General features: G+C 47.1%; 1 protein-coding gene across 1 annotated transcript; it reads right to left on the reverse strand.

The window, feature by feature from the left end:
• Nucleotides 1-33,269: 33,269 nt before the first annotated feature.
• RPN1 (ribophorin I) lies at nt 33,270-60,735 on the reverse strand. Its single transcript, XM_029051480.2, has 10 exons — nt 60,478-60,735; nt 54,985-55,049; nt 49,316-49,622; nt 46,441-46,650; nt 39,192-39,384; nt 38,916-39,015; nt 37,559-37,697; nt 36,978-37,097; nt 35,419-35,664; nt 33,270-34,064 (listed from the first exon to the last, which is right to left on the reverse strand). The coding sequence occupies exons 1-10, from the start codon at nt 60,718-60,720 to the stop codon at nt 33,882-33,884; spliced, it is 1,806 nt and encodes a 601-aa protein (XP_028907313.1). The 5' UTR covers nt 60,721-60,735; the 3' UTR covers nt 33,270-33,881.
• Between the last annotated feature and the right edge of the window lie 11,120 nt (nt 60,736-71,855).

The raw sequence follows: 71,855 nt of genomic DNA on the forward strand, positions 1-71,855 counted from the left end.
TTGTCCCACGTAGGGCTCACAGTCTTCCTCCCCTTTTACAGATGAGGTCACTGAGGCACAAAGAATTGAAGTGACTTGCCCAAGTTCACACAGCTGACAAGTGGCGGAGTCAGGATTAGAACCCGTGACCTCTGACTCCCAAGCCCGGGCTCTTGCCACCGAGCCACGCTGCTTAATTAGTACAATGCTCTGCATACAGTAAGCGCTCAATAAATACGATTGAAGGAAGGAATGAAAAGGAAAGGCAGAGTCAGGGAGGAGGGCAAAGCTATATTAATTCTGCGAGAGCGCACCCTTCCTGGAGCCGGCTCTTCTACACAGCGAGGCCATCTGTGTTCAAAGAGAGCTCTGTTCCGAGGTGCTTTCATTGCTAGAGTGGGGAGGATTTTTTTTTTAATAATAATGTTGGTATTTGTTAAGCGCTTACTATGTGCCGAGCACTGTTCTAAGCGCTGGGGTAGATACAGGGTGATCAGGTTGTCCCACGTGGGGCTCACAGTTTTAATCCCTATTTTACAGATGAGGTAACTGAGGCACAGAGAAGTTAAGTGACTTGCCCACAGTCACACAGCTAACAAGTGGCAGAGCTGAGATTCGAACCCATGACCTCTGACTCCCAAGCCCGTGCTCTTTCCACTGAGCCACGCTGCTTCTTTAGTGGTGTTTGTGCTTGACGATGTGTCAAGCACTGTTCTAAACACTGTTCTAAGCACTGGGGCTAGATGCAAGGAAATCAGGTTGGATACAGTCCCTGTCTCACATAGAACCCGCAGTCTAAACTGAAAGAAACTAAAGATCTGAAAAGGAAACAATGCAATTCAAAGCATGCGAAGTTTCACATTTAAACATCAGTGACCATGGAGTTAGGGTCACCTAGGCAGCACGTTCTTTAAAATAAAACCCCGTTCAAACACCCCTAACTACTGATTCCAACCACCCCTCAGTGGGCAAGGAGGGCAGCTAACCTATTTATGAAAAGCTTCCCTGAAGTATTTCCTCACTCATTAGATAAAGCATATGGTGATAACGGTACATCTGTGAAAGTATTTGCATCTGATTTCCTTTTTCTGATCCCCTCCCCACCCCACCCAAAATAACCAAAAGGGAAAAAAGAAGGCAGAGTCTAACAAACTCCAGCTGGGTCAAATATTTGGCCACCGCACAGAAATTCCTCATCCTTCAGAACAAAAGTAAAACCCTGAATCTTTGATCCTGGGAAGTTCCATAATTTTTTTATTTATATTAATACCTGTAGCTCCCCTTCAGACTGTAAACTCACTGTGGGCAGAGAATGAGTTTATCAACTCTACTGTACCCTCCCAAGTACTTAGTACAGTGCTCTGCAGGTAGTAGGCACTCAATAAGTACAATTGATTGATTGGATGATCGACTGATTGCAACACCAGTGTCCAGAAGGAATTAGTCAGAGAATGAACAGACTTCTTCAATGAGCATAGATGGAGTCACTTTATTCATTCAATTGTATTTATTGAGCACTTACTAGGTGTAGAGCACTGTACTTGGAAAGTACAAGCATGGCTCAATGGAAAGAGCCCGGGCTTGGGAGTCAGATGTCATGGGTTTGACTCCCGGCTCTGCCACTTGTCAGCTGTGTGACTGTGGGCAAGTCACTTCACTTCTCTGTGCCTCAGTTATCTCATCTGTAAAATGGGGATTACCTGTGAGCCTCATGTGGGACAATCTGATTACCCTGTATCTACCCCAGCGCTTAGAACAGTGCTCTGCACATAGTAAGTGCTTAACAAATACCAACATTACTACAACTTTACAATCACATCAAACTTGGGTTACTATATGTGGGGCAAATTTTCCTGTCTTCTCTCTGGGAATAAACCAGATAGGAAGTTTGGCTTTTTAAGCAATTAAGTTGTTTCGGAATTACCATCTTCAAAGCCCCTCTGAAATCTCACGTCCTCCAGGAGACTTTCCCTGAGAAGCAGCATGGCTCAGTGGAAAAAGCACGGGCTTGGGAGTCAAAGGTCATGAGTTTGAATCCCGGCTCTGCCACTTGTCAGCTGTGTGACTGTGGGCAAGTCACTTAACTTCTCTGTGCCTCAGTTACCTCGTCTGTAAAATGGGGATTAACTGTGAGCCTCACGTGGGACAACCTGATTACCCTGTATCTATCCCAGTGCTTGGAACAGTGCTTGGTGCATAGTAAGCGCTTAACAAATACCAACATTATTATTATTAGTTTTTCTTCTCCCCAAGCCCAGCTGGGCACTCACCTGTAACCTTTCTGAATGTATTGCCTTACATACTCTTACATTTAAGGACTCGCTCACGTGCAGCTTCTCCCCTGCTAGATTGCAAGCTTTTTGAGGGTAAGGATCACATCTACTAATTCTATTGTAATAACAATTGGCAAGCACTGTACTAAGCACTGGGGGAGACACGAGATAATCAGGTTGGAAATAGTCCCTGTTCCACGTGGGGATCACAATCTAAGAGGGAGGGAGAATAGAAGAAACTGTTAGATGAGGAAACTGAGGCACAGAGAAGTTAACTGACTTGCCCAAAGTCACACAGTAGGTGCTCTGCACTCAATAAATATTATTGGTTGATTAATCTGCTCAGCCTTTATTGCAACAAATGTCAATCTTTAAATGGGACAGGAGCTCAGATTAAATGCCATTTGGGGACAGGTACTGGAGAAAGGACTGAAAGATCTGGCCTCAGGTGGCCTGAACCTTTTTCCATTTCCCAATCTTGCCCTTCACTCTGCTGCCACTCAGGAGAGTCTCCAGGCAAGCTGACAGCAGGACCAGTAGAGCAGTGTAGAGCTCCCAGAATGTCCCATGGAAGCAGCTATCAATCAGACAACTGTCTGGGCCAGTCAGAAAGCACACACAGCACACCACACACAACCAGAAATCCTCCTCTGCCTGGACCCAAACAGCTTTCAGCCAATCTGTAAAAATGATTGCAAAAAGAACCAATTTAAATTCCCCCTTTGGTTGTTGTTAGATCGAAAATGAGATTGCTTCTGATTGAGTTATCACATTGTTTGGGGATTTTCCTTTTCCAAGCAAGCACTGTTTTGCTCCATGCAGACTTGAATACAGTGACCTTGATTCTCCACTTCTTACAGCTGCCAGAAAAGGAGTGTAGCTCCAATCACCTTGAAATATACCAAATCCCTCCCCACTGTGTTCCATTCAGTCTCAGACCACATCCCCTTTTCAGGGTTACATAACCTCGGAGATGCAAAGACAAATCGCTCTCACGTAGCAGCTCTTCATTGTAACGGGGGGGGAGGAAGCGACTCTTCCCCACCATCACAGAGATGTTTAAGGGCACTGAGGCCCTCCGTACAGATATTCTGTCAGGCCTCTTGCACCAGACGGTGGTCATTCTGGCCAAGGGAGTAGTGTGAAGGTAATTACAAAAAATAGGGTGGCGGAAAGAGCTGGGCCTGGGAGGCAGAGGTCCCTGGCTCTAGTCTCCAGTCTGCCTGCTTTGTGAGCTTGGGCCAGTCACTTAACTTCTCCATGCTGCCCTTTCCTCACCTGTAAAATGGAGATTAAATCCTCCTCCTTCCTTTTTAGACTGTGAGCCCTTTGTGGGACAGGGAATGTGTCTGATCTGATAATCTTCTATCTGCCCCAGTGCCTGGTACATAGTAAGCACTTCATAAATATCACAATTGTTGTTATTATTCTCATTATTGTTAGCAAAGATGGTGGTAGGGCAGGAGGGATCCCCCAGCCTGTGCCTGTTGCTATGAGATTTGAACAGCCCTGCCTCCCTTTGAGGGAAAGCCTGATCTCTTAATATTGCAAATGATTTTCACTTTTGTATTTCATAATGCCTTTGTGGAGGGGGAAATATTTAGGGGAAAAATTGGGTGAGAGCCCTAAGTCACATCTCTTAGAGCTGAAGTCTGCCAATCAATCAGGGGTATTTACTAAGCACTTATGTGCAGAACACTGTATTAAGCACTTGGGAGAGTACAATACAAAAGAATTAGTGGACACAGTCCCTTCCCATAATGAGCTTATAGTCTAGAGGGGGAGAAAGACATTGATATAAATAAATAATTTATGATATGTAATTTCAAGATATGTGGATAAGTACTGTGGGGTTGGGGATGGGATGAATATCAAATGTCCAAAGGTCACAGATCCAAGTGCATAGATGATTCAGAAGGGAGAGCAAGCAGGGGAAAAGAGGACTTAATCTGGGAAGGTCTCTTGGAGGAGATATGACCTGCCAGGCCTTAAATCCTCCCTGTCTCCCCTCCCTCATCCCTCCCTCAATCCCCCTGTTCCCTTTTCAGGATGTGATGGTCCTAAAATACAGGCAGTTTGTTATTGTTTTTTGTTTATTTTTATGGTATTTGTTAAGCGCTCTTCCATGTGTCAAGCACTGTACTAAGCGCTGGAGTAGATGCAAGCCAATCGGGTTGGACACAGTTCATGTCCCATATGGGGCTCACACCCATTTTACAGATAAGGTAACTGAGGCACAGAGAAGTTAAAAGACTTGTAGGCAGGGAATGTATCTGTTATATTGCGTTGTTCTCTTCCAAATGTTTAGTACAGTGCTCTGCACACAATAAGCACTCAATAAATATGAAGGGTTGATTGATAGTTTGCCCAAGGTTATCCAGCAGACAAGTGGCAGAGCTGGGATTAGCCAGGTCCTTCTGACTTCTAGGCCCGTGCTCTATCCACTAGACCACACTGCCTCTCAGGCCATTATTTTGAAATTGGCACTGGAACAACCAAATCAGACCCTGAGTCAAGCTACTCCCCGCTGATTCTTCAAGGAACTAGAAGTAGTAATAGTCGTAGCAAAGGTACTTATTGAGTGCTCGGTGGGTCTAATGCACTGTATTAAGTGCTTGGGGAAAAAAAAGAACACGGAGCTAACTGCTCAATGGGGGAGACAGACATAAAATATTTATTACTAGTGGAACCAGGATAAATAAAATGCCTGTACATTTAACTAGACATATAAACTGTTTTCCTCAGTCTTCTGCCACTTCATAGCTCTCACAAGCCAAACAGCGGCAGGTTAGATTAGTTCTAGGCTTGGATTGGAGGCTTCAGAATGAATTCCAAGATCCTACAGGAAACATATCCATGTGCCCGTGCCCACTGGAGGAGTCAGGGATGCTGGGTCAGCAAGAGTTCCATCTAACATATGAAACCAAGAACCAAAGTCCTAACCACTTGTAGTCACTAAAAGACATTTTTCACCACATTAGAAGGGAGACCTGTGGCATCCAGTTAGGTAAAGTAAAACCCCACAAAACACTAGAGTTGGCTTCTTGGAAAGCATCCTGTCTTATGAAATCACTTCAGAATCATTGAATCAATGGGAATAAGGGTTTGGTCCTTAAGCTCTCAAATTTTTCATAGATATGTTTTTAATGCTTTTTGGCAAGCATTTAAGGATATGGGGGAGAGGAGAGGTTGGACACAATCTCCTGCCTCTTCTTCAGTTCACGCCTACTCCTGTTCCTCTCACCCCTTGACCCCAAAGCCAGTCTTCTTTCACCAACTCTCTAAGAGCTGAAGTTGCTGCTGCAGGGAAGGTCTGAATGGAAGAGCTTCCTGGGAAACGCACAACCCTATCTCTCAGGGCACCAGTCAGGGTGCATAGTGAATAAAGCCCAGGCCAGGGAGTCAGAAGGACCTGGATTCTAATCCTTACTCTGACACTTGGCTGTGTGACTTTAGCAAGTCACTTCACTTCTCTGGGCTTCGGTTACCTCATCTATAAAATGAGGATCAAGATTGTGAGCCCCATGTGGGTCAGGGACTGTGTCCTTCGGATTATCTTGTATCTACTCCAGCACTTAAAACGGTGCCTGGAACATAGTAAGCGCTTAACAGATATCACAATTATACCACAATTAGGAAAGAATTTACTACTCCACTCCCCACCTTCCTGGCCTTGCCCCAAAAGCAAGAGTCGGCTCCTTGGCTCCAGCACAACGTGGCCAGGGAGATGGGAAAATCCAACATTATTTCCTGGTCACCTTCAGAGTGCCCTCTGAAATGGTCTCTTAATGTAAGTGATTTTCTTCCACCATTTTTTTCCACCATTTTCTTTGTTTTATTGTTCTCTTATCACTTGGAATGTCACCATCAGATCCAGCTTGACTAATGTGGGAGCTATCTCCACTTAGAACACTTAAGTATTTGTGGAAAAGGTCCACTGTTGTTGATTTCCTTCTGTGCTTCCTTAAATTACCACCTCCTCCCGATTTTCATTGAAATTTGACTTTGTCAAACAGGGCCTGAACAGGGAAATTACTGGGTTTCCTGGGCTTGGTAGGGAAATTAATACCATGCCTTGGCCTAACGTGTCTGTCTTTGGAGGAGGTTCCACCTGTGGTTTTAATGTAGATGGGTTCTGTCCCCTTCCAATCCCTTCTGCTTCTTCAATCTGACATCCAAGGGCCCTTCTCAACTTCCTGAAAAGCTGGAAAGTGGCTTGAGGAGCTTGAATGAAAGATGCAAACGAAATTCCTATGGGCCCATGTAGAGTCCGGGTCATGGGGCCTACAAGCTGCAAGTGTGAGTCCTTCAACTTGCCAATAAGTTTGTGTCTTTATGACCTCCAGGTGACATACCCAGAACATTTGTCAAATCGGGCCCTGGCTGCAGTCAGAGAAGGCAGGGTAAGGGGTTGTGAAGAGAGGGCAGAGGCCAAGAAGCTCCGCTAGGGTCTTCAGGGTCACAGGACCATGCTGTAGAGCTTCTGCCTCAGCTGAGAACTAGGGGAATTTGACACACCTCAAGCTGCTGAAGAAAGGCAGCACCAGCCTAGCAGGGTGGAGAAGACCGTGGCAACCCCAAGGCCACCAGTGTTGGTGTGTTCAGAGCCTGGTTGACAGCGGATGGTGGCTCTGTGTATCCGTTAAATGCCAGCGGCCTGGCTCTGGTCCTCACCACACTGCAGTGATAGATAGTTTGTGAAATACCAAGAGCTTGCGGTTGACCAGAGTTCTGAAATAATTCCATTGAAACCGGAATTCATGCAATGCTCTGTATCCTGATGTGGTAAAGAAGTCAGCCTGAGAGGTGGGAGGGCTGCTGAGGCTGCTGATGGCAGAGAACGTTGTGAGATGATTGCCAGGCATCTGTGCAGGGGGCTCTGCCTGCCCCCCCACTCTGAGGGCTCCGGAAGGCCCGGCTGACATGAACGGAACCGTGATAAGCAATACCCTGACCAGGAGGCCAGAGATGGAGAGATTAATGTTCAAATTGTCAACAACCTCCCTCCCTCCCCAACCCCCTTAAAAAAGGGTAACAGGAGGACTCCCGCCTCTGGGGAAGGAAAGTCTGTATAGACGTCAGTAGAGATCCAATGAGGTGATGTTCCCTACGAAAGAAAGCCAGCTCATTCTAACTCTGCCTCTGTTGGCTCCTATCCCTAGATCTTGTTCGCCCCCAAATCGGGGAAGAATGAGGAGGGCCAACAAGCTGAAGCCAACTCTATGAATCTTCTATCTCCAGTTCAGTTCCAGAGCCAGGGAGCTAGACCCATTTCAGCCAAGTCCTACCATCTTGTAGGTCTCTCAACCCTTCAGCTAGTCTCTGGGGCTCTAGAAAGGCAGCTGAAGGTTTGATACTGAAATGGGGCTGGTGGGGAAGTGGAGGCCTCCCATTGGTTTTCCATTCAACTGAGCCTCACTGAAGCAGTTCCCTTTCCTTCACCTCCATTTGGTGAGCAGAGGGGTGAAGTGATTTCAGGAGACCCCACCTAGAAAATCAAGAGCTAGAGTATTCCACTGGGTGTTCCTCTCTGGATATGGAGATAGGCATGATTGTCTTCGTAACTGTGGCTTCCAGCAAACCCCTTGAATTCACTTTAGACTGTAAGCTCCTCATGGCCAGGGAACGGGTGCCTCCCAACTCTGTTATATTGTACTCTACGAAGAGCTTACTGCTCCACACGCGGTACGTGCTCAATAAATACTATTGATTGACCGATTCACCAGGGCATCAAACTTGGATCTTCTATAAATACTTTCTAAGTTGGAGTGGTGGAAAGAGGTCAGATTTCTCTCTAAATAATATCCTTCTTTTTTTAGGGGCTCAAGATGGGTCTGCAAAACATGATCCTCTCTCAATGATGAAGATGATGACAATAATGATGATGGCATTTTTTAAGTGCTAACCACTTTAACAAGTATTGGGACAGGTACAAGATAAGCAGTTGAGACACAGTCCCTTGTCCCTCATAGGCCTCACAGTCTAAAAGGGAGAGAGAACAGGTAATTAATCCCCATTTTACAGATGAGGAAACTGAGGTCCAGAGAAGTTAAGTGACTTGCCCATGGTCGCATAACAGGACAGTGGCAGAGCCAGAATTGGAACTCAGATTCTCCGACTCCCCGGCCTGGGCTCTTTCCATTAGGCCATACTGCTTCTCTGTCCAGGTCCCCAGAGATTCTGAACTGGATCGGTTAAGTACTGTTCTTAATTACTACTGTACTTCTACCCAAAAGAGTAAGATCTGATTCGAACATTGATGTTTTAGAATCTTTGAATCATAGGATTGGAAAGGGCCTTTGGGAGACCATCTAGGCCATGCCCCTCTATCCTGCACAGATGGGTGGATGTCCTGTTTTCAAGGTCACCTAAGGAGCTCCTTGTGGGCAGGGACTGTGTCTACCAACTCAATTTTATTGGACTCTCCCAAATGCTTAATACAGTGTGCTGCACAGAGTAAATAATAAATACCATTGATTGACTGTTTGAAGAAAGTTGCACATCCTCCCTTGATAACTCATTCAAGTGTTTAGCAACTCTCACCTTATTCCTCAAGATCTTCTTCTTCTCCTTTCACATCATCCCACAGGCAAGTTGCCCAGAAGACCAATAATTATGATATTGGTGGTATTTATTAGGTGCTTACTATGTGCCAAGCACTCTACTAAAAACTGGGATACATAGAAATTGATCAAGTCTGACACAGTGCCAGCCCCATACAGATCTCAGAGTCTAAGTAGGAGGGAGACCAGGTAGTGAATTTCCATTATACAGATGAGGAAACGGAGGCACAGAGAAGTTAAGTAATTTGCCCAAGGTCACACAGCAGGCACCTGCTGGAGCTGGGATTAGAACTCAGGTCTTGACTCCTTGGTCTGTGTTCTTTCCACAAGGCCATACTGCTATAATGCTCTATCCATTAGATCAGGTTACCTCTCTGGATGTATTGAAATGACCAAAAGGGAGGCCACAAATATGTGATTTATGAAAGGATTTTTCTCTTTAAAAATGTTATCTCTCTGCTCTTATCAAACCTCTCACTTAGTAGTAGCAGTAATATGGCCTAGAGAAGCAGCATGGCCTAGTGGCAAGAGCCCAGGCTTGGGAGTCAGAGGTCGCGGGTTCTGACCCCTGCTCCGCCACTTGTCTGCTGTGTGACCTTAGGCAAGTCATTTAACTTCTCTGTCCCTCAGTTATCTCATCTGTAAAATGGAGATTGAGACTGCCAGCCCCATGTAGGGTGGGGACTGTGTCCAACCTGATTGCCTTGTATCTACCCCCGTCCTTAGAACAGTGCTTGGTGCTTAACAAATACCCTAATTATTTTTAGCAGTAGGAGCAGCAGCAGCATTTATCGGGTGTCCACTTGGTGGAGTGTATTGTACTAGGTCCTTTAGGAAGTACGGAGTAAACAAGTGATATGTCTCCTCCTGCCCACAAGGAGCTTACATTTTAACAGGGGAGACAACACAAATTGAGTAGGTATATATATATATATATATATACGTACTAAGGAGAGTATAAATAATTGCTAGAGCTGACTCAGAATGCTGGGAAATTAATCAAGGAAAACTCATTGAAGGAGATGGGGCTTTAGTATCTACATCTCATTACTTTATATCAAAGAAATGGGAAATAATAGCATTCAGTGGAATGCTAATTCTGAAGCAAAATCCAGAGGTGTCATTTCAACTTCTGTAGGGGTTTACTACCACAGAAGAATGAGAGGGAAGGGAAGAAGTCCCAGTTTGACTGACTCGTATAGCTGCCATTCGCTCTGGTACTCAGATTTACAAACTGCTTATAGGTGCTAGTTCGGTGGCCCTCTGAGGCAGTGGATTTGACTCCACAACAGGAAAAACTAACGTTTCGGAATCCAGAATGCTGTCCTGAAGGCAACCCAAAACCCGGCCCGGCTTTGGAAGCCTCTGGGGAGCAGACTGGGGTAGTCTGGATATTATCGACGGCACTTGGCCCTGGTTGAGATGAGGGGATGATTCCTTTCACCCAGTACAGTGATAATTCAGGGAGATCTGAGCCTGAATCGTGAATTTAGAATCGTACGGAATTTTGGAATTATAGCAGCCTTACTGCGCCATCTAGTGGCTCCTAGAGGACATAGCATCCGTCCGTTGAGCCAGCGGGCACTTGATGATGATAGTTGTAATTGTTAAAGGTTTACTGTGCCAAGCACTGCATTAAGCACTGGGATAGAAACAAGATCGGCAAGTCACACATAGAACTCACAGTTTAAGACGGAGGGAGAACCGGTTTTGGATCCCCATTTTGCAGATGAGCGAACTGAGGAACATAGAAGTTAAGTGACTTGTCCAAGGTCACACAGCAGACACGGGGCAGAGCACTCGTAGCCCTGATTAAAGAAAGATCAAAAAGAGCCTCTCTCTGCCCCTGACATCCTCAATGGCGTTTTGAAATTTGTCTTTTAACCTGAAAACCTTCCAATAATATTATTTGTCTATATCTAGCCCCCCGAGCATCTCTAGGCACTTTACTAGCATTTATAATAATGGGATTTATTAAGTGTTTACTATGTGCTAAGTGCTGGTGTAGCTATAGAATAATCAGATCACGGAAAAGGCTTATTCTTCCCATTTTATGGATGAAGAAACTGAAGCCCCGAAAAAGGAAAAGTGACTTTCCCAGAGCCACAGAGAGAATCACTGGCTGTGTGGGAAAAAAAATCTCATAGGAGTTTTAACTTCTAGTCTGTAGCTCAGGAATAATTATAGATCTCCTCCCTTCAAGAGCTGGTCTAGATTGTAAGCTCCCACTACAAACTGTAAGCTTGCTGTGGGCAGGGAATGTGTCTGTTATATTGTTATATTGTACTCTCCCAAGTGTTTAATACAGTGCTCTGCACACAGTAAGTGCTCAGTAAATACGATTGACTGACTGAATGGTCTTTGGGTGTGTCTCCTGGCTCACATTTGGGCCACAATGTTCTGCTATTATCTGCAGAAGCTTCAGGATTAACTTCATTATTTAGGGCCCTTGGATAAGACCCTGATTGTGGAATGCGACCCCAACCAGTCGGAGCGTAGCTTCGCTCCTGTAGTCTCCTGGAGCAGCACAGTACAGTGGCCATGTTGTCTCCATGAGCCATCTTAGCTTGTTGAGATCTGCAGTTTCCTAGTAAACATTTGAAATGAGAGCAGGCCCTAGCCTATGTACTGTGTCATTCCTGGGCCAGCCCTTGGTCCATCCAGCTCAGGATTTGGTTTCCAACAATGGCAACGACTTGTTTAAAATAACCATGTCATGATTGCCCTCCTTGACAGGCCCAGCCTGTTAACGAATGCTACCCCAAGAATGTCAGGGGAGGTAGCTGGATCCTGAAAGAACACCATTAGAACTACCAGGTGCTAGTCTTCTGGACTTTCTGATTCTGGACAATAATAATGATAATAATAATAATAATAATGGTATTTGACAAGCATTTACTGTATGCCAAGCACTGTTCTAAGCGCTGGATGTGAAGGAACTCCTTGGACCCTGACAAATGGTTGACCAATCACTCTGCAACCTAGAAGAGACTAAATTATTAGGAAGCAATAATGCCTTGTGGGACATGGACTGTGTCCAACCTGATTAGCTTGCTTCTACTCCAGCGCTTAGTACAGCACATGGCACATAGTAAGCACTTGACAAATACCATAAAAAAGAGTAAATCATGCTAGATAAATTAAATCTCCTTCTACCATCAGTGACAGACCACATAGACAGGGTGCAGCAAGAAATGTAAACCACCTGAACTCCAATAAGGTTCTTGATGCCAATCAATCAGTGATACGTATTGAGCACCTTCCATGTGCAGAGCATTGTTTCGAGCACTTGGGAAAGTACAATAGAGAAGGAAGAAGTGACTCTGTCCTCAAGAAATGTATAACTAACTGGGGACAGACAGAAAATCATTTACAAGTAGGAAGAAGTAGAAAATAGAAAGATAGATATGTAGGAAAGCAAGTGCTTACGTAACAGAGTAGGTAAACTTATATGCATCTTGGCATCCTTATTGACAGATGAGGAAAGTATGGTATTAACAATAATTATAATAATGGTATTTGTTAAGCACTTACTATGTCCCAGCCACTGTACTAAGCGCTGGGGTAGATACAAGCAAATAGGGTTGAACACAGTCCCTGTCCCAAGTGGGGCTCACAGTCTCAATCCCCATTTTACAGATGAAGAAACTGAGGCTCAGAGAAGCAAAGTAACTTGCCCAAGGTCACACAGCAGACAAGTAGCAGAGCCAGGATCAGAACTCATGACCTTCTGACTTCCAAGCCCATGCTCTATCCGCTACACCATGCTGCTTCTGCTGGGGGGAGGTGCACAGTGGGCTCAAGAATCAAACCCAGTGGCTCAAGATCAACCTGGGACAGGGGAAGGTAAAGGGTGGTGTCCTTGATATTCAGTCCTGGGATCGGTTCTATTCGATATCTTTATTAATGGCTTGAGTGAAGGAACTGGCACAGGCTTATCAAATTGGCAGATGATACTCAATTGGGCAGGGTGCTAGCAATTTGGAAGGTGGGAATGTAATTCAAAGAGATGAAGACAAAATGAAAAAATGATCTATCAAAAACAGGATGAAATTCAGTAGGGACAAGTGCAAGGTAGTATACTGAAAGCATGAAAAACAATAGCAGCACAGGATGGGTAAGACTGGCCTAGGACCAGTATAACAGAAAAAGACCTGAGGAAAGGATGCTGAAAATGAGTTGATAATGTAGCATCACTATTTTAAAAAGCCATGGGCAAGGAAATGTCACTGTTGATTTTTGTATTGTACTTTCCCAAGCACTTAATAATAATAATAATAATAATAATGTTGGTATTTGTTAAGCGCTTACTATGTGCCGAGCACTGTTCTAAGCGCTGGGGTAGACACAAGGGAATCAGGTTGTCCCACGTGAGGCTCACAGTCTTAATCCCCATTTTACAGATGAGGTAACTGAGGCATAGAGAAGTTAAGTGACTTGCCCACAGTCACACAGCTGACAAGTGGCGGAGCTTAGTTCAGTGCTCTGCACACAGAGAGCATTCAATAAATCCAATTGAATTAATGAATGTGTCAAACAGGAATATGAAAAGCAAGAGTTGGGAAGTCATCCTTCTCTTATATTCTACCTTGACCAGACCCTTGAAAAACTACTTTATCCATTTTTGGTCCCCACATTTTCAAAATGATCTAGAAAAATGGAGGGGGGTGGGGCAGTAGAGAAGAGCAACAAAAATGATCGAAGGGATAGAAAAGAAGTTCTGAGAAGAAAGGTTAAAGGAATTGGGGGCTTAGGCTAGAGAAGTTTAGGCTAAGGGATAGCTGAATAACTGTTTTCAAACCTAATGTGAGCTTTTATAGGTATGGTTTGCTGAGGACTGAACTTAAAGTAAATTGTAAATGCCTTGAAATACAGAGGCAGCACCTTCTGCTCCCACCGTTTGTAAATTCTGTTTGATTCTTCCCCTAGACTGTAAACTCCTCCAGAGTAGGAAAAGTATGTCTTGCTGCTGTTGGCCTCATCCAAGTGCTTAATTCAGTGCTTTGCATATCATACCACTGATTGATTAATGAAAAGCAGCATGGCCTAGTGGATAGAGCCAGGACCTGAAAGTCAGAAGGACCTGGGTTCTAATGTTGGCTCCGCCACTTGTCTTCTGTGTGATCTTGACTAAGTTACTTCACTTCTCTGTGCCTCAGTTCCCTCATCCATAAAATGGGGATTGAGACTGTATCTTGTACCTTTCCCTGTGCTTAGTACGGTGCCCGGCACCTAGTAAGCACTTAACAAATATCACAATTAGTATTAGTAATTATTAGGAGAGGTTTGGTTGGCCATGAGAAGAGACGACCTGGCTGTCGGGAGATGGGGCGGTGGAATAGGCTACGGAGGAAGTATTTTGTTTTTGTTTTTTAAATGGTATTTGTTAAGCACTTACTATGTGCCAGGCACTGTACTGAGCCCTGGAGTAGACACAAACTAATCAGATTGGACACAGTCCATGTCCCACATGGGGTTTATAGTTTTAATCCCCATTTTACAAATGAGGTAGCTAAGGCATGGAGATGTGAAGTGGTTTGCCCAAGGTCACACAGCAGACGAGTGACAGAGTCAGGATTAGCACCCAGGTCCTCTGACTCCCAGACCCTTGCTCTTTCCACTAGGTCATGCTGCTTCTCCATGCTGCAGAGTCTCCATTTCTGGTGATCCTTAAGGAAAGAATAAACACCCACTGCTGCTGTAATGGGCATCACTTTGGTGCAGAGATGTTGCCAAGCACCATCAGGACATTTGAATGACTTCTAAAGGATCCCTGCTCATTGGAAGCTACTGCATTTATTAAGCACTGAAAATGTGCAAACGCAGTAACTTGGGCTAGGAAGATTACATGAAAATTAATTGAGACATAGTCTCTGTCTCACAAGAGGCTCACAGTCTAAAGGGAAGGACAGACATAAACATCAGAATAGTAACTAAGGCTTGAAAAGTACAGATTAAAATTCAACAGTGCAAAATTATAGACAGTAGGAAAAAAAATAACAATACATGATCTGTTGGAGGGGTCAGAGCTTGGACACCTTCTCAGCATTCTAAATGTGATGCAGGAGACAGCGTTTCTCTCCCATGGTGGTGAGAGGGAGGGGGCTGCCTCAAACCTCTAGATTGTTAGCCGCAGCTTGAGGACAGGGATAGTGTCTACTTACTCTATTGTACTTTCCCAAGCACTTGGTGAGGGCTCAATAACTATGATTGATTGATTGATTGACCACTGCTCCAATGCTGTGCTTTGCTAAATGTGAGCCAAAAAGGGCAGGGCAGGCCAGAGGGTGGACTGGTAGGTAAATAAGTTCTTGAGCCAAAAAATGTTTGGAATATATCTGTAAGGCTGCCTGCTGGTGATTTCTGAAAAGTTATAAAGTAGTTGAGAAGGACAAGAAGTCGGGAGAAAAGCAAAAGTGGTAGTCTACAAAAAATGGGAAAGAAAAGTCATCCTAAAAATTACTGTTTCCTAATTTCAATTTTAAATCCCCCCAAATTAATGGATAAAGATTATAAAAGACTGTATAGATTGTACCTATAAACATTTAGAAGTAATAACAACAATAAGCAGTATCAATGTCTGGGTTTAACAAGAGTAAATCCTTCAAAATAAGCTGTATTCCTTTTAGGATGCAATTTATAAAATTTTATTTGGAAAAAACAGAAGCTGTGAGAGGTGCCTGAGGAACAGTTGACAAAATGAATTAGGTGGCTTGGAAATATAGCTTGTGACCTGTCAAAATTGACTGTAGAACTGCAAAGGGGGAGTTGAGATAAATGCTGTTAACAGGCAGGCTTTAGTGCTTGCATAAGATACAGATCAGAGGAGATATGGTCTTGTCTGCCAATTAATGATTAGGTAGCTGTAAACTAGAGGGTGTTGGGAAGGCTTAGAGAAATAAAAACTCTGAGAAATTATACTAATAGTAAAGAGGTCAGAAATAGGGGCAGAGAGTTACTAAACAAAATTTAGAAAAAAAATAATTTTAGACCCAGATATGTAGTAGGCAGGAAGAATGGGTAGGGGAAAGGGAAGGAGGGAGAGAACGGATAGAATAGTTTGCAATGTGTTAGACTGTAAGCCCGTCATTGGGCAGGGATTGTCTCTATCTGTTGCCGAATTGTATATTCCAAGCACTTAGTGCAGTGCTCTGCACATAGTAAGCGCTCAATAAATACTACTGAGTGAATTCAGCCTAAAAGGTCAGTGCTATTTTGGGGGCTATAAGTGAAAATGCATCATGGGTGGAGCAGGGAAGGGAGAGGTCTTTTTCTCCTCTCTACTGAGATCCACCTCCTCCTGCCCCTCCACCCCAATCTGGAAAATATTGTTTTTGGTCCTGGAAAGTTGGAAGGAGATCAGAACAGAGCTACAGGATGCTGACAGGGCAGAGAAGGGAAAAAGGGGGGCTGAACAGGGGTGAAATGGAGGAGTCTAAGCTGAACCTGGGGAGTGTGCTCGGTCATTTCCTCAGAAATCCCACCAAAATGGGGAGAGTTGATTTTCCCTGAACCAAAAAGGTCAACTGGGGTTGGGGGGTGGGAATTAAGGAAATGAAGGCTGACTAACAGACCTGAACAGGAAACCCTCTTTACTGAAGGTATGATCTTCTAAAGGGAAAAGACCAAGAGTTAAATGATCTGTGCTATTCACATCTGGACTAACAGGTCTAGGGCAACTCTAGAGCTGGAAGTACAAAGGCAATAAAGTGAAGGATAACTAAGGTGATCAGGAAAATGGAGAAGCTTCAGCCTGAGGGTGGTCTTTTTCTGGGGCAAGGGGAAAGAGGATATGATAGAAGTTTACCAAATCATGAAGACAGACACAGAATAAATCCTCCCCGGCCAGGATTAAAGGATAGCCAATGAGGTATAAAGCTGGTAGGTTGTAACTAAACAAAAGGAAACATTTCACTTTTCAGGTAGTAAACATGGACTTTGTTCCCACAGGAAGGTGGGGAGGCAGAAAATATAGGTAGGTTCACGCAGTGCTTGGATAATTTCATGGATTGAGCAGCCTGATCTAGTAAAGGCATAGCTTTAAGTCAGGGTTGGCCTGAAGCTTTCTGTCACCCTGTGCTAAGTGGACTCTCCCTCCCTGTTACCCCTGATTAGCCTCAGCTGGTCTTCCACCCTCAAGTCTTCTCTACTGTGGGCATGCTTCTGGATTTGGCTCAGCTCTGGACTCAGCAAATAAATGTAGCCGGAGACACTGTTCTCCTTTCTGATTTGCCCTAGAATAATATTATTATATTAATGCTCAGTGTGTCGTATTATTATAGATCAAAGCATTATAATATTAATATAGTATATCGATAATATATGCTAATATATTAATAATAAGATTCTAGGGCAAAACAAAAAGGAGACTAATAATAATAACAATTGTTAAGCACTATGGGTCAAGCAGTTACCTCATCTGTAACCTAGTGGCAAGAGCATGGTCTTGAGAGTTAGAGGTAGGTTGTGGGTTCTAATCCCAGCTCTGCCACTTGTCTGCTGTGTGACCTTGGGTAAGTCACTTAACTTCTCTGTGACTCAGTTCCCTCATCTATAAAATGGGGAAACTGTGAGCCCCTTATGGGACAGGGACTGTGTCCAACCTGATTACCTTGTATCTACCCCAGTGCTTAGAACAGTGCTTGGCACATAGTAAGTTCCTAACCAATACCATAATTATTATTATTATGATCTGTAAAATGGGGATTAAGACTGTGAGCCCCAAGTGGGACAGGGACTGTATCCAACTTGATTAGCTTGTATTTACCTCAGCACTTAGAAGAGTGCCTGGCACATAGTAAGCACTTAACAAATACTACCATTACTATTATTATCATCATCGTTATTATTATTATTAAGCACTGGAGTAGATAAAATGCAATCAGGTCATACAGTCAGATCAGATACAATACCTGTTCCATGGGGCTCACAGTCTAAGGTGGAGGGAGAAAAGTATTTAATCCCCATTTTTACAGCCGAGGAAACTGAGGCCCAATGAAGTAACTTGCGCAGTCACACGCAGAGGGCAAGTGGCAGAGGCACAGGCCTCATATCTCCCAGGTCTGTGGTCTTTCCATCAAGCCAGCTGCTTGACCACAAGTGTAACTTTGCCAATTCAAGCCTTGGGCTTTCCTGCTTCTGTCACCTCCAAAACATACCTCCCCGAGGAGCAGCTTGAGCTGTGTAGACCATTGGATAAGCTCTCCAGGATGCCCCAGTATGAGTTGTTGTAGCCTTTTCAGCTCTGATTTCTATAGTTCTAAGGGATCAGCAAGGGCTTCCAGACTAAGATGGTGGACAAAACGTCCAGGAGCAGGGACCGGACCGAATAACATCGTGATTGTCCTGCAGGGAGAAAGGGACCTGATTCCTTTTGCCATTGGCAAGAGCTTTTTATATCCCTCATTTTCACGTCAGTAGTGGCAGATGGTTGGGGAGGAAGTGGATTCTCAAGTGGGGATCATTCCCATTGCCCCTCAGCTTCGACAAATTGCACCCTCCTTAAGAGCGCTTTAAAAACCCCATCCCCTCTAGGAGACACTTCCTAATTAATCCTCCTTCCCAGTCATGCCTTCCCCTCAGCCACCTCAGCATTTATGCACTTATCTGTTTATTTGCATTGATTTGTGTCTACGTTCATTAATTATTCTTCTTACTTTCGTTGAACTGTTGTATATTCAACAATTTATGTCTGCTTGTCTTTGCTTTTAGACTGTAATCTCATGCCGGGCAAGATATACTGCTTCAGGGTTTCTCCCAAGGGTCTAGCACAGGGCTCTACATACAATAGCCCTCAGTCTGTGTATTGTAAGTTCCTCCTCTAGACTGTAAGCTCTTTGTGGGCAGGGACTGTGTCTACCAACTCATAATGTACACTCCCAAGCGCTTAGTACTGTGCAGTAAGCGCTCAATAAATACAATTGATTGTTGATAATAGTCACGTTCCCTTTCCTGGCAACTATGCCTGCCTTCCCCCAGATTAATACTGTTGTTTTTACACTTCCTGACAGTCTGAACAAGTTACCAGATCTTTAAAAACAAAATGGTGCCAGAGCAACACTCCCAGAACAAACTGCCAAACATTTGGCTTCTTCCTATTTGCGCTACTGATGACCCCAGGACTGCTTAGCTTCTGTTGAAGGCCTTTTCCTTACATCAGTAAAACCTCCCCAGACAAAAAAAAAAAACCTCTGGTCACTCTTTGGCCACTCAACCTCTTCTCAGGAACACGATTTCTATATTGCCATATAGTACTCTCCCAAGCGCTTAGTACAGTGTTCTGCACACAGTAAGTGCTCAATAAATACAATTAATTGATCAATTGATTGATCGACTTCGTCCTTGCTAACTGCAAGTATTCTTCAAATACCCTAGGTGATTCAGGGAATTCTAGATTAAGGCCCTGGTAGACCAAAGCAATGAAAGGCCAGAAGGTTACACCGGCCAAAACGGGCCCATCCACACTTGCCTTACCCCCCAACTCAACATGGTCGGCCAGTGTAATGGTGACGAAGAGGGAGGGATAAGGTGCTGTCCAGATCCCACCACCCCAGAAAGCAGTGGGTCTGCTTTGTGCAGTGATTAAAAAGCCCTGGTCTCAGGCTGTGTCTTTATTTAAGGCTGTGTCACTGCTCTAGACTTTAATTTCTCCTTGGAAGGTTTTTGTCCATTTCACCAAGTGCTTTGAACAACGACCAATCAACCTGTCTTGTCTTACGCTGTCGAGTCATCTCTGACCCACAGCGACGCCATGAACACATCTCTCCCGGAACGCCCCACCTCCATCTGCAATCATTCTGGTAGTGTAGCCATAGAGTTTTCTCGATAAAAATACGGAAGTGGTTTACCATTGCCATCTTCCACACAGTAAGACCAATCAATTAATCAATCATATTTATTGAGTGCTTAAAGAGTGCAGAGAACAGTGTACTGAGCACTTGGGAGACTACACTACAACAGAGTAGGTAGACATGCTCCCTGTCTGGAAGGTGCTTACGGTCTAGATCGGGAGAAAGACGTTCAATTACAGATATGTACATAAGTGCTGCGGGGCTGAGGGTGCAGGAGAATTAAGGGTACAAATCTAAGTCCTGGGATGATGCAGAAGGGAGTAGAGGGCTTAATGGAGGAAGGTCTCTTGGAGGAGATGGGATTTTAATAAGGCTTTGAAGCGGGGGAGAGGAATGGTCTGTTGGGTAGGAAGGAGGAGGGAGTTCCAGGCCAGAAGGAGGACGTGAGTGAGGTGTTGGTGGTAGCAAGATACATAAGATCAAGGTACAGTGAGTAGGTTGGTGTTAGAGGAGCGAAGTGAATTTGCTGGATTGCAGTAGGATATCAGCGGGTAAGAAAGGAGGGAGCCAGGAGATAGAGTGCTCTTAAGCAGATGGTAAGGGGTTTCTGTTTGATGCAGAGGTGGATGGACAACCACTGGAGATTCCTGAGGAGTGGGGAAACATGGATTGCACTTTTTTTTTTAGAAAAAAAGATCCAGACAACAGTGAGTGGGGAGAGACAGGAGGCAGAAAGGTCAGCAAGGAGGTTGACGGAAGGAGGAAGAGGATAAGTGCTTGGATTAATATGGTAGCAGTTTGGATGGAGAGGAAAGGGTGAATTTTAGCGATGTTCTGAAGGTAGAAGCGACAGGATTGGGTGAATATGTGGATTGAATGAGAGAGGCGTGTCGAGGATAATGTGAGCCTCCTTGTGAGACAGTGAGGTTGTCTACAGTGATGGGAAAGTGAGGGATGGGACAGTTCCTACCACAGACTAAACTGTGCTGTGAACACAGAGGGAATTTACCCTTCCAATTGAACGTGCAGTCACTAGTGCTGACTCAGCCACAGTAAAGCCCTGTCCCACCTCACTTGAGAAAACCCCCATGTGTCTTTTCCTTTCCTCTTCACATCAAGAAGCTTCCTGTGTTCTTTTTCCTAGTATTGAACATCACTGTCACCTCCCCTCAGGCTATTCAGTCCTGGTAACAGACCTCAGAGTTCAGAATAGGAGTCCACAGCAGGCATAGTATATTAGAGAGATAAATCCTTATGCTCGCGCTACAGTGGGCACTCAGTAAATACTGTTGACATTCTTCCTGACCAACCGACTGATGAAGCCACAGGTTGACAGAATGGGATTTCAGAAGACAGACACTTCCCTGGCCTTTACTCAATGAGCATCCCATAGAGAAGGCACCGTCACAAAATGTCACTTTGGTTTGATGCCCCATCTTGAGATAGCCTGACCCACCCTGGCAACTGCCAGTTGAAGAGGCTCAATGCCTCTACTCTTGGGGCCAGAACCGTGGGGGTGACAGTGAGAGCCCCCTCTACTATGTGGCTGCATTTCCTTCACACTTAGGGATTGGGGCTCCAACTTAAGGCCTTTAAGAGACAACAACTTGGAGTGGACTAGTCCTTGCCTAGAGCAATCAGCAGCAAGGCACTCGTGGAAAAGGATTATCTGGCAGTGCATTATAGCTTTTTCAGCCACTAGAGAAAATAGCATTTATCTTGTTGAAAATGGCTCTCCCTGAATTTGTTCTTTGCAAGGAAACATCTTCCCTGCACCCAAGGAACCTCCTTGCTGCTGAGGTTTCAGGGAGTCAGAGCCTGCAGGAGCAACCTCGCTCCTGCCACCAAATGCCTGAGTAAAATCCTGCTCCTTCCACCTTCGAAACCCTTCTCAATCAATCAAGCAATCAATAAGCATATTTATTGAACACTATGTGCAAAGCACTGTACTAAGAGCTTGGGAGAGCACAATATAACTTCCCTGTCCACAACGATCTTACGGTCTAGAGGACAGTCAATAGTATTCATGGAGCATTTACTCTGTGCAGAGCACCGTACTAAATGCTTGAGAGAGTACCACAGAGTTAATAGACATGATCCCTGGCCTCAAGGAGCTGAGAATCTAGTTAGGGGAGGCAAGATGTAAAATAAACTATAGGTAGAAGAAAGCAACAGAGTTAAAGATATGACCAACCGCTTAGTACAGTGCTCTGCACGCAGGAAGCACTCAATAAATACCATTGATTGATTAATTGATTGACATAAGTGCTACAGTTGGGAGGTGTGAATACCCAAATGCTTGGGTGATGAGGAAGGGCTGACATGGCAGTAGAAGGGGAAATCAATCAATCAATGGTATTTATTGAGCACTTAATGTGTGCAGAGAACCGTACTAAGCATTTGGAAGAGTACAATCCAGCAGAGTTGGTAGACACGTTCCCAGCCCACAATAAGCTTTCATTCTAGAGAGAAAAGATGGTAGAGAGTTAAGAGATTAATCAGGGAAGGCCTCCTGGAGATGGGATTTCAGAAGGGCCTTGGAGATGGGGAGAGCAGTGTTCCATCATGGTCTGCTCAGTGTGACAGGGGAGGAAGTTCCAGGCAGAAGGGAAGACATGATTAAGAGACTGGCAGCAAGAGACACATAACAAGGGACAATGAGTAGCAGCTCCTCCAGGAAGTCTTCCCCAATTAATTTCTAATCTTCAATCGTATTTATTGAGCACTTACTGGGTGCACTGAACTAAGCACTTGGGAGAGTACAAAATAATATGACAGACACATTCCCTGCCCACAACAAGTTTAGTCTAGAGGAGAAGACAGACATTAACATAAAGAAATAAAATTACAGAAATGTACATATGCACTGTGGGGCTGGCGGGGAGTGGGGGATGAATGAAGGGAGCAAGTCAGGGCGACACAGAAGAGAGTGGGAAAAAGAGGGAAGGAGGGCTTAATCCGGGAACGTCTCTTGGAGGAGATGTGCCTTCAATAAGGCTTTGAAGTTGGGGGAGTAATTGTTGGATATGAAGAGGGAGGGCATTCCAGACCAGAGGCAGGATGTGGATGAGAGGTCTGTGGCGAGATGGACACTTCCCACCTTATATCCCCCCTACTGTCACTTCAGCACTTTCGTGCCACCTAAACACTTGGGTAGCATTTATGTACATACACTGTTACTTCCTCCTATCTGTAATGTTAGTGTCTGTCTCTTCCTTTGAGGGCAGGATTATGTCTACTGATTCTATTGTACTTTCCCAACAGTGTAGTACAGTGCTCTGCCTACAGTAGGCATTCAATGCTTTTGATTGATTGATTGATTGATTGATAAGGAGCAAAGGGCAAACAGAAAATGGGAACCACATGGTCTCAAGACTCCATGCCACCAGGGCTCTGGAGGCTGCAGGAAGCTTTCATTCATTCATTCAATAGTATTTATTGAGCGCTTACTATGTGCAGAGCACTGTACTAAGGGCTTGGAATGGACAAATCGGTAACAGATAGAGACAGTCCCTGCCCTTTGATAGGCTTACAGTCTAATCGGGGGAGACGGACAGACAAGAACAATAGCAATAAATAGAATCAAGGGGATGAACATCTCATTAAAACAATAGCAAATAAATAGAATTAAGGCGATGTACATTTCATTAACAAACTAAATAGGGTAATGAAAATATATACAGTTGAGCAGACGAGTACAGTGCTGAGGGGATGGGAAGGGAGAGGGGGAGGAGCAGAGGGAAATGGGGGGAAAAGGTTTAGCTGCGGAGGGGTGAAGGGGGGCGGTAGAGGGAGAAGGGGAGCTCAGTCTGGGAAGGCCTCTTGGAGGAGGTGAGCTGTAAGTAGGGTTTTGAAGAGGGGAAGAGAATGAGTTTGGCGGAGGTGAGGAGGGAGGGCATTCCAGGACCGCGGGAGGGTGTGGCCCGGGGGTCGACAGCGGGATAGGCGAGAACGGGGGACGGTGAGGAGGTGGGCAGCAGAGGAGCAGAGCGTGCGGGGTGGGCAGTGGAAAGAGAGAAGGGAAGAGAGGTAGGAGGGGGCAAGGTGATGGAGAGCCTTGAAGCCTAGAGTGAGAAGATTAGGATTAGATTAGAAGATTAGGAAGCTTCCTAATCAATCAATCAATGGTATTTATTAAGCACTTACTCTGTGCAGAGCACTGTACTAAGCACTTGTGAGAGTACAATGTAGCCGAGTTGGTAGACACATTCCCTGCCCTTAACGAGCTTACAGTCCGATGCCCAGAACGGGCACCTTCCTCCCTCCCGACATCATGTGAGGGAGTCTGCCCCTGCTACAGAAGCACAGTCCGGGCAGAAGACTTTTCACAAAGTTTAGGACCCTGGGAAAATTACAGCAGTTTCTTACCAAGGACTGTTTGCCTGAAGCGGTGAAATCCCCTCAGGCTACCCCTTGCAGGAAGAGTTAAATTTACATATTTTACTGTCGATATGTTTTGATTATTGAGTACTGTTTTCACAGTTGACTGGATTACGTTACATGTCTGTCCTTATGATTATGAGCCCCGTTGCGGGCCAGAGACAGTGACTTAGTTCATTTTCAGAAAATTACCCCAGCAAACTAGAACAGTCCTTTAAGCACTGCATGTCCTTAATACATGTTATTATTTTAAAAAAGCAACTATAGTCATCAAGCTAAGATACTTCCCTTTCCAGCCTGGAGCAGTTTGAAGCAGTTAGTAATACATCCTTTATTGTTTTAGGAAAATTATTTTAGGAAAATCATCATCATCATCATCATCATCATCAATGGCAGCATTTACTGAATGCTGACTATTCAGTGTACTGCACTCGACCCCTCAGGGATCTTAAAATCTAAAGGATCACAGGATGAAAAGGAGAGGAAAAGGAAATAGCTGGGGACTCAAATTCTTTAGTTGTCTTTCCAGAGGAAGATTATGGAAGAGATTCCCATGCCTAAATTGTTTTGTCTCCAAGAGACAAGTCGGAGAAACACAAATCATGGTAATCGCCCAGGATATTTTAGAGCAAATTAATAAACTAGATGCAAACAAATGACCAGAAATTTTAGATTTCTTGACCTGGCAAATTGGGAGAATCTACAGTCAAGTTTTAAGATTACTGAGCACTTAACCAATTGGGAGAGACACAGTGTGGTTTCTGTAAGGTCTATGATAAGATCCTACTCCAACGACTTTTTAAAAAACTGAGTATCGTAGGATCGGTGGGAATGTTCTCTTGTGGTAAAAAAAACTGGCTCAAAGACAATTTCCAGGGTTTAAATTTTGGCTCTGAAATTGGTTACAAGATTGCTGGCTGAGGAAGTGGGAGGTGGAGAACCTCGTGCTTTTCTTTCCAACTCTCCCAACAAAGCGGCCCCCTCTCCAGCCCTGAAGCTACCAAGCTGCCCTTATCAGCCTCCTGCCATCTGTCTGTAGTGGTTGGCAGCCATCTCCCTTCGTTCCCTCCATTTCTTTCATCTAATAAGAGCCCTTGTTCTGGATGTGAATCCACTGCAAAGGGCTTCTGGATCTGCTCCTAGTGGAAGTCTCGTCTGCTTTGGGCAGGGCACTCAGATCCGCTCTGGCCCCAGCATACCAAGCTGCACCACCAAAGTAGTGTAGTAATAGCACTTACTAAGCGCTTACCGTGTGCAGAGCACCGTACTAAGCACTGGGAAAGAGTACACTGGTGTGAATTAGACACGGACCCTGTTCCTCAAGGGGCTCAAAGTCTGTGAATATAGGCTTGGGGGATGGGGGGACAGGACTGGAGACAGACACATTAGGAGCAATGAAACAATAAAACATTAAAACAACTTAAGGGACCAAGACATATACCCAATACGCAAAATTAAAGGCAGTAGGGAGTTGCGGCTAGAGGAGCAGAATCTCTCCTCGTGATTCAGAGTACACAGCAATGGCTACACAGTCACTAATTTTCCCGAGGTTCTATGGGACCTCAAGCTGCAGGTGCTGTTCTCATTCACGCTGGGTTGGTGAAAAGCGGGACAAGATCAGGTCACCTCAATGGTGCAGAGGAGAACCGGTGTAAGTCCTGGATGACGGGTAGGCAAGGCAGGTCGCTTGGCTGTGGTGAGGAGGGCCCAGAGAAGGCAGGGAGGTGAAGCTGCAAATGCCCAATGTTTCATTTCGCTCCAGAGGTTTAAGAGGGGCCAAGAAGGCACCACAGTGGCTTTAAGGTACTTGATCAACTCTCTCTCACCTTGCAGATCTCCCACAACCCAACCCGCACACTCTACTCCTGTAACGTCAACCTACTCTGTACCTCGATTTGTCTAGTTCGCCACCGCCTTGCCCATGTCCTCCCTCTGGTCTGGAACTCCCTTCTCCTTCATATGAGGCAAACCACCACTCCCAATCATCAAAACACTCCCCAAATCACATCTCCTCCAAAAGGCCTTCCCCGACTAAATTCTCATTTCCCCCACCCCATAATCCTCCCTGTGTCACTTAGGCATTTGGCTGTGTTTCGTTTAAGCAGCTCTATTGTACTTTCCCAAGCATTTAGTACAGTGCTCTGCACACAGTAAGTGCTCAATAAATACGATTGAATGAATGAATGATACTCACCCAATCCTCCCAGCAGTTATGTGCATATCTTTATATTCTATTTCCCCTAGCTGTAATTTATTTTAATGTCTGCCTTCTCCTGTAGACAAAGCTCCTTGTGGACAGGGATCATGTCTACCAATATTTTTACCGAATTTTCCCTAGTGCTTAGTACAGTGCTCTCCACACTGTAAGTGCTCTCAATAAATACCATTGATTGAGTGATCTGCATTGAAAAAAAGGTACAAGAAAAAGTCATTTACCCAGAAATCTGATGTCTGGACTTTGATGACACCCATGCTTGCCTGTTAGATCTGAACTTTTATGTACTCGATATAAATATTTGTAATATAAAAATATTGGCAACACTAGTTCCCACAGGGTAAATAAGATGTCTTTCTGAAGAGGTCAGTGAAGCTCGGCAGTCAGATCAGAGGGTGGTTACAAGGTGACATCGAACTTCAGGCCAAACTGAAGGTCTCCAGAGCTAGTGTTGTCCAACCTTCTAGTTGTGAAACCTGGATCCACCATAAATACCACATCCAGGTCCTTGAAATAGTCCCATCAGCATCACTTAAGGGCCATATTCAACATCAAGTGACTTAACACCATCACGAATGGTGTTAGAACAAAGCCAGTCCTCCAGTACCATCACTATGCTCACCTGAACCCAACTTCACTGAGTGCGAGATGTAAAAATGGCTGATGGGCTGATGCCCCAACAGCTGCTATATGGTGAGCTAAAATGGAATGGCTGACAATGGGGTGGGGGAATCAGAGGAAAAGCTTTAAGGATGCAGTGAAGAGCAACCTCAGACGACACTGCATGGCAGCTAAATGTGGGGAGAAAAGAATGGCAGATCAGCCTGGTGCACTACAATCAAGAAGTGAGTTTTTCCCGGCAGAAGCGCTGACAGTACCATGAGACACAATCGAAAACAGTGCCAGATGCTACAAACCCAACAGCAAGAATGACGGTCATCGGGTGTGCATGGGACAGAAGGAGGGTAGAAGGGACTACTGATGGTCCTACATGGGCCTTTTCAGCCACACTTGTATTCATTTCACCATTAGTGGCTTCATCCACTGGAATCCACTCATCCACTGGGGGAAGGTGCGGGGACTGGAGACAGACACATTGGGAGCAATGAAACAATAAAACATTAAAGCAATTTAAGGGACCAAGACATATAAACATTACACAAAATAAAAGGTGGTAGGGAGTTGCGGCTAGAGGAGCAGAATCTCTCCCCATGATTCAGACTACACAGCAATGGCTTCAGGGTCTCTAATTTTCCCGGGGTTCTATGGGCCCTCAAGCTGCGGATGATGTTTTCATTCCCGCTGGGTTGGTGAAAAGCGGGATGAAATAGGGTCACCTCAGTGGTGACCCTCCCAGCTCCACAGCACTTATGTACATATCTGTAATTTTATTTGCATATTCATGTGTCTCCCCCTCTAGACTGTAAGCTCATTGTGGCTAGGGAATGTGTCTTATATTGTATACTGCACCCTCCCCAGCTCTCTGCATACAGTGCTCAATAAATATGACTGTCTTTAAATATAAACTAGGAATGTACACATACACACACACACCCTCCAAAGAAAGTGAACACATAGCTCAAGTCTTTCTGGTGTATCTTCCAGTATTTTTTGTCTCATGGGTTACCTTATTTACAATTGACATGACACATCTATAGGCTATTAGTTGTGTGTGGAGTCATTTCTGTTTGCTTGGTCCAGTAACACATGCCTCAGAGATCCCAGTAAATGACAGTGTGTGTGACTGTTCGACTGGCATGGCAACCAGCAATAATAAGTGACATCAGAGGTATCGGTGAATGATAACACAAAAAGCACACTCATGAGTGTCTGGTTGGCAAGGTGAATGGTGTCAGAAAAACTCAGTACAGCAGCTCCTAGTTCTCAGACACAGAGGGAAACACTTCACACAATGAGACATAAGAGAGGTAGAGTCACACATATAGAAACACACATAAAGACATGCCCTATTATTTTTCCTGCCACCAAATGGCAGGAATCATATCTTCCTTGGTGCTCGGACTCTTGGGCAAGCATGGAGGGTGTTATTCAGTAACCTAGGAGGGTGTTGGTTGGCTCATTGGCAAACTGGGGTGATGGAAGAAGCTGAAGTGCTGAGGTTCATAGTTGGCATGATATTGAGTAACGGACAACGATGACAGAGATTGCAGTGAATGATCTCAGAAACATATACATCTCTAAAGAGAAAGAGGGCTTCAGGCTCAGAAAAGGCTCCTATCTGCAGCAGCGAAAGCCACAGCCTCAGCCTCCTGGAGGAGACTGGGAGGGAGAAGAGTTGGTAAGCTTGGTGGGCAGCTCTAGTCACCCCCTCCTTGGAATGATGAGGCCAAGGTGCCGCGAATCAGTCCTCTGTGAAATATTTTCCCAGAAGTTTGAAGGATTCCAATAGTGTAATCCTATCTCACCCAACACAGCACTCCCTTACCTGGAATATTTTGTAGTCAGACTAATCTCGGTCTCGTGCCTTCTGGATTTATTTTTACTGTACCGGATCCCCAGGGCTTAAGTTAGGCAGAATCTCAGAGTTTTCATATCTAGTATCTCCTTGCAATAAGTAGATAAAGAAATGACTCAGCCATGGAGAGGAGGGAGAGGGGGTCTTATCTTTTTTCTAATCACTGAAGCCCTTTTCACAGAGTGGATTTTATAGCCACACGGCACCTAGAATACGAAACAAAACTGCACTCTGCACTTATCCTCGGTGCACTTGTTCTCTTGAGCCTGGCCTATCCTGACCCTTGTTTTATCTCCAGACAATCCCACCTCACACCCACACACCTTTCTCCAGCCCCCCACCACACCCTTCCCAAACAGAGCCCATGATCTTCCCAGCAGGTAATGGGATGGATTCTAGGACTCAAGCCCACAAGCAGGGAGAGCTGGAACCCGTCAGCTGGGTGGATGAGGCTCCTGGGTTGAGCCGCAATGAAGAGGCATTTTCCCATCTAATAGGCCATGCAGCAGCAACCACATCCAAATTCTCTTTGTTGATCTCTGCGTCCCCAGGGTTACGTCAAGAGCCACTGCTGCCCTCCACTCTCAACCGAATCGTGGGCCGCTCCTACAGGCTCCCCAGAAGTTGACATCGCACTCGGGAAGTCTTGCTTGCTCTCAGGGCCAGGGACGGCCAACAGCCCACCAGAGGCTTCACGGGTCTCCGACTCACCCAGCCGGCCTAGCCCGTTCCCTTAACTCGGGCCCCGATCCAAAATGGCGCCCAATGGTAGCGTCAGAGTGAGAGAGGCCGGGGCGGCCAGAGGGCATTGGCCTTTGTGCTGGAAGCTCTGCAGAGCACCAAGGCCACCGGACCAAATTGCTCTCTGAGCCGTGTGGAGCTTCCTGTCTGAGACGTCGGGAACCCAACCGCTGGCAGCGCTGGGTTTCCGGCGGGGCTCCCACCAGGGCCCCCCTGCATTATCAGCTCCGCACCAGATGCCTCTCCAGGATACTGTGGTAAAACTGTGAAGGGCACACTCGGCAATTTGGGGTTTTCTCTCATGTCAGCCTCAAAGACAAATTGGAGAAAAAAAAAGGGCTCGGTAGCACTTCTCGTTATTCAATTTTGTTTTTCTCCCACCACATGTGGCAGGGAGAGGAGCAGGCCAAGCCCATGACAGGGCACAGCCCAGGGTGGAGAAGTTTCAGTGCCACTACATTGGATTCCCCAACTTGCTTTGGCCATTGAGGGATCATGGTTCGTTCGGCGTAGTGCCCCCTGGTGGCAGGATGGGGTATGCCATGCCAGCATCGGGAGAGGCTGGGGGTCTGGGTGGCGGGGACCGGGGACAGCGGGCTCACCTGGTGTCCTGCCAAGATGGCACAAAAGAAGCTGGTGAAGGTCTAATAGTTTCTCCACCCTTGGGTTCTGAAATCCTTGGCTAAATCCTCTGGAAGGTCAGGACAAGTACTCTGGCCCCTTCCAACAGAGAGCTTCTTTAGCTGCGAACATCTCTGAGTCAGATCAACAGGTTTGCTCCTTCCTCTTGGACAGTGCTACCTAATAGCAGAAAAGCTGAAGGGCAGCTTGAAGGAAGCTACAAGAGAGGAACCTGGGGATACCTAGGGTCCGAGGTGGTCTTCTCGGTCCTCGTTCGGAATGGGCCCCCCCAAAGGGATTCACCGTTCTGGTCGGTAAATCAATGGTATTTATTGAATGCTTACTGGGTGCAGAGCACTGTACTAAGCACTCGGGAGTGTACAGCAGAGTCGGTAGACACATTTCCTGCCCACCACGAGCTTACAGTCTAGATGGGAAGACAGATACTAAAACAAATTACGGATATGTACGTAAATTTTGCGGGGCTGAGGGTGGGGATGAAAAATCAGGGGCTTAAAGGGCACAGATCCAAGGGTATAACCGATTGCTTGGGAATCAGCATTGCCTAGTGGATAGAGCACGGGGTTGGGAGTCAGAAGGACCTGGGTTTTAACCCCAGCTTTGCCACTTGGCGCATGGGATACGTCTGTTATATTGTTATATTATACTCTCCCAAGCGCATCATACAGTTCTCTGCACAGTAAATACGGCTGACAATGACCTTGGACAAGTCGCTTCACTTCTCTGTGCCTCAGTTACCTCATCTGTAAAATGAGGATCGAGACTGTCAGCCCCATGTGGGACAGGGACTCTGTCCAACCCAATTTGCTTGTTTACACCCCAACTCTTAGTATAGTGCCTGTCACATAGCAAGTGTTTAACATATACCACAATCATTATTATTACCATGGCTGCTTAGGGAAAACATTCACAGATCCACCCTTCTTTTATGGTACTAACGGTATGGCTCATTAGAGGCTTCAGTGGGATTTGCTACTTTTTCTTTTTGTAATTCAGCACAGCAGGAATGAAATGCATTAAGTTGCACTAATGGAGAAAGGGTAACTGGGAGACATTTCGAGTGGACTGCTGGGCCAGTTGAAGTACACACACACACACACACACAAAGACTACAGCAGGCCTGCACTCTCCTTCACCCCATCACTCTGGGAACTGCTCTGAAGTCGCTCAAGAAGGTAGTGGGGTTGGGGGGAGAAGAGATAATTGGCTGAAAAAGTTACTTTCTCTCTAGATATCAAACAGGGAGGGTTTGGAAATAGACTAATGGGACACAGTTGCAAAAACGCCAATCTCGTGTCCACGTGTGCACTCCCTGCTAATGTTAAGTGCTGCCCAAGCACTGGGTTAGCCCCACGCAGATTTAGGCCCCCAACAGATTTTTCTTCAACATGCTCTTCAAAAACATGCTCCTCAAGGGGTCCTCAAGGGGCGATTCCTCAGCGTTGGATTAAGCCTTCGAGCTGAGGCTTTCCAGGGAATACCCCGAAGAGCTTAGCTTGCCAGTTCAATGGAAAAAGGCAGGCGGCCAAGTTTTAGGGCCTTGATCAAAATGGCCCACTGTGGCATAATATACACAGCAAGCGCGGAACTCTGTCCCTTTGCCACCCCACGGGCCCCGCCAGGGAGGAAGACGGTCCAGGGCGCTGCCAGTGGTGCACTTCTGCATCCGCTAGGTGGCGCCGAAGACCCACACTCCCACCTCTGCTGTTGTCCGCCATCAGGAAATCCTTCACCATCTTTCACCAGCTCGCCCAGGGCGGTACCCTCCTTCCATGTTATCCATCCCTCCAACCCTTCTGAGCCCAGAGGCCTGGCTGTTAACGTCCATCCCTCGTCCCGGACCAGCCCCGAACCTGACTTCCGATGAACGCCTCCAAAGGGGACCCGTTCCAGTGAGAGGTCCAACGGAACTATGGCACGAGAGGCCGGATCCTTCCTCTCTTCCCTGAGATTTATCTGTATCCAGTACCAACAGAATCCCTCCCAGCCCAGGCAGGCTTCCCGCTTCCCTACTCCTCTGTGAACTGGGGGTCCGCACGATATGCCCGACCTACCCACTCTATTTAACGTGTTGCCCGGGGATCTGTTTTCGGGGGAAAATGCAGACACTCCCTGTCCCCTCCAGAATAATGCTCACGAGTGGCTGAAAAGGTAAATTCACATTTCAGCCACTCCTAAAGTAGCACTAAGGGTTGAAGAAAGGGTAATTGGGAGATTTCGAGTGGACTGCTGGGCCCTTTGAGGTACACACACACACACACACACAAAAAAAAAAAAAAACACTACAGCAGGTCTGCACTCTCCTTCACCACATCACTCTGGGAACTGCTCTGAAGTCGCTCAAGAAGGCAGTGGGGTTGGGGGTGGGAGGGGAGAAGAAATAATTAGGTGAAAAAGTTACTCTCTCTAGATATCAAACAGGGAGGGTTTGGAAATAGACTAATGGGACACAGTTGTAAAAACGCCAATCTCGTGTCCACGAAGTGCACGGTGCACTCCCTGCTAATGTTAAATGTTGCTTGAGTCCCCTTCCCCCCGCCTGGTCCCCACCCCGGCAACCCAAGAAAGAAGCAGCTCCCGTTACTTATGCTCAGGGTGGCTTGCTCAGTCAGTTTTTCAAGACAGAAAGTGATCTGGCTAGCCATCTCACAACTCAGAGTACTTTCCTTGGCTCAGTGCTGCATGGTGATCCCAGTAAGGAAACAGAACTTTTCTACCTCTGTGAGGGCCCAGAGACAGGCATACAGCCTATCAGGTCACCTCTGCACAGGAAGCGTTATGTTACCGGGGAAAGACGGACAATCCATCTCATTCTTAGTCATCACTACTCCGAGTGAAAGCAGAGGGGGCATTCATGCATCTTCCCTCTCTTTCAGAATGGAAGCTTGTTTAACGCAAGCTAATCGAAGGTGGGGCCCTACCGAATTAGCAGTGATCTTAAACTGCCAGGACCTGGCGGCTGACATCTGAACCCATCAGGAAGTTCAGCTGCTGTAACTGGACTGTTACAGTTGTAATTATTTTACTTTTTAATGGTAAGCAATAAGTATCTGTAGCATGTAGGAAGCTTAACACAACACTTACAGATCCCTTGAGTGCAAGGGTCAGAAAGCAAGTGCTATCAGGTGAGCTGAGGGCAGGAAAGATGGAGACTGACCTCTCTGTTCCAAATTTGGAGGCCTGGATATCCTAGAACATCAAGACAGACAATTTACCAAACATTCACAGTCCCTGGTTTATTTCAATTTGGTCTCACAAGCAATTTTAAACACGCACGCACATATACACAAACGAACAAAAACATCGCAAGCTGGAAGGGCACATACTAGAAGTTTTCCAGGTTCACTCTAGAACACTGCATTTAACAATTCAATTTCTGCACAAAAATAAAAAAAAAATCCACAGCTCAGTTTCCTTCCCAAAAGGTTCTGAAAGGCTTACCTTCTTACCTTGCTTAAAAAAAAAAAAAAGAGAGAGAGAGAGAGAGAGAAAACAAAAAAGATATAAAGAAAAAAAGGAAAGGTCTTTTCAGGCTCTTCAGGTGAGACAGGTAGCCCTACTCAACCCTGTATGCTCTCAACCTCTTCCAGGAACACAAAGGATTGGGGAGAGCCAATTTCAAAAACCCTCACCATTTGAAAAATTGGGGCCATCAAAATCCCCCACTTCCACATTCAATCCAACACATCTCTAATCCCCCACCCCCCACCCACCCCCGCCACCCCAGGGGGCATCAACTGCTGCGGCTCAGGGCACGAGCACACTCAGGGACCATTGATCGCACATGGGAGTTGTTCCCTCCCCAACGTGGCAGTACCGCAGTTACAAAGCATCGAGGATGCTGTCGATTTTGGAGACTAGATCCTGTCGTTTGGCTGAATGGTGTTTCTCGTTCTCGATGTAGGTGTCTTTCTTGAGCTTGCCAGCCACCAGCCTCTCTGCTTCTCCAGATGACTTCAGCACCAGATCCTTCACCTGGCTGTCAAATTTCTGGATCTCGCTGACCTGATGGAGCCCAAAAGAAGACGTGGCATTACACCGAGACAGAAGACTGGGAGGGAGCACAAGACAGATAGGTAGGAGGGTTGCGAGCAATGCCGAATTAGACCAGTCTTGGACTGAATGTGAATGGCAAGAGCCAAGTTTAGGGAGATGGGGGACGATGGAGGGGCGCATCTTTCTCCAAGATAATAGGGCTCGTTATATAGGGCACGGCCAAGGGCAATCTGGGACCCTAGGTCTCCGGTTCCCCATCCATGGTCTTGGGGTGGGAGGGGGTTCGAACACATTCAGGACCAACTTTGGACAGCGCCTCTGGTAGGTCAGCCAACTGGATTGCCAAGACCATGACATAATTCTGAACTTTTGGGGGAAACTTGAGCTAAAACTACAGCTGATCTGCCACGTAACTCATTACACATTACCAGACAACATAGTGTCTTGGAAATGTTCCTAGTGGCTGGATTCTAAATACTTCAAATAGCACTCCAGTCCCAGTGCTCATATCACTGAGAATCCCCTCACCAGCGCCTATGGTTTGCAGGACTTCGGTCTGGTTACACTTTCCCCATATCTGCTCTGCAAAGGGGCTTTGCGAGTGGAGCATGGGAAAGGAGAGCAGTCTGGGATTGGGAGTCTGAGGTTGTGGGTTCTAATCCCTGCTCTGCCACCTGTCAGCTGTGTGACTCTGGACAAGTCACAACTTCTCTGTGCCTCAGTTACCTCATCTGGAAAATGGGGAGTAAGACTGCGAGCCCCACAGGGGACAACCTGATTACCTTGTATATACCTCAGCACTTAGAACAGTGCTTGGCACACAGTGAGTGCTTAACAAATACCATCATTATCATTATATAGATTCAATCCAAACATTGTAAATGAGTACAAATCAGAGGCTTGTGAGATAAGCAGAGACCTAATGATGAAAGGGACACGCTAGATCCCTGCACAGGCCAAAATGGTCCACCTGGCATGGTACCACCAAATTCCAACTAAACTGAGCCCCCCAGACCTATGGGACCCTAATCTCCCTCTTGGGGTTGGGGCCACACCTATGCAAACAGAGCAGAGAAGAGAGCTGCAACACAGAAGTGTCAAACACAGGAAGAGGGAGCCCACTTGGCATGGAAGTGACACCACCACAGTGCAGTTACACACATGATAGCCCAAAATCCCCCTGGTTCTCAAAGGAAAGAAAGTGATGCTCCACCACACCTGAGTCTGCCCCCCGGCTCCAGACCAGATGGAACGCAGGGGCCTGTGGGTCGTTCAGACCTCTAACGGGCAACAAAACCAGAGTCCAGCAGAGTCCGTCCAGCCCCAACCCCCCGAATCCCACCAAGACCGGTAAACCCCTTACTTTATCGCATAAGTCGGAGCCCTCAGTCTTCAGTCGGGCCTGCAGTGAGGCAATCTCATTGGTCAGGGCCTTGTGCTCAGTCTCCAAGGTCTTCTTGCCACTGTTGAGGGTGGATATGTCGCGGGACTGCTTGTACTTATTGATAGCTTCGTCGAAATGGCGGTACAGGCCCAATCTCTTATTAACCAGGGTCAGTACCTGCTCCGTAATGCAGGCCACCTTCATCCGGGCTTCAGCGGCTGGATCCTATGGGAGACGGATCCCTGTATTTATCAGGCACCCTAGAAGCCCCAAGCTCACTCTAATATAGCTCCCGCCAACCAAATAGCAATCTGAATAATAATTATGGCATTTATTAAGCCCATATGGGTACTCAACGCTGGAGAAGATGCAGGACCAGCACATCAGGCAAAACCAACACGGTGCTCACAATTGAAGAAGTGAGTACCCCTATTTGGCACAATGATTAACATGACAGCACAGAGAAGTGGAGGCAGGCACCCTGGCTTCCGGAGGTTTCTAAAGAGCGGGGTGGAGTGGTGGAGCAGGGGAAGGAGAGCCGTCACTGACTTTGACAAACCTTCAAATGTCTGGATTGTGACTGTCCCTGAAATTGCTAGGAGGGGGAGCAGGGGTAAGGATCAGAGAATAAAACCATCATCCTCAAGAGTAGGATAGGTTCAGGGTGCTCCACCAACCCTTTCCTCTCACCCAGGCTTTTACACACTGCAGTCGTGGAAGAGGCAGAGTCTCAGGAAAGACAGGAAATCTGAAATATGAATTCCTCCCTCTCTCGGAAGAGGCTTGATCAGAACAGGAGTGAAGCTGCCCCTCACTCCCACACTGCCTAACAAGTCTCCAGCTGCTGACTACTTGAGGGTTAAAGTAGTACAGGAAACGATTCATGTCAAAAGAGATATCCTGCATCCCTAAATGGTCCCCTACTTTGATGCTCCACACACCTGGCTGCCCACCCGCACAACTACACTTGCTCAGTAAGACTATATTAGATGTGAGACGTCCAGCATTCCAAAAGAGAAGAACAGAGGTGGGGAATGATTAAGAGCAAAGCCTCTACCTTTAAAATAGGCCAAAAGCCATTTAGGATGTGACAAAGTGATTCACTTTCTAAACCATCTATACATCGCATCACGCTACGGGAAAGTTTCCTTCACGTGACAACATAACCTAGTGGAAAGAGCAGGGCTCTGCCACTTGCATGCTGTGTGACCTTAGGCAAGTCACTTAACTTTTCTGTGCCTCAGTTTCCTCACCTGTAAAATGAGGATTCAATGCTTGCTGGCCCTCCCACTTACATGGGTCCAACCTGATTATCTTGCATTTACCCCGGCGCTTACCACGGGGATCGGCACATAGTAAGCACCGAAAAAAAGTACCACAATTATCATGACACAAGGGAAAGAAGTCATCAAAAAAACACACTCTGCTTTAGGGTACCTCAGAGAAGGAGTCAAGTGGCCATTTCCTGAACTGCTCTAGTGAGTCTTCTGAACTGTGGCTCCTCCCCTATCTGCAATTTAGCCTCAGAAGGGACTCACCTTGGTGATGGAAAAGTCCAGCCTCACATAGAGGATTACTGTGAAGAACAGGATATAAAAAGCTGCAACCACCAGCAAGGGCTCCTGAAGCATGAGGATCTTATTGAATGTGTAGTGCACCTGAGTAGGAAGCAGAGGAGTTGGGCATTCAAGAGCTAGAAAGAGAGAACTTACCACCCCACCCAATTCCGGAGAAATACACAAGTTGAGAGCAACCGCAACAAGCCCTCCGAGAGAGATCAATAAACCAGACGAGCCCAAATCATACAAAACCCAGTTTTCCCCAAATTCGATTCGGTAATTTAACCTCTGCAGCTCTGGCAGGAATGCAGAATCTAGTCAATCTTGTGCTTCCAAATTCCCCTCAGGGAAGGAGCAGGTAGTCTAGCAGAAGGCTGTTTCGTGTTTTTAGATCACAAGCCGCTCAAGGGCCAGGGACTGCATCTAAATCCCCCCTCGCGTCTTCTCTTTCATTCAATCGTATTTATGAAGAGCATGCTGTGTGCAGAGCACTGTACAAAGCGCTTCTCTCCCAGCACTTAGTACAGTGCTCACTATGAAACTCTACGACTACAACTTACCACAATGTCCTGAATATGCTGCTCTACCAGGTTGTTCTTATGGGCCACAAGCACAGTCCGGCCAAATGTGTCCAGGTAGGTGTAGTGCAACTCATCCGGGGCCCGGTTGATCTCATAGGGGCTGTCGACATGGATGTTCCTGTGGATGACAGCCCAATATCCCTGTCACCTCTCTGCTCGGGAGTGGAGAGAAGGCCTGACATGGCCTCAAGCACACAAAACATCACAAATAAATCTCCCTGCTACAAAGAAATTCAAGTGGGGGCAATTTTCCCAGAATGGCTGAGAAATCGTTTCATCTTTAAGATTTCAGCAATGCTTGTTGAGGATATGGGGATTCCCTTACCCCTCACAAATAAAGTACGTCAGGGAAATGGGCATGACCAAAAAAAGCAGGTCAAAGATGCTCTAGGGGACTGGGAAAGGGGTGCAGAGAGGGGCCTGGAGTGACCTTTTCCTCTGCATACGCTCAAGGGTATTTAAGCGCTCAGTGCAGCAGGGCACTGAACTAAGCACTTTGGGCCTTGGGCCCCTTCTTTCAGCACTCATGGCTTTCCTCACCCTTTCGCTTGTACAGCATGGGGGCTCTGGACTGCCCATTCTGCTTGAGAACAGAGGGAGTTGGATGTGGGGCACAAGCCTGGGAGTCAAAAAGATCTAGGTTCTAGCCCTGGCTCCGCCACTTGTGTGCTGGGTGACCCTAGGCTTCACTTCTTCACTTCACTTCTCTGAGCCTGTTACCTCACTTGTAAAATGGGGATTAAGTCTGAGTTCCATGTGGGACAGAGACTGTGTCCAACCTGATTATCATATACCTACCCCAGCACTTAGAACAGTGCCTAGCATATAGTAAGCACTTAAATACCACAAAAAAAAAAGCACCCCAGGGAGAGCCAGGGTCCATCCACAGTAAGCCCCAGGAGACAACACAGCCTCGCGACCTGCAGCTGGCTTCTTGAGAGGGCCATCAACAGCTTGGGGTGCTACAACTGGGGAAAGATTCAGTTTTCCGGCCCTCGCCACGCCCACTGGCCTCTGCCGTTATGGGGCACCTCCAGAGCAACAACATATGGGATGGAGGCCAGGGCCATGCCAGCTATGAGCTCCTTGACGGCTGGTCCCCCTGCAATGGCACCAGGAAGACAACAGGGAACGGCAGGCAGAACAAGGTCAAGCGGAGGATGGGCTCTCAGGAGGGCTGGGAGCTGTACCCTGCTGAACCCCAGGTCCCACCTGTGCTGTCTCCTCTCAGGGCGGAAGGTAGGGTAAGGGGCATTCCTAGTCAGCACCCTTGTTCTCAGACTAAAAAACAAGCAAACAAGTCTCTTGCTCTTCCCCTGCTAGCAGTCATACTCACTTGGCCCCTTCTGGCAGGATTATCTTCACAGTGAGAGCATCGGTCACTTGCTCATCAAACACATGATCCACAAACCTCATCTTCAGGGCATACTGATCACCTGGAGGAAAAACCAAAGAATAAGTGACTCCCTCAACCGGCCTGAAGCTTCCATACTTCCCCTGGGTGCCTAAAAAATGCCAACCCAGCACGCTAGACAGACCCCAAGGTTAGAAAGGATCCTGTCGGAAAAAAGAACAATCTGCTCCATCACTTTCCATACAGGCAAGCACTGACCCAGATTATAGAGGTATTCGTAGCTCGGCAGGTTGTAGCCAATGATGTAGTGGGTCTTCCATCCCCCGAAGAGCGGGAAGCGGGGCCGGATCTCCATCTCCACAGAGTCATCCAGGATCAGAAGGTGGCTGGTGGAAACATTTCCAATCTCATCTCGGTAGTAGACATCCTGAGCGGCAGCAGGGAGGATGGTCTGCAGGGAAGATGACTCAGGCACTCAGTGATCGCAGGACACAAACCATTTTGCCACCACCACAACCAAGAGAACGACCACCCAGTTCTCTCTCTAAAAGGCAGCTTCAAGAATTGACTTGAAGGGATTCAGGAACCTGGATAGTCTCTCAGGCTGCTGTACGAGGATTTCCTCATGGCCAACAGTAACTTCTATCCCAAAGGAATTTCTCGGGCTACCCACTTTAATAGCAAATCACTTTAATGGACAGTTCAAAGATAGTGTGGCCTGGACTAATAGTCTGAAAGGCTCTCCTTCATGCCGGTTTCACATAAGAAGCAAATCAACAAATCACCACCATCCTTAATGTCGAGCAAAAAAGAAGAAATCACAACTCCCCCCTTGCTTGAGAGAAAACTAACGTTTCAGGCATGCAAACTGTTGGTTGGCTAGAAACCGACCTTTAAGGCAGGTTTTTATTAGGTCATTTACTCATTTCAGGGCGGAACTAGAGAAATCATGTTGATGCTCATCAAAGCTGCATTCAGGCCTACCCTTACCACAAACACAAATGGATAATTCATTCATTCATACAAACAAAATGATGGTATTTGGGCACTATTCAAGTTTGCTGATGGAAAGCTCATCCTGAGAAAAGCTCACCAAATCCTGTCATTTCTATCTACAGGCCACCCCTCCCTTTAGATCCAAACTGCAACCACACTGGTCCAAGGTCTTGTCAGACCCCATCTGAATTTCTGTATCAGCCTCTCCCTTCTCCAGTCCACACTTCACTGTTGTCCAGATCGTTTTTCTTAAAAGAAAAATTTTTCTGAGCACATCTCCCCACTCCTCAAAACTCTCCATGGTTGCCTATCCATTACCACATTAACCAGAAACTCCCGATCAGCTTTCAGGCATTTAATCAGCTCTTGCTTGCTTTCTTCCCACTACATCCCATCTCACATGCTTCACTCCTCTAGCACCAACCCAGTCACTGTGCCTCCATCCCATCTCTTTCATCAACCCCCTGGCTCAAGGCCCACCTGGAATTTCTCTCCCTTCATACCCCACAGGCCATCACTTTCCCCATCTCCAATGAGATATTAAAATCTCACCTCTTCCAGAAAGCCTTCCCTGATTAATCTCTAACTTCCCCACCCTACTCTCTCTCCCTCTGCATCATCTATAAACTTAAATCCCTGCACCCTAAGCACTTACATAGGATTTGTCTCTCCAGCTAGACTATAAACTCCCTGAAGTCAGGGATCTTGCTATTTAAATGCTTAGTATAGTGCTGTGCTCAACAAACGCCAGTGGTCGATTGATTCTCTTAGAAGGGTTTGATGATGTGAAGAAGGCTTAGTATAATATGCTAAGAAGATGTCTAACAGATTGCTTAGCCTCTAGTTTCCAGATCAGGTTTTTTACGTATGAGAGAACCTAAGAGCCTTCACTAACTTATGTGGAAACGGAGTTGACTTGACTGTTTAACTATCCAACTAACTTAGGTGCTAGAGGGGTGGGGGCGGGGGGTTAAATGAAGTAAGCTGTGGGAGAGCTTCGGGCATTTCATCCTCTTATCCCAGCAAGATGGAGTCTTATCTTTTTGCATAAGAGACGCCCAGGTCTTCGAGCCTCAGGCTCATTATCTCAGTAACAAGGTGAGGTCTCCCCTTTTGCCTCAAATGCTTTATTCCTACTTTCAAAAGGTCAAGGGCCCCCAGCCTCCCCCCACTCCAGGAGCAGAACCACTAAAACAAAGACTTAATAGGATAAACTGATGTGAAAGACAGTATCCCACTGCTATGGATGGTAGGTAGACTCAGATGGCCATAGAAAGTTTCCTGTTGTTGTAACTATCAGCATTTGATATTCACCCCATCCTGAGCGCTTGTGTAATTTTATCTGTAATTTTTATTTATTTGTATTGATGTCTGTCTCCCCCCCCCACGTCTAGACTGTAAGCTCTTTGTGGGCAGGGAATGTCTGTTTATTGTTGTACTGTAGTTTCTCCAGTCCTTAGTAGTGTTCTGCATACAGTAAGGGTCAATACGATTGAATGAATGAATGGTAATTACTGAACACTTATTCCTTGACTCCACTCTCTTATTCACCCCCACGCATCCAATCTGCCACCAAAGTCTGCCGGTCTTAACTTCACATTATCTTCCAAGATCCCCTTTCCTCTCCACAATAATAATAATAATAATGGCATTTGTTAAGCACTTACTATGTGCAGAGCACTGTTCTAAGCGCTGGGGGATACAAGGTGATGGGGTTGTCCCACGTGGGGCTCACAGTCTTAATCCCCATTTTACAGATGAGGTAACAGGCACAGAGAAGTTAAATGACTTGCCCAAAATCACACAGCTGACAAGCGGTGGAGCTGGGATTAGAACCCATGACCTCTGACTCCCAAAACCGTGCTCCTTCCACTGACCCACGGCGCTACCACGCTAGTACAATTAATAATAATAATGTTATTTGTTAAGCGCTTACTATGTGCAGAGCACTGTTCTAAGTGCTGGGGGAGATACAGGGGAATCAGGTTGTCCCACGTAGGGCTCACAGTCTTAAATCCCCATTTTACAGATGAGGTAACTGAGGCACAGAGAAGTGACTCGCCCACAGTCACAAAGCTAAGTGGCAGAGCTGGGATTTGAACTCGTGACCTCTGACTCCAAAGCCCATGCTCTTTCCACTGAGCCACGCTGCTTCTCTATTACTCATCCTATCCCAAATGGATTACTGCATCAGCATCCTTTCTGATCACCCAGCCTCCTGTCTCTCCCCACTTCAAGTCTATACTTCACTCTGCTGCCCGGATTATCTTTCTACATAAACTAGGCATGTCACCCCCTCCTCAAAAGGGGTTGACTATCAACCTCCATATCCAGCAAAAACTCCTCACTAATGGCTTCAAAGCTGTCCATCATCTGGCCCCCTCTTACCTCACCTCCCTTCTCTCCTTCTACATCCCAGCCCGCACACTCAGCTCCTCTGGTGCTAACCTTCTCACTGTGCCTCTTTCTTGCCTGTCCCGCCATCAACCCCTGGCCCACGTCCTACCTCTGGCCTGGAATGCCCTCCTTCCTTAAATCTGCCACACTTCCCCCCTTCAAAGCCCTACTCAAGGCTCACCTCCTCCAAAAGGCCTTCCCAGACTAAGCCCCGCTTTTCCTCAGCTCCCCCTCCCCATTGCCCCGGCTCACTCCCTTTGCTCTATCTCCCCTCCCCACAACAATTGTGTATATATGTACAGATCTACAATTTTATTTATATTATTCATTCATTCATTCAATAGTATTTATTGAGCGCTTACTATGTGCAGAGCACTGTACTAAGCGCTTGGGATGAACAAGTCGGCAACAGATAGAGACAGTCCCTGCCGTTTGACGGGCTTACAGTCTAATCAGGGGAGACGGACAGACAAGAACAATGGCACTAAACAGCGTCAAGGGGAAGAACATTTCGTAAAAACAATGGCAACTAAATAGAATCGAGGCGATGTACAATTGATTAACAAAATAAATAGGGTAACGAAAATATATACAGTTGAGCGGACGAATACAGTGCTGTGGGGATGGGAAGGGAGAGGTGGAGGAGCAGAGGGAAAAGGGGAAAATGAGGCTTTAGCTGCGGAGAGGTAAAGGGGGGATGGCAGAGGGAGTAGAGGGGGAAGAGGAGCTCAGTCTGGGAACGCCTCTTGGAGGAGGTGATTTTTAAGTAAGGTTTTGAAGAGGGAAAGAGAATCAGTTTGGCAGAGGTGAGGAGGGAGGGCGTTCCAGGACCGCGGGAGGACGTGACCCAGGGGTCGACGGCGGGATAGGGGAGACCGAGGGACGGTGAGGAGGTGGGCGGCGACATCTCGCCTCACCTTGCCGCCCTGTCCTCTCTTCCCACTCTCGACGAACGGGTCTCCGCTCTCAACTCCACCCTCTCTACTCATCTCGACTCTCTCGCCCCCCTTTCCCTCCGCTGCTCTCGCTCCACTAACCCACAGCCCTGGATCACCTCCTCCGTCCGCCTCCTACGCTCGAGCTGCTGAGCGCTGCTGGCGAAAGTCCAAGCACCAAGCCGACCTCACACACTTCAAATTTATCCTTTCCTGCCTTAACTCTGCCCTCTCCTCCGCCAGGCAAAGCTTCTTCTCCTCCCTCATCGACACCCATGCCCGTCACCCCCGCCGATTGTTCCGGACCTTTAACTCTCTCCTTAGGCCCCCTGTTCCTCCCCCTCCCCCATCTCTCACCCCCAATGATCTGGCCACCTATTTCCTCACGAAAATCAACACGATCAGGTCTGAGCTCCCCAAAGTCACCCCTCCGCCTCTCCCCTCCCCCCCACCGACCCCCTCCCCTACTTTCCCATCCTTCCCTGCAGTATCCTCAGAGGAGATCTCCTCCCTCCTCGCAAGTGCCACCCCCTCCACCTGCGCCTCGGACCCCATTCCCTCTCACCTTCTTAAAACCATCGCCCCTGCCCTCCTCCCTTCCTTAACTTCTATTTTTAACCACTCAATCTCCAAGGGCTCCTTCCCCTCTGCCTTCAAACATGCCCACGTCTCCCCCATCCTAAAAAAACCCACTCTTGACCCCACTTCCCCCTCCAGTTATCGTCCTATCTCCCTACTACCCTTCCTTTCCAAAATCCTAGAACGAGTCGTCTACAATCGATGCCTAGAATTCCTTAACTCCCATTCTCTCCTAGACCCCCTCCGATCTGGCTTCCGTCCCCTCCACTCTACCGAGACTGCTCTCTCTAAGGTCACCCATGACCTCCTTCTTGCCAAATCCAATGGCTCCTACTCCATTCTGATCCTCCTTGACCTCTCTGCTGCCTTTGACACTGTCGACCATCCCCTCCTCCTCCATACCTTATCTCACCTTGGCTTCACGGACTCTGTCCTCTCCTGGTTCTCCTCTTACCTCTCTGGCCGATCATTCTCGGTCTCCTACGCTGGAGCCTCCTCCCCCTCCCATCCTTTAACTGTTGGAGTTCCTCAAGGGTCAGTTCTTGGCCCTCTTCTGTTCTCCATTTACACTCACTCCCTCGGTGAACTCATCTGCTCTCACGGCTTTGACTACCATCTCTACGCAGATGACACGCAGATCTACATCTCCGCCCCTGTCCTCTCCCCCTCCCTTCAGGCTCGCATCTCCTCCTGCCTCCGGGATGTCTCCACCTGGATGTCGGCCCGCCCCCTAAAACTCAACATGAGCAAGACTGAGCTCCTCATCTTCCCTCCCAAACCCGGTCAGCTCCCAGACTTCTTTATCACCGTGGATGGCACGACCATCCTTCCCGTCCCGCAGGCCCGCAATCTCGGTGTCATCCTTGACTCGCCCCTCTCGTTCACCCCACACATCCTATCCGTTACCAAGACCTGCCGGTTTCACCTCTACAATATCGCCAAGATCCGCCCTTTCCTCTCCACCCAAACGGCTACCTTACTATTACGGGCTCTCGTTATATCCCGGCTAGACTACTGTGTCAGCCTTCTCTCTGACCTCCCTTCCTCCTCTCTCGCCCCGCTCCGGTCTATTCTTCACTCCGCTGCCCGGCTCATCTTCCTGCAGAAACGATCTGGGCATGTCACTCCCCTTCTTAAACAACTCCAGTGGTTGCCTATCGACCTCCGCTCCAAACAAAAACTCCTCACTCTAGGCTTCAAGGCTCTCCATCACCTTGCCCCTTCCTACCTCTCCTCCCTTCTCTCTTTCTACCGCCCACCCCGCACGCTCCGCTCCTCCGCCCTGTTTACTTGTTTTGATGTGTATATATCTATTCTATTTATATTGATGCTATTGATGCCTGTTTACTTGTTTTGATGTTCCCCTTTCTAGACTGTAAACCCACTGTGGGCAGGGATTGTCTCTATTGCTGAATTGTACTTTCCAAGCGCTTAGTACAGTTCTCTGCACACAGTAAGTGCTCAACAAATACAATTGAATGAATACTGTGTGCAAAGCACTGTACTACCTAGGCACTGGGATTACCAGTCCCATCTGGGATTCACAATCTAAAAGATCCCATAATGTTCCCTTCAATCGCTGTTCAGCAGACACTCAAGGGTATAGCTTTTTCCATATAAATAGGGCCAATATCTTGGTGATTAGTTAAATTAGCCTGCATGAGGAACTGCTCAAAAATATTACCGCTGGACTTGGCAGATGAAAGAGGTGCAGCATTCAAATGGAACACAGACTGGCTGGGAGCTTTAAAGTTAGAAAGTCAGGCTCAAGTTGGAATCATCATTTTAATATGTTATGGCACCATTTAATCAAACCCACCTGGGGGCTCTCTGCCCTGCCATCCATTCTTACAAAAACTTTCTAGAATGAAAGCTGCTCTTTTCTCTAACCCAAAACCCAATCCTTAATATACTTTATCTTTAACCTTCAAGGACTTGATTAGGATTAAAAGCCTACCTGCCTCGTTTTATGGTATTTGTTAAGCGCTGCAGTAGATACAAGTTAATCAGTTTGGGCACCATCCCTATCCCATACGGGGCTCGCAGTCTTAATCCCTATTTTACAGGTGAGGTCACTGAGGCCCAGAGAAGTTAAATGACTTGCCCAAGGTCACACAAGAGACACGTGGCAGAGCCAGGATTAGAACCCAGGTCCTCCGACTCTCAGGCCTGTGCTCTATCCACTAAGCCATGCTACTTCTACCTACCAAAAGAATCTCTTGTGTGGGAAACTGAAAACCCTCCCACCAGGCTCCACAATTTCCACAAAGTCTTAGCTCCCATGAGATTTTATGAGGTTGAGAAGCAGGGTGGCCTAATGGATAGAGCACAGGTCTGGGAGTCAGAAGGTCATGGGTTCTAATCCCAGCTCTGCCACTTGTCTGCTGTGTGACCTTGGATAAGTCACGTAACTTCTCGGGGCCTCAGCTACCTCATCTGTAAAATGAGGACCGAGACTATGAGCCCCACATGGGATTTACCTGTATCTACCCCAGCGCTTAGCAGAGTGCCTGCCACACAGCAAGCACTCAAATATTATTATCTAGTTGCGATCTGGCAGAAAGGGTTTCTTTACAAAAACGGGACCAAGGCGCACATACCTTGAAAGACTTGACAGAAGAAATCCCGCTGTCTGGCTGTCGTTGATAGTCATATCGGGAGAAAGGCCCTTTAAGCACAGCTCCCGTGTGTTTCAAGTCCACAGTTTCCTCCACGGCAATATTGCCCCAGTGAGAAACTTCAATGACTCGAGTCATACTGGTGATGGTCAGGAAGGGGCTGTTATTCTCATAATGCACTTTGAAAGGATCCTGTCAGAGAGGGGAATGGGAAAATAGGCAAGTCACAATCAAATCACACAATGAAATCTAATCAAAGGAGGAAGAATATTAGAAAGGATTAATACTCTGTCAGCTTTGGAGTCAAACTGCGGAATATGTAAATAAGTAGTAAGAAATTACCTCCATTCCTCTTAACCTGTTCCCCAATTCAGGGTCCCTGCCTACTCCTCCTTCCCCAATCTTGCATGAGCCAGCTGGTGCTTAGCTCAGAGCTCAGCACCCAAGGGGGCTCATGAACATGACAATGGGGAAGAGGGCAGGATTGGAAACTCACTAGAGAGTACTAAGAAATTGTTTTAAAAGTTTCCTCAAGGACCTAGCTCAGTATGGGGCTCCCCGTGGCCTCCTCTTAAGAAATTGGGGTTTTGGATAGTGAATTCTGGCTCACTAAGACTCCAGCCGCTCTCTTTTCCAATATGTCTGAAACACTGGAAACATTCCTCCTTGTCTTGGGAGTTCTAGCTCACCTGATGCTATCACCAATTCACTTCGTAGGCTGTGAGCAGCCTGAGGACCAGGGACCCTGTCTAATTCACACCCATGTATTCTTTCCCAGCACTTAATACAGTGCTTTGCACACATCAATTGCTTAATACTCTACTACTGTTCCTATTCCTCCTGCCTCTTCTGACTTACAGATTTCTGCTAAAGAGAAGTGTGATACATGGTACATTATAAATATCTCAACACTAGGAGACAGCAGCACAGGCTAGTGGACAGAGCACAGGCCAAGGAGTCAGAGGACCTGGGTTCTAATCCTCGCTGTCACTTGCTTGCTGTGTAACCTTGGACAAATCAATTCTCTTTGCCTCAGTTTCCTCGACTGAAAAATGAGGATTCAATACCCCTTCTCCCTCCTACTCAAGACTGTTAGCCCCATGTGGAACCTGATTACCTTCTATCTACCCCAGTGCTTAGAACAGTGCTTGGCACATAGTGCTTAACAAATATCACAATTATTATTATTATTCAATCATTTATTAAGCATTTACTGTTTGTAGGGCACTGTACTAAGCTCTTGGGAAAGTACAATACAACAATAAACAGTTACATTCCCTGCCTACATCGAGCTAACAGCCTGGGAGAGAGACAGAACATAACACAAATAAAACTACAGATATGTCCATAAGTGCTGTGCGGCTGGGAGAGGGGAAGGGCAAAGGGAGCAAGTCAGGGGATGCAGAAGTGAGTGGGAGATGAGGAAAAGTGAGGCTTAGTCTGGGAAGCCCTCTTGGAGGAGATGGGCCTTCAAAAAGGCTTCTGAAAAGGGGAGAGTAATTGTAAATTTGAGGAAGGAGGGCGTTCCAGGACAGAGGCAGGACTTGGGCTAGGGGTAGGCAGTGAGACAGACCAGACAGAGGCACAGTCAGAAAGATAGCACTAGAGGAGCCAAGTGGGCAGGCTGTCTTGTAGAAGGAGAGAAGGGAGGTGAAGTAGGAGGGGGCCAAGGTGACGGAGTGCTGTAAAGTCAATGGTGAGTAGTTATCGCAAGAAGGACACTAGTGCACTGCACTGCCCCTTGGATGACGACTTCGAGGAAAAGTGTCCTTTGGCTCTGCTAGCTTAGCTGTTCTCCCTACTTGTCTTAATTCTTTTATCCCAGGCCTACTGCCCATACAGTCAACCTTGGAGATCAAAACAAATGACCTAAAAGTTGGCACCAGGACCCCCACCTTAAAAAAAGGAGAGAGATAACTACGAAGACATGTAGAACACAATATGTCACTACAGAGCTGCAGTACCAACAACGGTATTTCCTGTGGGGCCTCCTGGGGCAAGAGCATCGTCGTAGGCAACCTTTATATTTCAAAGAACTGTGTTGTGAGTCGTCTACCAACTGTTATACTGTACTAGTCTACTCTCCCAAGAGCTTAGTGCTCTGCACACAGTAAGTGCTCAATAAATGCCACTGACTGATTGATTAGAGAGTAGAGAAGGGAGGAGGCTCAACAGCAGTGACCGGTTTCTGGAGGTGTCCTAAAGGGGAGCCCTTGAAAAGCGGCATGGTCTAGTGCATAGAGCACGGGCCCGGGAGTCAGAGGCCTGGGTTCTGATCCCAGCTCTTCCACTTGTCTGCCGTGTGACCCTGGGCAAGTCATTTCACTTCCTCTGTGCCTCAGTTACCTCATCTGTCAAATGGGGATTAAAACTGTGAGCCTCACATGGGAGGAGGACTGTGACCAACCTGATTAGCTTGCATCTACCCCAGTGCTTAGTTCAGCGCCTGACACATAGTAAGTGCTTAACAAATACCATTTTAAAAAAAAATTACGCTTCAGGATCTGAACTTCGACCTCTCTATCCCCAACTTCCCCCAAACCACTGATAAGGTGGGCGGAAATCATCCTATAGGTTGCACTGTGATGTGGGAGGGGAATGTGCCTGCTATTTTGTCGTGTTGTACTCTCCCAAGCACTTAGTACAGCGCTCTGCGTACAGAGAGCACTCAATGAATACAACCGATTGATGTGTTTCGGGAGCTTCTAGACCAGACCCAACAAGTCACATACCCTAAGTGCCTCGAGGGCCGGGATCGCGTCTACCGACTCGACGGACCTCTCCCAAGTGCTCAGTACGGTGCTCTGCACACAGCAAGGGCACAGTAAATACCACTGATCCATCGATATAAGCTTACCTGACTGAAAGCCGGGATATCCTTGAAAGGCCCATACTCTAGCATGTCCTCGGAGCGCGTGGGGTTGCCCAGTTTGGTGTAGCTCTCGATGTTGCGGGAGGCCAGCTTCACACGCATGGTCTGTGTCTTGGTAGGGTAAGGTGAGTAGAAATAGTGGTTCCCCTCAAACACCACAAACTGCTTCTCTGCCTGGGTGATCTGGGTTGGGTAGGGCTGCAGGGCGTGGGTGAAGACCGTTTCGATCGACACACGGATCTTGGCTCCAGCAGTCAGGGGAGAGGGGAGCTTCACGGTGAAAAATGTGCCGCTGGAGGAGGAACGTATATCCAAAGGTTAAGGAAAGCCAAAATGAGTCTAATAGCTTCAAGATGTCTCAGGCTGGACAGGAGTGGGCAAAATGTCAGCGGAGAACCAGATCCAGCTGCTTCGGTCGGCAGCTCCTACCTGGCCATCCGCAGATACGCTCGGCAAACTCCTGGCACGCTGTATGCCCTGACACTGAAAAGAGGAATATGCAAAGGCTGGCTCAGAGCCAGGTGGGAGCCAACTCGGGTACAAGGGGCTGCACTACTGCAATTTCAACTTCAGCCTTCTTCCGGCCCTCCATTGTCAGTCAGCCCACAGACCACTCTAAAGAGGGAGAAAGTGGCTGAAGGTCAAAATAAGTGCCCACCCATGTTCTAGAGAGACTCAAGAAATTATTTTCAATTGCTCTTGCCAGAGCCTCAGAAACACAGACAATGAGAAACCGATGGAGACGACGCCTGAGAGCAACAGAAAGGCAGGAAAGAGGAAGAGGGACAGATGGGGGTATTTTAAGATCCCATAGAGGACTGCATTGTACAAATGTGCAACCACTCAAAAGTCAGTGGTCACAGCCAAATTTTCTGAAGTAAAGGCCACAGCAGTTGGTCTTAAAAAACGCTATCTTTAAAATTTGCTATTCACCTTCTCCTTTATTGTTGATGATCCCTGGAGGTTGATCCCAAGCGTTATCAGACCTAAATTGGGGAATTAGAAACGAGGGGGACACGAGGAGCTGGAACCCGGTACTCCCATCTACAGCTCAATGTAGAACCTTTCCATCTGGCCAAACTTCCCCACCTCGGTGGGAATCACCGTCACTGTCGCCAAGCTTCCCAACATCCAAGCTTTCTTTGGTTATTTACCACATATATCCAGGCAGTTGCAAGATTCCAGGGCTACTTCTTACACACCCATTCTGGCTGCTACCTTTCCCCTACACCTCTCCAACCCACACCCTAGTAATCGCTCATCTGGCCTCTCCACCTTCAGCTTTTCCTTCTGTTCTGGATGCCATCAAGGTCATCATTCATTCAATCGTATTTACGAAGCGCTTACTGTGTGCAGAGCACTGTACAAAGATAGTGACAATCCCTGCCCACAGTGAGCTCACAGTCTGCTGGGGGGTGGGGGGGGGAGAAAGAGACAAATACAAATAAATAAAATTACAGATATATACAAAAGTGCTGTGGGGCTGGGGGGGGGGGGAGAGCAAAGAGAGCAAGTCAGGGTGACGCAGAAGGAAGGGGGAGATGAGAAAAAGTGAGGCTTAGTCTGGGAAGGTCTCAAGGAGCTGTGCCTTCAGAGAGGCTTTGGGGGGTGGGGCGGAGAGAGTAATTGTCTGTTACTGTAATTGTACTCTGTCAGAGTAATTGTTGAGGAGGGAGGGCGTTCCAGGCCAGAGGCAGGACATAGGTCGGGGTCGGCAAGACAGGGGAGATGGAGGCACAGTGAGAAGGTTAGCACCAGAGGAGTGAGGTATGCGGGCTGGGTTCTAGAAAAGAGAGAAGCCCAACTCCTACTCTGGCCAGCACTGCCATTCTCAAAGGTCTCCAAAAGGGTCTAACTGGTCTCTACATTAGGTTGGAACATGACATCGGCTACATCCAAAGCCCTCCATCAGCCTCCTCCATCCTAACTCATTACTTTCCGTCACTCTACCACTGTACTTCTCCCTTTTGCTACAATATGGCTAACTTGGTCTCCTGTCCCTGATCTCCCTCCCTCTCTCCAGGCTCGCATCTCCTCCTGCCTTCAGGACATCTCTACTGGGATGTTCTCCCGCCACCTCAAATTTAATATGTCCAAAACAGAGCTCCTTATCTTCCCTCCCAGATCCCGTCCTCTCCCGAACTTTCCCATCACTGTAGACGGCACAACCAACCTTTCCGTCTCACGAGCCCGTAACCACAACGACATCCTTGACTCCACTCTCATTCAACCCACCTACCCTATACGTCACCAAATCCTGCTGGTCTCACCTTCGCAACATCGCTAAGATCCGCCCTTTCCTCTCCATCCAAACCGCTACCACGTTAGTACAATTACTCATCCTATCCCACCTAGATAACTGCGTTAGCCTCCTTTCTGACCTCCCAACCTCCTGCTTCTCCCCACTCCAAGCCACACTTCACTCTGTTGCCCAGATTATCTTTCTACAGAAATGCTCAGGGCATGTCATCCCCCTCCTCAAAAGTCTCCAGTGGTTGCTTATTCACCTCCGTATCAAACAAAAACTCCTCGCTGTTGGCTTCAAAGTTCTCCATCACCTGGCCTCCTCCTACCTCACCTCCCTTCTCTCCTTCTACAACCCAGCCCACCCAGTTTGCTCCTCTGATGCTAACCTTCTCACTGTGCTTCCATATCACCTGTCTCACCACCAACCCCTGGCCCACATCCTACCTGTGGCCTGGAACGTCCTCCCTCCTCAAATTCGACAGACAACCTCCCTCCTGCCCCCTTTCAAAGCCCTGCTGAGGGCACATTTCCTCCAAGAGGCCTTCCCAGACTAAGCCCCACTTTCCCTCCCAATCCCTTCTGCGTCACCCTGACTCGCTCCCTTTGCTCCTCCCCCTCTCCCTGCCCCACAGCACTTTATGTATATATCTGCAGTTTTGATTATTTATATTAATGCCTGTTTACTTGTACTGATGTCTTGATGCCTATTCATTTGTATTGATGTCTGTCTCCCCCCCGCCCTAAACTGTGAGCTCATTGTGAGCAGGGATTGTCTCTATTGTTGTATTACACTTTCCCAAGCACTTAGTACAGTGCTCTGCATACAGTAAGCACTAAATAAATATCACTGAATGAATGAACTGTACTTCCTCTAACACCATCCTTTTCTGGTCATATCCCTTTCAAACCAAAGAACATCTTCCCATAAGCTAGAGCCCTCCATGGGCCAGGTCATACCCATTAACACTATTGTCTAAGCATGTTTCCTGCCCATTGTGTGCAGAACTGTTCTTCTTGCATGTGTATTTAATTGTACATTCAATTATTTGACTACTCCTAAAAATATTTTTATGTTTGTCTCCCCTGGGTAAGTTCCTTGTGGGTAAGGGACGTCTATCCTCTTTACTCTGTACTTCCCAAGGTTCCAGTCCACTGCACAAAGTGGACACTCAAATACTAACACTACCAGGCACTTTGGTAACATACCAGAGAAAGAAGTGTAAGACATGGTGCCTACCCTCCAGGAGCTTACAATCTACTAAGGAAGATAGCAAACAATAATGTGAGGATACATTACAAACAACAGAGAGCTATAAAATGGGGGTAAGATATGATTGGGAGGCAGGGTCTGTCTTGATTCAAATGTCTTACTGAATACAGTGCTTGGCAGCTGATAAGTGCTTGATAAATACCAAAACTCACTCAATAACCTTTTTGGTTCAGATTTAATTAAGGAAGATGTTAGGCAGGTTCTCAATGCTAACCACAGCAGATGTGTTAGACCGAATCAATATATAAACTCTATGCAACCAAAACCCAACCAAGAATTCTGAAGGAATCAGGAGGGGAAGTTGCAGAAGTTCTAGAAAAAACATGTAACCTAACCTTGTTTCAAATGGCCACTGCTCTGGAGGTCTAGCACACCTCCATTGTAATTCCCAACTATAAGAAGAATGTTAGAGATGGTCTTCCCCTCTCGGGGTCGCATTTGGAGTTTCCAGTATTCTACAGTCTCGGCTACAGGAGGGAGAGTCAAGCAGAGGCCTACCCATTCCATTCCTAGCTTGGGCAGTGGCTAGCAAGTGGAAGGCCATCTGCTACAAATCAAAACTCACCCGTGCTGGGCAGCAGCGGCACGGGAGAAAGTCGAGGGCAGAGACTCTAGTTTACTACATGGAAGGCAATGGTAAACCACTTCTGTATATTTACAAAGAAAACTCTATGGATACACAACCAGAATGACTGCGGACGGAGAGCGGGGCGTTCTGGGAGAGAGGTGTCTATGGTGTCGCTATGGGTCGGAAACGACTCGACGGCATAAGACAAGACAAGAGATGGTCCAGGAAAGCTTACCAGTAACTCTCATTTCACCACCTGGAAAACTGGTAGACTCTCTAAATCATTCAAGGTCATAGTGAGGAAAAGGCAACATGGACTCCATCAGGGAGGAAATCAGGCCTCAATAATTTGTTGGAGTTCTTTGGAGTATAACCAGGGGATATAATGTATGTAGATTTTCAAAAGACCCCCGAAAGTTTCACACCAAATAATTTTTTTTTTAAAACTGAATAACTACGGAAATGGAAGGAATGCTCTCGCACATAGAAAATGGTACATAATGGTTTGGTAGGCAACAGGGTGGAGATAAATGGCCACTTTTTTGGACGGAAAGAGCATTGGTGTCCCCTAGCAATCTGTGCTTGGACTGACTTTATTTAATTGATTTGGAAGAGTGTGCAGTGAATTCTCCATGTCTAGAGATGGTCTCAGGAGTGACTGGGTGATGCAACACCATGCATTTATAAATTACGTTAAAGCCTCATAAAGCTGAGCGACCCAAAATAGAGTGAAAGATGAGCTTCAATACGAGCAAGTGCCAGATATGGCTTCTAGGGAGAGATATAATTATAGTCAGCCCTCAAGTTCAAAAACAACGCCAAGGTTAAGATTCAACTAATGCCACCTCACCAGGATGAGATGCCCACTGAAGCTTGAAGGAGGTTGGTTCCAAACAAACAAAAGCAAGCACCTTTACGCAGCAGGTAAGCATAGTAAATTGGACAGACCCAAAATAGTACATTCCAGAAGTGTTTAGATAAAATGATGGGCGAGATGCCCATAATGGATTATTGGAGGTAAAGTTAGAAATGTTAAAAGACTTCAGATGGATTAAGTAGAGATGGGCACAGGTCTGGGATGGGTTTTGTTTGTTCGATGATTTTTTTGGGGAGAAGTCAGGGATGTTAAAGGGTACATCCACGACCACTTGGATGAATGCCCCAGGACGGTGACCTATACGCAGTTCCTCCAGGCATCCCAAAGCCACTGTTGGGAAATCCACTGTTGGGAGACAGAATCCGGGGATGGATGGATCATCAGTCTGGCCCAGTCATAGCTTTACACGTGGTTTTATGTTAGGTCATCACCACCGACCCAAGTTGGATTCAAACAGGTGTAAGAGGGGTCACTGAATCTCCCCTTTTACAGTGGACTTTCGGTGTCAAGATGGATCACAGAAAACCTCACAGATTGCCACAATAAAAATCCGACTGGTCCCACGTGTCATTTTGGGCCTGAGCAACTTTTGTGGTTTAGAATTACCGATATTACTCGGGAAGGACCACAGCTGATCTAAGGTAAGTTTAAACATGGTCATAAGCAAGACAAGAACGAGACTGATTGCTTACCTTTTACCTTTAATTTTCGTCTCTCGCACCTCTAAGGTGTTCTCCTCTTCTTCTTCTCCCTTCACCTGTGACAGAATAAAAATTAAAATGCATCTGTCCCACCTGAGGTGTCATTTGTCCTTTCCACTTTAAGATGTACATTTATCCTTTAGCACTTTGGCATTCATACCCATTCTCAGCACTTCGTTTATGTTTGTTTAGTCTGATTTTCCCTTTGACTACCTATTACATTTTCCTTCTTCCTCCTGCTCCCGTTATTTGGAAGTAACTTTTGTGTGCCTCTCCAATTTTTTGTTTCTAACGCACTCTCCCAAGCCCTCAGTACAGGAAGTCCTCAGATTTACGACACAATCTGGTTCCTGACAATCGCCTTAAGTCAAAACATTGTAAGCTGGAACTGATTTCCTCATAGGAACAATGTTATAAATTGGGAACTGGTCCCTGAACCATGGTACCCAGATTTATGTACTCAATTATACAATAATATACGTACATTAGGGCATGATATTTATATTTTAAACAGCAATACTGACCAAAAAAACACAGTTAAAAATACAATAGAGTACTGTACAATGCACGTTACCCCTACCTACAACATTAAAAGCACAATTTTTAAAATAATGCAGTTTTTAAGGTGACTGGAAATTCCTTGTTGATTACCCCTATGTTGGAGCTGCTGCAAATCATCACATTCCGAGGGATGTTCTATAACTTTAAGGCAACCAACAGATGCGGAAGAGTAAAAGGAGAGGGGGTGGGGAATTAACGCCAGCTGGAACTTGCTGGAGGGTGACAGCATGGCACTAAGACAACAAAACAGTTCCATCTGAAGCCGAGACCCCGAAACAGGCTGGCTACTGGACAGTTAATTAGGGCCAGAGTAGTTTCCAGGAGAGGTGACTTAGCAGAGCCAAAGGCAGCTCCAATTCATTTCTCCACCACTGCTGTTGGCTCGTCCACCGCTGCAGAGCCGGAGGCCAGACTGGGAAAGGCCAGGGATGAAGAAGAGGATGAGGAGACAGCATAGGAAACCCTGCAGGGGCTGTGGCCACTGCTCCCACCACCAGGAGCAGTGGGGAAGGAAGTAAACAAAGGGGTGCGGGGCGGGGGGGGCACATGGCAACCCCAGAGTGGTAGCTGCCACTGCTTATCACCCTCTGTTGCTTCCCCGACATGCAATGTATTTTAGTGTCTGTCTCCCCTGATAGACTGTAAGATCCAGGAAGGCAGGGATCAGGTCTACAGGCTCTACTGTACTCCCCCAAGCATCCTGCACCGTGTTCTGCACAGAGTCGGTGCTCGGTAAATACTGATTAACTGATGGGTGGCAGGGAAAGAAGAGGAGGAGCTTCACCACCGTCGGCCCACTCCCTCCTCCTGCCCCAGCCCTTTGGCATGGTGGCCAAAGAGGGGGTCGGGAGCAACAGGAGTGACACTGAGCAGAGGGAAGGGGAGGGGGGACCAGAAAATCAGTGTGAAGGGAAGGGGCAGGGTTATACAATACTTACCTTAGGAGCCTGATGTCGTAAAGTCGGATCCGACGGCGTAAACCTGAAACGGTGTAAATTCAGAGATGTCGGAAGCGCCGCTCATCATAACTCGGACGGTCGTAAGTTGAGGACTTCCTGTACACTACTCTGCCCTCAGTAGGTGCTCAATAAATACCCTCGATCGGTTGCAATATCCAGATTCAGAATCAGTGACTACCATCTGGTCCAGAACGTTCCAAAATAATTGCAGCGACCAAAGTTTCAGAGTTCCGCGTCAAAGCCATAACCGAATTGTATAACATTTGGGAGTCCCACCAGTGAAAGCCAAACGTTTCTCCAGCCGGAGACGTGCCATAAAGTCATCCCATGCTCTCTTTGTGGGCTCTCCCCAGCCAACAGCACCAAATTCTAATGTAGCTTTGGGGTCCACGAGGCTACCCCACAAGGTAAATTGGGCTCAGGGGTCCTGCCAGAATCCAAAGTCTCCGTTGGGCGAATTCACTCCTGAGCAGGACCTTCTTGTACCTAAAGGGTCACAGCTCCCGGAAACTAAATGACCGTGCAGGAGACTAAAAATGAGCATTACTGTCTCATCAACAGCTAAGTGGTACAGATCTTTGAGGATAAAAAGCCCTACCTACTTATATAGGGTTCCTGAAAAGTTTGGCTATGAAAAAAAAAAAATCAGCTTTTCGCAGACTACCTTTTATAAATGCGCTACATACAAGTCTAGAAACAAGTCACGCTTGCCCACGCACCGAAGGTCTGCCTGTGTCCCTGGGCCTACAAATTCCAGAGGCACATGCAAACAACCTCAAGTACACCAGTTTAGCACACAGGGCCAACTCCCTTTCCTCTCTGCAGCAGTTGGGCCGGGCCAGGCCCAGTGGGGCACAGTTGGAAAAAAAATGGGTTTGGGACCAGAGACCCATCATCTTTGGCTCAGGCCTGGGGCTAAAGTGACAGCCAGCCCAGGCAGAATTCTAAGTGCTAGAACCCACAGCAGACTCAAAATTCAGTAATTTCTGCCCAAAAGTCAACTTTAATGATCTGCACAGCTGTCCACTGAAAAATGAATTTAAAAGGTTGAGAAGAGCTCTTTAGATGACTTCGGACCAGATTAAAGGGTCTTTTTAAATGGCAATAGACTTTTTTTTATGTTTATGACAGCCAAGCAAAAGAGGAGATGGGAAATCTATGATGCAACCTAGAGTGAGAAACTGAGCATAGGAGAAATGCATATATTACAAGTACTGGGGGCAATAACCAATGCCTGATAAGCATTTTTTTAAAAATGGTTATATTGTGATTTCATTGTTTAGTAATCTAATGGAAAGAACACTGGTCTAAGAGTCTCAACGCCCAAACTAATGAGCCGTGTGTGACTTTAACCTTTCTGTGCTTCAGTATCCCCATCTGCAAAATGGTATAACCTGCCCCTTCTCGACTCCCAGAACAAATCGGACAGTAGTAAAAGAAAAGCAATCTACAAATACAGGATATTTTTCCTCACAATGCATGGCTGCACTACCATGATGTATTGAGGCTCAGAGAAGTTAGCTTTCCTCAGCCCTTCACCTCAACTGGTACAGGGACAGAAGGTTATGTGGAAGGTGTGGGAGGATGATGAAAAGGAACAGAAACCTGGAAACATAAAGCAGCATTGGCTTTGGAGAAGGGAAACATTCCAAAAAAATCCAGAGGGGGATCTATAAGGCTGCAACAAATCAAATCATACCCACGTCAACCTCGCTATTGAAAACTTGAGAATCTCAGTTTCTGTTTCAAATGAACAGCCCAATCCACACTGCACGTGCTCCCCCCTCCCCGCCCAAGCAATTTTAAAACTTGAAGACCCAGAACTATTCCCAGCCTGGACAGGGTTTTCAGAGAACTAGCTATTGTACTGGGCTACTCCAATTTAGAGGGCAAGGACTATCTTTTTCATGATCTCTACAATCTGCATACTCCAGGAGTCATACATTGAATCAACCTAGAAATGAAAAGTCCACCTCCCTGAACCCTTATCATTCCTATAAGTAAAATTCACTCTCAAAGGACTCATCTTCAAATATGAAAGACAACTTTACACACAAAGTCAACTGCCCCGCCCCCCCCACCCCACCAATCTCTTAACTTTTACGAACTTTGTGCACCTACTTTGGGTTCTCAGAGGATAATGGTACTTGTTAGGTGCTTACTAAGTGCTAAACACTGTATTAAACACTGGGGTAGACACATGATAGGCAGGTTTGACAGTCCCCACCCCACACGGGGCTCACAGTCTAAGGAGAGGGGAGAACAGATGGGGAAACTGAGGCACAGAGAAGCAGCGAGGCTTACTGGAAAGAGCCTGGGCTAGGGAGTCAGAAGACGTGGGTTCTAATCCCGATTCCGCCACCTGGCTGCCGTGTGGCCTTGGGCAAGCCACTTAACTTCTCTGTGCCTCAGTTACCTCATTTGTAAAATAGGGATTAAGCCTGTGAGCCCCGAGTGGGACGCTGAAGAGCAGTGCTTGGCGCACAGTAACAAATACCATAATTATTATTATTAAGCAACTTGCCCAAGGTCACAAAACTGGCAAGTGGCAGAGCTGGAATTAGGACCCAGGTCCTCAGGCAATCCCGGGCCGTACTCTTTCTGGGCCACTCTGCTCCAGAATGCCTCTACTGAGGTCTAAGCATTATTTCAACCACGTTATAAAGAGTGAATGTTTATTAAAGGAAAAGATTTTCCACGCAGCAAAGGAATACAGCAGCAGTGTGAATGAAGATTTTCTGTAATTCAGAAAATGCTGTAGAAATACCAGCTTGATCATAAAACCGCTGGTTAGAACCGCCCCAACGCATGAAAGGACACTGATGGCAAGTGGGCACGTTCGGCACCGGATAACTTTCTAACTACATATTTAGCTCTAAAAGAAACAGTAAATGGAAGTGCGACAGTGCGGTCATTCATCAGCCTTGCCGCAACTGGGTCTGCTTCAACAAATGCACAGGTGGGCATTTAAATGCTGTTTTACGACGGTTGACATAAAGTTAAAACCGTATACGAGTCCTTCCTGTTTACAACTTGCTCGCTGAGAGAGTTCTTCGGATAAAAAGTAAAGCGCAGTTCCTATAATTCGAGTAGGTGTATTAAGCCCGCCTCTAGTTTGAACTGCACACGTGAGGTTATTTCCACCAGAAATCGTAGTTTGCCTACTGACTTTTGCCTGCCAAACTGCCAGCTAGCTACAAGAAGTAGGCCCAAACAGCCTGCCGCTGGCCAGCAATTCGGGAAGTTTAACTTGATTTAGATTTAGGGGAAGGAGCTGCTCTTTCAGAGCTATCCGCCCGACTCTCCGGCTACGGAGTATCCCCTGGCAGGTCCGGTTTCCTCGGAGGCGGCTTGGCTGCAGCGCAGGCCGGGCCTTATGCTTACGTGTCAGAATCTGCAGGGCTGAGAAAGGGAGCGTGACACGGAAGTGTCGCACACTGTAGGAGCGGTGCGGGGCCGAAGATCTATAACCCCAAACGCTCACTACAAGGTGGGAGCCGAGTAGCGAGGTGCACCCGAAAGGAGTCTGGTTCCGGGGCCGCAGATTTTCAACGAGTTTTCGGCAGCTCATCGACCGCCCTTCCTCCTTAAAACGCAGGCCGGTCGGCAAGATTAGGCCCGGTGTGGGGGTTTCTTCATTCATTCAACAGTATTTATTGAGCGCTTACTATGTGCACTGTACCGAGCGCTTGGAATGGACAATTCGGCAACAGATAGAGACATTTTCCATCTTCGCCGTATCGTCTTTGCGCCTTTTTCAAAAGGAAGTTTTCACGCCCCGCCCCACGTTAAACGGAAAGAGTGCGCGGACGAGAAAAGGGAGGAGAAGAGTGGGGAAGGGTGAGAGGCTTCTGGGGCTCCAGAGAGCGGCCCCTACCCCGGCCGCCCCGACCTCCCGCTCCTGCCAGACCCAGAGACGGGCGCCCAGCTCGGGTCCCCCCTTTCGGCCGTCTCCCGCACTCACCTGGACCCCGAGGTGGGCCATCTGGGCCTCCAGCTCGGGCTCCAGGGCCACCAGGAAGGAGGCGGCGGCGGGCGCCGCGCCTCCCGGGTGCGCCAGGGTCACATCGGCCGTCACTTTGGCCAGGTGGCTGCTCAGGTCCACCGTCCGTTTCACTTCTTCGTTAAACAGCGCCGAGTCGGAGGCGTCGCGGGCGGCGGCGAAGGCCCAGAGCAGCACGAGCAGGCGGGCGGCGGGCGGCGCCATGGCTGGCGAAGGAACGGATGAAGGCGGATTGGGGGCCCGCCCTCGCCGCTGCCGTTACCGTCACCGCCGCTTCGCTCATTGGACGGGAGGTGGCGCCACAAGATGGCGGCTTCCAGCCTGCCAAGGACCCTGTCGCCTCGGCAACCGAGGCTGCCCGCTAGGTGCCTGATCCCAAAACCTTCGAGCGGAGCCTCTGCGTTACTGTTCTCGCCCTTTTTATTTTTTTTTTTTTTACTAAGATGCAATCGTCCTGTAATATTGGGAGAATAATAATGTTGGTATTTGTTAAGCGCTTACAATGCGCAGAGCAGTGTTGTAAGCGCTGGAGTAGAGACAGGCTCATCAGGTGGTCCCACGTGAGGCTCACAGTCTTTATCCCCATTTTACAGATGAGGGAACTGAGGCTCAGAGAAGTGAAGTGATTTGCCCACAGTCACACAGCTGACGAGTCATGGGACTCGAACCCATGACCTCTGACTCCCAAGCCCGGGCTCTTTCCACTAAGCCACACTGCTTCCCTATAACTGCCCTTCAGGTATAAATACGGGGAAGCGCAGCCCTCCCCCCCCCCCCCCCCCGTCAGAATGTACTGTAGCAGTAATAAAAATCGTAGTTCTCGGAACGCAAGTACTGTCCCTGAATATGAAAATCTAGCGCACGTTGGTCTGAAGTATCTAAGAATTTGAAACAAAATCTGGAAGTCAAGGTCATGCCTTGTAGGGTGGCCACTCGGGAATATCCAAGACCCCTTTGTAATAATAATGTTGGTATTTGTTAAGCGCTTACTCTGTGCAGAGCACTGTTCTAAGCTCTGGGGTAGGTACCAGGTAATCAGGTTGTCCCACGTGAGGCTCCAGTTAATCCCCATTTAACAGGTGAGGTAACTGAGGCAGAGAGAAGTGAAGTGACTTGCCCACGATCACACAGCTGACGTGGCAGAGCCGGAATTTGAACCCATGACTGACTCCCAAGCCCAGGCTCTTTCCACTGAATCACGCTCCCTCCCCCTACTCCTCTTCACTCCACCCAGGCCCCCCATACACACAAGCACAATAATGCAGGGATCGTCTCTATCCGTTGGCAAATTGTCTGTTCCAAGTGCTTAGTACAGTGCTCTGCATGTAGTAAGCGCTCAATAAATACGATTGATTGAATGAATGAATGCATGAATAATAACATCACATGCTCAGGAAGGCCAGCAACAGCAGTCCAGAAAACAGAGACTGAGATACATGTGATATCACCCCTGCGGTGCCAGCATTCAGTCTGGTATGATGCCGCTGACATTTTAAAAGAAGTCCACCCAGTTCAACGCTAATTGGCCAGAACCTAGAACTTTGCTCTGGGGTATCCTCCCGATTGCTCCAGAGCTTTTGAGTTCCTCTTCCAGGTCCAGGAGAACCTCTGAGTCGTGGAACTAAACAGCGGGAGCCAGGGCAGGAGGAGAATGGGTGCTGAGGATAAAAATAACAGACACGAAGGCGTCCGGTACAGATTCCGTATCGGACAGGGGACAGGCTACTGAAACCCAAACTATCCATTGTGAAATTATGTGAATGGCCACCCTATGCTGTGTTTGCCCAACTCGGTGCTTCGGCGTTTCTCCAAGGGGACCCCCCAATCTCCCTCAACTTGCTCCCAGCCTTTGTGTTCCTTTCCCAGATTTATGCAAACATGGGCATTGTGACTAATCCACCCAACTGGGTAGCAGGAGCTGCTGCAGAAGAAGACTGGGCACTGAAAATAAAATATTGGATATAATGATGCCCTGTGCTGTACTGCCCTGGACAGGGGACAGACCAAGTGAAGACTGAAAAGACAGCCACCTTAATTCCTCGGCATTTCTATGCCCATGCCCTGTGGTAAAACCCTGCTTTCTGCATCCCAGCAATATTTACTTGCTATTACTAACCGAGAAGTTGTGGGTTGTGTATGAGCCTAGTGCTGGGAAAACAGCCTTAGCATAAGCTAAGCTAAGAGAACCGGAGACCTGAAAATCAGAGAGAGCGGTAGATCGTGACAAGACAGCAGTTCACTGGAGATCGCGGGGACTACAAAGGTAATAGAATATGAAAGTTGTGAGAGTGTTTTCATATGACTGGAAGAGAAAAAGAGACTTTGGGACAGAGAAACAAACAAGACATAAACTGTGAAAACAGACACCAAAGAAGCAGAGTGGTAGAGTGAATGGAGCACGGGCCTGGAAGTCAGAAGGTCCTGGATTCTATTCCCAGCTCATCACTTGTCTGCTGTGTGAGCTTGGGCAAGTCACTTCACTTCTCTGTGCCTCAGTTACCTCATTGGTAAAATGAGGATTAAGACTGTGAGCCCATGTGGGACATGGACTGTGTCCAACCTGATTAACTTGTATATACTCCAGCACTTAGAATAGTGCCTGGTAAGTGCTTAGCAAATACCATTAGAAAAAGAGTAAAATATATGTTGATGATGATCATGATAATGACTGTGAGGCTGAATTTACTGGTTAAATGGGATTCAGGAGAGAGGGAACAGGAAGCCCCATTTAACCCCCCCACCCCCACCCCACAGCATTTATGTATATATGTATATATCTTTAATTCTATTTATTTATATTGATGTCTGTTTACTTGTTCTGATGTGCATATATCTATACTCAACATGAGCAAGACTGAGCTCCTCATCTTCCCTCCCAAACCCGGTCCTCTCCCAGACTTCTCTATCACCGTTGATGGCACGACCATCCTTCCCGTCTCTCAGGCCCGCACTCTAGGTGTCATCCTTGACTCGTCTCTCTCGTTCACCCCACACATCCTATCCGTTACCGAGACCTGCCGGTTTCGTTTCACCTCTACAATATCGCCAAGATCCGCCCTTTCCTCTCCACCCAAACGGCTACCTTACTATTACGGGCTCTCGTTATATCCCGGCTAGACTACTGTGTCAGCCTTCTCTCTGACCTCCCTTCCTCCTCTCTCGCCCCGCTCCATCACCTTGCCCCTTCCTACCTCTCCTCCCTTCTCTCTTTCTATCGCCCACCCCGCACGCTCCGCTCCTCTGCCGCCCACCTCCTCACCGTCCCTCGGTCTCCCCTATCCCGCCGTCGACCCCTGGGTCACGTCCTCCCGCAGTCCTGGAACACCCTCCCTCCTCACCTCCGCCATACTGATTCTCTTCCCCTCTTCAAAACCCTACTTAAAACTCACCTCCTCCAAGAGGCCTTCCCAGACTGAGCTCCTCTTCTCCCTCTACTCCCTCTGCCATCCCCCCTTTACCTTTCCGCAGCTAAACCCTCTTTTTCCCCTTTTCCCTCTGCTCCTCCACCTCTCCCTTCCCATCCCCACAGCACTGTACTCGTCCGCTCAACTGTATATATTTTCGTTACCCTATTTATTTTGTTAATGAATTGTACATCGCCTTGATTCTATTTAGTTGCCATTGTTTTTACGAGATGTTCTTCCCCTCGACTCTATTTATTGCCATTGTTCTTGTCTGTCCGTCTCCCCCGATTAGACCGTAAGCCCGTCAAACGGCAGGGACTGTCTCTATCTGTTGCCGACTTGTTCATCCCAAGCGCTTAGTACAGTGCTCTGCACATAGTAAGCGCTCAATAAATACTATTGAATGAATATATCTATAATTCTATTTATTTATATTGATATTTGTTAACTTGTTTTGATGTCTGCCTCCCCCCACCAAGACTGTAAACCCGGTGTGGGCAGGGATTGTCTCTCTTTATTACTGAACTGTACTTTCCAAGCGCTTATTACAGTGCTCTGCGCACAGTAAGTGCTTAATAACTATGATTGAATGAATGAATGAATGGAGCAAGGAGCCATGCTAATCCTCTTTTTCCCAGTGTCTCAACCCAATTTCTCAACACAATAAAAATAAGGTGACCAGATGTCCTGAAATAAGGTCATCCCTCTTGGGGATTCTGTTCCACTCCCCAAAAGACCTGTTAGGATCAGGTGGTGGAGGTACTGGTAGCTGACAATGGTGATTAACCAGCTCCCCAGGCCAGGTAGAATTAGTCCTTCTGAGCCGCTGTTTGGAGTTTCAGCCCAGAAAGGGCCCTGAACTAGGCAATGGCAAAGATGGAGAAGGGGTGAGTGTAAAGTGAAAAGAAAATGACGACACCCAGAACAGAGCACTGAGGGACACCCATAGTTAGGAGTGAGGCAGAGGAAGTGTCGGTGAAAGAGACTCCGAAAGAGGCTGAGAAGGACTGACCAGAAATCTAAGAGGAGAACCAGAAGAAAACTCCCTTCTACTTAGACTGCTAGGCCCATGCGGGACAGGGACTGTGTCCAACCTAATTAACTTGCAGCTACCCCAGAGCTTAGAACAGTATTTGACACATAGTAAGTGTTTAACAAATTCCACATTAAAAGAAAAAACTTCCTTCTCAGTCTCTCTGGCTGGCTCTTCCTCTTCTCTTCTGGCTTTACACTCACCCCTTTGGGTAGCCCATCCCCTACCATGGTTTCAATGATGACCTCTCTGCAAATGACTCAAATCTTACCTCATTAGCCCTGACCTCTACTAGGCACTTGGGAAGTACAGAAATACAAGGCAACCCATTTCCTGCCCATAAGGAACTTACACTCTCACAGGAGACAAACATAAAAATATTTTCAGGTAGAGTTATTACAAATAAATACATTGAAATAAATGACAATAAATATACATATAAAACAGATGATACGCATATTATATAATCTATAATGAATGTGTAAATGAATAATGTGCACAAGCATCTCAGAGGGTGTAAAGTTCCTAAATTCTGGAGTTGGCCTAAGGGATGATTCATTCATTCAATCGTATTTATTGAGCGCTTACTGTGTGCAGAGCACTGTACTAAGCGCTTGGAAAGTACAATTCGGCAACAAATAGAGACAATCCCTACCCAACAACGGGCTCACAGGGATGATATGGCTTAGGGCTCCGGCTTAGGGCTTTGGAGGAGGTGGAATTTTCCCTCCCAAGCCCGGTCCTCTCCCAGACTTCCCTATCACCATGGATGGCACGACCATCCTTCCTGTCTCTCGGGCCCGCAATCTCGGTGTCATCCTTGACTCGTCTCTCTCATTCACCCCACACATCCTATCCGTTACCGAGACCTACCGGTTTCACCTTTACGATATCGCCAAGATCCGCCCTTTCCTCTCCACCCAAACTGCTCCACCTTACTGCTACGGGCTCTCATTATATCCCGGCTAGACTACTGTGTCAGCCTTCTCTCTGATCTCCCTTCCTCCTCTCTCACCCCGCTCCAGTCTATTCTTCACTCTGCTGCCTGGCTCATCTTCCTGCAGAAACGATCTGGGCATGTCACTCCCCTTCTTAAACACCTCCAGTGGTTGCCTATCGACCTCCGCTCCAAACAAAAACTCCTCACTCTAGGCTTCAAGGCTCTACATCACCTTGCCCCTTCCTACTTCTCCTCCCTTCTCTCTTTCTACCGCCCACCCCGCACGCTCCGCTCCTCCGCCGCCCACCTCCTCGCCGTCCCTCGGTCTCGCCTATCCCGCCGTCAACCCCCGGGCCACGTCCTCCCGCGGTCCCGGAACGCCCTCCCTCCTCACCTCCGCCAAACTAATTCTCTTCCCCTCTTCAAAACCCTACTTTAAACTCACCTCCTCCAAGAGGCCTTCCCAGACTGAGCTCCCCTTCTCCCTCTACTCCCTCTACCGCCCCCCCTTCACCTCTCCGCAGCTTAACCCTCTTTTCCCCCCATTTCCCTCTGCTCCTCCCCCTCTACCTTCCCATCCCCTCAGCACTGTACTCGTCCGCTCAACTGTATATATTTTCATTACCCTATTCATTTTGTTAATGAAATGTACATCGCCTCAATTCTATTTAGTTGCCATTGTTTTTACAAGATGTTCTTCCCCTCGACTCTATTGCCATTGTTCTTGTCTGTCCGTCTCCCCCGATTAGACCGTAAGCCCGTCAAACGGCAGGGACTGTCTCTATCTGTTGCCGACTTGTTCATTCCAAGCGCTTAGTACAGTGCTCTGCACAAAGTAAGCGCTCAATAAATACTATTGAATGAATGAATGAATTTTAGAAGGGATCTGAATGTGGGGAGAGCTATAGTCTGTTGGGGGAGGAAGGGGATTCCAGGGCGGGGGAAGAACCTGAGCTAGGGGATAGAGGCGGGAGAGTTGAGAGCAAGGTATGGCTAGAAGTTTGACTCAAGAAGAACAAAGAGAGGGAGTTGGGGAATAGCAGATGAAGAGAACAGATTGGTAAGGTGGGACCACATAGTGGAAAGCCTTGGAGCTGACTGTGAGCTTTTGTTTGATGCCAGTGGAAGGTTCTGAGGAGAGAAGAGATTTGCGTCGAGTGATGCAGAGATTTGTGGCCAGTGACACTTCAAGGAAATGATCCGTGCAGCAGCACGTAGCATAAAGTGGAAGGGGGAGAGTCTGAAGACTGGGAGACTGGCAAGAAGGCTAACGCAATAGACTAGCTGGTGCAAGACAAAAACTTGTACCAGGGTGGTAGCAGTGTGAGCGGAGAGGAAGGGGCCGATCTAAGAGATGTTGTGCAGAAAAACTCAGCAGGATTTGGCAGTCTTGGCAATATCACATTTCCTCCTGCCTCCAGGACATTTCTCCATGGATTTCCTGCTAGCATCTCAAGTTCAGTTTGTCCAAAATTGAACTCCTTATCTCCCCTCCCGGATGGTCTCTGACACTTATCCCTTCCATCACAGTTGACAGCACCACCATCCTTCCAGTCTCCAAAGCCCCACCCCCAACATTATCTTTGACTCCTCCCTCTCATTCGACACCCTTGTTTCAGCCTGTCCACATTCTGTCAGTTTTTCGTCTACAACATCTCTAGGATCTGCCCCCTCTTCTCCATCCAAATGACCAACACGCTGGTCCAGACACTTGCCATACCCCCGCATCAGCCTGCTCATTGGTCTCCCTGTCCCCAGTCTCTCCCCTGTTAAGTTCATATTCCACTCTGCTGTCCGGATCACTTTTCCATGCATGTGTCTTCTCACTCCTCTAGAACCTCAAATTGTTTCCCATTCTTTTCTGCATCAAGCATGAACTTCTGATCATTGGCTTTAGGGGAAGCACTGTTGGATTGTCTCTATCTGTTGCCGAATTGTACTTTCCAAGCGCTTAATACAGTGCTCTGCACACAGTAAGCACTCAATAAATATGATTGAATGAATGAATAATGGAAAGAACCCAGGCCTAGGAGTCAGAGGGCTTGGATTCTCATCCCAGCTCTGCCACTTGCCTGCTCTGTGGTCTTAGCCAAGCCACTTCACTTCTCTGGGCCTCAGTTTCTTCATCTGGAAAATTCTCCTTCCCCCCTTAGAGTGTGAGACCCATATGGGACAGGGACTGTGGCTTGACCTGGTTATCTTGTATCTTCCCCAGCATTTAGGATAGTGCTTGGCACATAGTAAGCACTTAACAAATTCTGCAATGATTATTATGATTATAAGGCACTCAATCAGCTCTCTCTCCTACTTAGTCCCTCTCTTCTCCACTACACCCCAGCTCACACTCTTCATTCCTCTCTTATCTACCCGATTATGCCTGCTTCTTGCCTGCTTCTTGCCTCTCCTGCCTCTGATTGTTGGAAGCAATTGTGTAGGATGCTTGGATTGCTTGATGGCCCAGGTTGCTCTGAGAGGGGGGATAAGCTGGTTGCCTTATGGTTTGGGAGAATTTCGGTTAAGGTCTATGAATTGTAGATGTGAAGTATAGATTGTGTGCCATAGGAACAGGGCCCATTAAGTGCCTGGGGGAGGAGAAGTTGGGCACTTTAAGGGTTGATAGAATTATGGTTAATATATAGGAAATGTAGATGCAGAATGTAGATTGTGGCCAATGGGTGAGTGCTGGAGAAGAAAATAGGGGTGCTTGGGGGATCGAGAGACCACAGCTGGAAGCAGGAGAATATCTCCAGCCAAAGATGACGGCCACTCCAAGGATGGCACACTTCGCTCCTCTAGCACCAGCTCACATGCTGGGTCCCGATTTTGTCTGTCTCACCACTGACCCCTTTCTCATGTCCTCCCCTTAGCCTGGGACTCCCTTCTCCATCCATATACGCCAGACCACCACTCTCCCCACCTTTAAAGCAATATTAAGGTCACAGTGCGGTCTGGCGGATAGACCACAAGCCTGGGAGTCAGAAGGTCCTGGGTTCTAATCCCAGCCCTGCCGCTTGTCTGCTGCGTGACTATGTCCAACCTGATTAGCTGATTGAGGAGCAGCGTAGTTTAGTGGAAAGAGTCCGGGATTGGGAGTCAGAGGTCGGGAGTTCTAATCCCGGCTCCACCACTTATCAGCTGTGTGACTTTAGACAAGTCACTTAACTTCTCTGTGCCTCAGTTCCCTCATGTGGAAAATGGGGATTAAGACTGGGAGCTCTACAGGGGACAACCTGATTATTTTGTATCTACCCCAGTGCTTAGAACAGTGCTTGGCACATAGTAAGCACTTAACAAATACCATCATTCATATTATTATTTTATTATTAGCTTGTATCTACCCCAGTACTTACTACAATGCCTACACGTACTAAACACTTAACAAATACCATTTAAAAAAAATTGTTCCTTCATCTCCAACCACACCCTAGTTTATGCTGTCCACTCCAGCCAAACAAACCAGTTTACCATGCCACTGCGCCAATTCTTCCACCCCTGAACCACTGTATAACCGATGCCCCTTATCATCAATCCATGTATCATCCCTTTTTCATAACGCTACTTACACCTCATCTTCTCTATGAATGTTTCCAAGATTAACCCTGACTGGGTCCAGCCTATCCGATGACTCTAGGAATCCCTTTGTATGTGTATGTGTACCTGTACAATATCTGCTTATATGTTTTTCCTGTCACTGAGGTTTTTAAAAATCTTTCATTTTTGACATTCCTATCCTGAATCTTTATTTGCATTCACTATCAATCAGTGATATTTATTGAGCATTTACTGTGTACAGGGCGCTTCATTAAGCACTTGGGAGAGTGGAGTACAATGGAGTTGGTAGACACGTTCCCTGCCCACAAGCAGTTTACGGTCTAGAGTTCACTCCACCTTCCTGTTTATATTGTAAGCTCCTCAGGGACCAGAACCATGGCTTGTACTTCTCTAATTCCCGACAGCAGGTACTCAGTAGAGAGAGAACTATTCTTTGCTAATAGTAATAATAATTGTGGTATTTGTTAATGCTTATTATATGTCAAACAATGTACTAAGCACTGGGGTAGGTACGAGTTAATCAGGTTGGACACAGTTCCTGTCCCACCTCATGGTCTAAGGGGGAGGGAGAACAGGTATCGACTCTGCATTTTACAGTTGAGGAGTTCAGTGACTTGTTCAAGAAGCAGCGTGGCTCAGCGGAAAGAGCACGGGCTTGGGAGTCAGAGGTCATGGGTTCGATTTCCGGCTCTGCCACTTGTCAGCTGTGTGACTGTGGGCAAGTCACTTAACTTCTCTGTGCCTCAGTTACCCCATCTGTAAAATGGGGATTAAGACTGTGAGCCTCACATACGACAACCTAATTACCCTGTATCTAACCCAGTGCTTAGAACAGTGCTCTGCACATAGTAAGCGCTTAACAAATACCAACATTATTATTATTATTATTGTTCAAGGTCACACAGCAGGCAAATGGTGGATCCAGTTTAGAATCCAGATCCACGGACTCCCAGGCCCGTGCTTTTCCAACTTGGCCACTAGGCTGCCTAAATATCCAAATAATAATAATTATGGTATTTGTTAAGCGCTTACTATGTGCCAAGCACTGTTCTAAGTACTGAGGTAGATAAAGGGAATCAGGATAGACACAGACCTTGTTCCACATGGGGTTCACAATCTCAATCCACATTTTATAGATGAGGTAACTGAGGCACAGAGAAGTTAAGTGACTTGCTCAAGGTCACACAGCAGACAAGTGGCAGAGCCAAGATTAGAAGCCACGACTTCTGACTCCCAAGCCCGTGCTCTTGCCACTGGGCCACGCTGCTTCTTATGCTTCCAAATGACTAGGCAAGTCTCAATTATTCCAAAACTGTACCTATATTGTTTATTAATTTGTAACATCCTCAAAACAATTGAACTGTGTATTATGACATTAAAAAATCAGGCAACAGAGTTTTCACTTCCATTTATTAATTCAATAGTGTTTATTGAATGCTTACTATGTGCCGGGCACGGTACTAAGCTCTTGGAATGCACAATTCGGCAACAGATAGAGACAATCCCTGCCCAACAACGGGCTCACAGTCCAAACCGTTGGAACTGAGGTACAGGCCTGTGCCCTTTGCTTCACAGTACAATATTTAATCGTCGGGCTCCCTTAACCTAGGAAGAGAGATATGAGAGTTTAGAGCTGTGTAACTACACTAGAAAGCAACCCACCGCCCGTGGAATTCAAATGTCAGGATTTCGGATGTCAGCAGATGCCAATCCCTGGTATTTAATAATAATAATAATAATGTTGGTATTTGTTAAGCGCTTACTATGTGCAGAGCACTGTTCTAAGTGCTGGAGTAGATACAGGGTAATCAGGTTGTCCCACGTGAGGCTCACAGTCTTAATCCCCATTTTACAGATAAGGTAACTGAGGCACAGAGAAGTTAAGCGACTTGCTCACAGTCACACAGCTGACAAGTGGCAGAGCTGGGATTCGAACCCATGACCTCTGACTCCCAAACCCGTGTTCTTTCCACTGAGCCATGCTGCTTCTCATTTGGTGTTACCGTGTAAGGACCTGAGGTGCTGGGATAAAGAGTCAGGTTTTGTTCTCGCCAAAAGGATCTGAGAAAATAATGATCAAGTCGCCTTGTGAAATTTCATGGGAATTTTTGGGAAGAACGTTATGAAGGGTGAAAGACCTGAAGTTCAAGTAGCAATTAGTTGCTATGGCAATTGCTACTCTGAGAAAATAAGCTCCTTAGCCATTTGGTTAATGGAGCTTAGAAACCTTTTTGCTGTATTTGATGAGGTTCTCTCAAGAACCTGTACTCTCCAGAAGTAATATGGACGTGGTTTCAGAGACTTCACTATGGGTTAGGCGAAGCAGCACGGCCTAGTGGATAGAGTACAGGACTGGGAGTCAGAAGGACCTGGGTTCTAATCCTGGCTCTGCCACTTTTCTGCTGTGTGA

This window comes from Ornithorhynchus anatinus, chromosome X1 (genome assembly GCF_004115215.2).
Source record: "Ornithorhynchus anatinus isolate Pmale09 chromosome X1, mOrnAna1.pri.v4, whole genome shotgun sequence".
In the NCBI taxonomy this organism is placed as follows: domain Eukaryota; kingdom Metazoa; phylum Chordata; class Mammalia; order Monotremata; family Ornithorhynchidae; genus Ornithorhynchus; species Ornithorhynchus anatinus.

Coding starts and splice junctions, on each gene's coding strand:
- RPN1 (XM_029051480.2), bottom strand. CDS start 60,720: ATGGCGCCGCCCGCCGCCCGCCTGCTCGTGCTGCTCTGGGCCTTCGCC. Junction 55,050..60,477: donor TGGCCCACCTCGGGGTCCAG/GTGAGTGCGGGA, acceptor ATTCTGTCACAG/GTGAAGGGAGAAGAAGAAGA. Junction 46,651..49,315: donor ATATCCCGGCTTTCAGTCAG/GTAAGCTTATAT, acceptor CCTCTCTGACAG/GATCCTTTCAAAGTGCATTA.